Source organism: Cupressus sempervirens, chromosome 4 (assembly GCF_028749045.1).
Source record: "Cupressus sempervirens isolate cs-2001-9-10 chromosome 4, ASM2874904v1, whole genome shotgun sequence".
Classification (NCBI taxonomy): domain Eukaryota; kingdom Viridiplantae; phylum Streptophyta; class Pinopsida; order Cupressales; family Cupressaceae; genus Cupressus; species Cupressus sempervirens.
The window spans coordinates 219,278,006-219,350,094 of NC_143121.1; the positions used below are offsets into that span (position 1 = coordinate 219,278,006).

Sequence of the window (72,089 nt, forward strand, 5' to 3'; positions counted from 1 at the left end):
AACGTGTTAATAGGTCATATTAGGTGAACTAATAGGTGTTAATAGGTCATATAAAATCTTATAGATTAAAATAAATGTACACATATATGCATCAAAATAAATTAAATGCATACATCTAAAAAATGAACATTGAGTTTCACATCTAACTATCTAAAAAATTATAAACAAATGTATACAAATTAACTAACTATGTGTTGTGTGTGTGTGTGTGTGTGTGTGATAGAGAGAGAGAGAGAGGGGAGGAGGAGGAGGAGGAGGAGGAGAGAGAGAGAGAGAGAGAGAGAGAGAGAGAGAGAGAGAGAGAGAGAGAGAGAGAGAGAGAGAGAGAGAGGAGGAGGAGGAGAGAGAAAGTGAAGAGAGAGTGAGGAGAGAGGTTGAGAGAGGAGAGAGAAGGGTTGAGGAGAGAGAAAAGTTAGAGAATGAAGAAAGAACTTGTGAGGGGAGAGAGAGGAGAGAAAAAGTGAGGAGAGAGAAGGTGAGAGGAGAGAGGGAGGGGGAGAGAGAGAGGGGGGAGAGGAGGGAGCGGGGGGGGAGAGAGAGAGAGAGAGAGAGAGAGAGAGAGAGAGAGAGAGAGAGAGAGAGAGAGAGAGAGAGAGAGAGAGAGAGAGAGAGAGAGAGAGAGAGAATATTTTTAAATTAATTTCCAGATATCCTAGGTTTTTATTTTTTATTTTTTATCCAGCTGGAGTTAAATCAAATTTTTTTTATGTCCACCTAGACCTTTTATTTTTTGGTTTTCTATCTACCTGAGTTTTTCATTTTTTACAACAATTATTTTTTCCAACTACAATTTTAATTATGTTTTTTCAATATTTTCCAACTACTATTGTGTTCAAAACTATTCAACGTAATAAAAAAATACTCATCTATGTACATAAACTAAGTAAGACAACATGTAAACATAAAACTAATAAAGATATATTTAAAAACAACTAAATAGTCATTGAACATAACTAAATATTCATTAAAAAAAACTAAAAATTCATTATAAATAACTAAATATTCATTAAAAATATTAAAAAGGAAGAAAATGTACATATCTAGTATGTTGGATTCTCGAAGGAGGTTAAAAATGCTAGATCAAAACATTGATGCAAGCCAAGACATCACGTACTTCACTCTAAGCCCTCAGTCCACCAATTTTTCCACAATAAAAATGAGATAAAAGGGTGAAAAGTTAGAATGTATAGTGTTTTCTTGTGGCAATAGAGGCTTCACTCAAAGCTCTAGGCTTCATTCAAAGCCCTACACACCAATTGTCACAAGAAGGAAGCCTAGCACTTCGAATGAAGCCCCTAGTACCATGGCTTCGAATGGAACACTAGGGGACTTCTCGTGCAACCTTGGCTTCAAATGAAGCATCTAAAAATATATTTCACACTTTTCATCTGATTTCTTTGTGATGAAAAGTGGGAATCATTATTATGGCCTCACCCTCATGTGAGAGGAATTTGGATTCCTATTGGGGTGGTGGATTTCACCACTCCTATATGAATTCTCATCTTCGCCTTGACTTTTCCTAAAACTCAATATTTCATTAAACTTTTCCAAACCATAGACTTTTCATTTTTGTTGATTGTGGCCCAATTTCAAAGTATTGGTTCATGTTTTCATGTCATGGAAGCAAAATGAAAATTAAGTGGGTAAGAGGAAATTGAATTCCCCACTTCAAATTCAATCTCCACCTCAAAAAACTTGACCCAATTGGTCTTCGTTTTCCCTCCTAGAATCAGATTGCCATCATATTTTATTTTTCTCAAGTCTAGGGGATTAATCTTTTTGTTTTCCCTACTTCATATAGGGGTGGATTTTTGGGCATGGACAGGAATTTGGATTCCTCTAAGGCTAGAAAATTATACCATGCCTAGAGGAATCTTCCTCTTTCACTTCTTTTCCTCTCACCTCTTCAAATTTATCCTTCTAAACACTCCATTCATTCACTAATTCCCCATTACAAAGAAGATTTGAGGAATTTGAATGAGTTTCATCTTGTTTTGCATAAGGTATAGATGGAGGAAAGCGGAGGAATTTTTGAACCCTTTCACTTCAAAAATTTCAAATTTACAACTTCCTCATAAGATCTTGTCAATGTTTTGATCCTTTACAATTCCAAGTTTCTTGTTCATCATTTCATGAAGTTGGGAGGTTGCATTTATGTTTTTATCGATGTAAGGACAAGGCAGAAACTGAGTGTTGAGAGAAATTTAAATTCCTCAACAATGGGAAAATTTTTCCTGTCTTTGAGAATTTCCTCTTCTTTTCAATCATCTATTTAGTTCATTTTGGATTGAATCTTTCACTCCACACTCTCATGCAAACTCATGGCATGTATCCTTAGTGATTTCTTCTTCATTGTGTCAATGTTTTTATCATCAATTACCTTGATTAGGGTAATGAAAATGAGGGATGGAAGAGGAATGTTCTCTCCTTTAAACTTTAAACACTTCAATTTTGCCTATCCACCTTGCTTTGAACCTCAAACTCACAGTAATAATGTCAGCATGGACTTTTCTGATCCTTATGATGCTCTTTCCAAGCTAAACTTGAGGGTGAAATTTTGGGGTTAAAGATAAATATGGATTTTTTAGGGGTTGGTAGAATATGTCACGCCTAGAGTAATATCTCTTTTGACATGCATCTTCTTAAACTCCAAATGCATTCCCTTTACTCCTAAAAAAACTTTCATATATTTTCTTTCACCTTTTCATGCCAATTTGGATTTGGAAATCATCTTTTCAAGAGGAAAAATTTAGGGGTGTCAAAGGAATGTAGATTCCAAGAGGCTAGAAAAGTATGCCATGCTCGAAGGAATTTTTATTGTAAACAAATTGTTATCTACACTTAGTCATTTTCTTCAACTTGGAGAGGAGGGACTTGCATAAAATATAACATTTAAGTTACATAGCTTTGAGTTAGATTTCATATAAATAATTTCAAGATGTTTGAGATAGGTTTTAGCTTCACAAGAGTTATAATAAAGATTCTAAATTTTGGGAGTTTCTAAAAAATTCTAAACTTAGCCAAATTTCAAGATTTGGCACACCTTCATTAGGTTACCTGCTACAACCTTTCCTAACTTTATAAATTGTTATTGAAAGTAGAATAAGGATTTTCTAGTGACTCTTGACTCATTTCATTACAAATCACTTGATTTCAACTCCATATCCTTCACTAGCTTAGCCCAACTCTCACCAACATCCCAAACAGAATTGACTTCTTAGCTGGCCATAATTGCTCAAACTCATCTTTTTGACTTAAAGACTTGAAAATTTTATTAACACTAAGAACACTATTTCTACTACTATATAAAAAAGGGTTTCCATTTACAATGGGAAGATGGTGTGAAAACCTCACAACATCTAGCACGTGCCCAAAGAAATGTTCCTAAATATTTCAAGGATAGAACTTGTTTAGAATCGAAAAAATTTGATCAATTCCATTTTTACTTATCAAACAAATAGGAAATTCATTCAAAATAGAAGAAAGCATGAATTAAGCTAATAGCCTTTATCCTCTATTACTCACGTGTGTGCTAGTGTATTTATTCCTCGCTCGACAAGATCATGGAAGGCATCTTAGATCTATTATACTTGGCTTTTTTTTTATCTGTACTCCAAAAGCATCTCTAATAGATCCTCACCACCAGTACATGTTTATATCCTGACAATATTATCGATGCAGTCCACCATGAACATTGTTCTATAAACAGTGATTTTTATTGAATAGCACCCATAGAGATATTCACACACCCAAAGCCAAATTGCCTTACTTTTCCTTTTTCTTTTTTCAATTAGTTTTCTTATTGATTTTTTTTTTTCAATTTTTGTTTTAGCTCACAAGTATTGTAGCTTGTATTGGGTTTGGAAAAACCATAATGGTGTTGAAGAAGACATATATTTTTTATTAATTCTAACTTCACCTTGAGAACTTCAATAAAAATCAAAGCAAAGTATGGATAAAATGATGTAACACAAAGATTTAGGTACTCAAAACACAGTTATGACCCCATCTAAATTTAGAGAAATGGCCATTTTTGAAATACAAAGTCATTAGGAACAATTTTCAATTCATTAGAACCTCACAGAGCCAAAAAAATATTGTACTATGTTATACAACATGTCACTAAAGAAAACTAAATAATTGAATTTACTTGGGTCAAATGAGTCAAGGCACTCTCTAGAGAAAACTAGAACAACAAACTAATCCATTGAAGAAATGACTCGAGACAAATTAACTCCTTGGCTCTTAAGATAACTAAATTACTAATTGAAAGGAAACTACTGTATAACCTTTTTGAAACAAGTACTTCAAGACAAACCTACTCAAGAACTCCAAAGGGATGATACTCAAAGCCTAATATATATACACATGATCTAGCATGGTTTCTCAAAATTTTCAAGAGCAACAAGGTTTGTGTGATAGTTCTCAATCTTGCAAACTTGTCCTTGTACTACCTCATTCACGCATTTAGGAATTTATCATGTAAGATCAATAGTTGAGGTGATTCATATGAGACACGGTCAATATAAATGCAAGTTGTCTTTCCTAGATCACCATAATCAAAATAATAACCCTCATAACTTTTAACATAAAACAAAGAGTAAGAAACAACCTAGGATGCTTTATATGAAAAAAAAAATTCAAAACCTTGTTGATCATCCAAAGCTTTAGGAGGTCAAAGTTGGTGATGAATCCTCTTGTTATCATCAACATCAAACTCATGTGTAATCAAAGAAGGATTGATCTTGAAATCAAGCCCGTGAAATTTTATTTTCTAAGGCTTGTCCTTGTGTAACGTGAACCACATGTCCTTGTGAATATCTTTGATCATATCCTTGAAAATCAAGAATTCCTTGATGATCTATCCCTTGAATATCTCCCCAAGTTGTTTAAATGAAATATTAAATTGTAGCACCAACCCAAATCCCTCTTCATTCTCTTCTTCCATAGGAGTAACTTTTTTTATCTCTCAAAAAATCTCATGTATCTTCCCCAAATACACTTGAAGCTTCATCATCTAACATGAAACTACTAATTTCTCTCTTTATGAAAATCTTTCAATTCATGTGGAATTTTCTCAAGCAATGATTACTACAAACTGATAGGAGGATTATCAAATGTCCTAATGAATTGATCTTCGAATGGCATGCCAAGTGGCAACATCTCTAGAAGTCAAAGTTGATGGTGAGTCATGCCACTTGTAAAAAAGTGTCTATCTTGAAATGCCTTTGACAATAATTCCATTTGTACTTCTTTCATGGTATTTGTTAGCCATTCTTGCTTCCTGCAAAAATTTGAATTTTCTAGGCATTAGACATGTCCAACGGTCAAATTGCATTACTAACTATCATGCATACATAAAAGGGATATATAAAAACTTTAGTCATATTCATTATATCCTAAGTTTTCAATATTTTTAGGTTATATCCCCATGGAGTTTCAAGTTACGATCATGCGATCATTCCATTGTCGCTCTGTTGCACGTAGTTATGGCTTACACATAGTTATGGCTTAACCCTCAAATAGATAGCAAAGATGTGAAAGTGGATATCTCTATAGTTGGCATGGCTTTACAGGTTAAAGGGAGCATTATCTAGTTAAAGGAAGTGATGTTGCAATCTCTCTTCAGTTGCATCGTCACAAGGCATGAAGATATTAATGTTAATTAGTGTTCAAAGGAGTCACTCATCAAATGAAAGCAAATCAATCAAATCAATGCATTCCATCAAATTGTGTTTTAGAATTTAAGTTGCGATTATGCGATAGTCAACAGGACACAGTCAGTGGTCAATGTTTCATACATTCGCAAGGAGTTTAGGGTCAACTGGAGTTAAGACCAAAACTGGGAAAAAGTAGTCAAGGCAACATGAAATAGCTAGGCCTACAATGGTCATGTGGTCATAGACATTTTATGTCAGAGCCAGTTTCAGCTATGAAGGCATGACTAAGGGCAAGATAACCATTCTCACACCATCACACAGTTAGAGAGCTGCTAAGCTCAAACTATAGTGATGGTATGAAGGGTCAATTTCACAATATTGTCAGGTCATGGTAGTTAAGAGGTCAACATGGATGAGGGTTGCAATGTAGCGATTAGGCATAAACATGAAGGTTGTTCACAGTTTCACAAGGTTAAATGGCTAATGAAGGAAATAAGTTGTGAAACCATGAAGGGGTATAGACAGTCAACAAGTCAACTTGAAGATGGAAACTAGATTAGATGGCAGAATACTAAAGAATTATTATGCCACATGGCGAGGTTAATTATCCTAATGATGACACAGCTTACTTGGCATGGTTGCAAACTTGATTTTAAGCAACTCTTTAATTGTGAACAGGTCCTTGATCGCTTGCAAATACTAGATTGAGCATTCTCCATGCTTGTTTAATGTAGTTCCATCCTCCCAGTGCCTGGTTATCCATCTATACAACAAGAATGGTTATGACCAATGTTTCTATCTTCTCAAAGCTAATATATTGCACAAAAGATATGATTTTCATGCATCTAGATGTGTACCTGGATCAAATCCTCCCTAGATCCTCCGTGATTGTTCTCTGGGAGTTTAATGATAGTAGTTGAGATTTGGTTTAAGGCAGAAGTTTCTCAGTTATGCTTGATATATAAAAGCAAGTTTTGTAAACCCTCTAAGGGTGGGTCTTTTCTTTGATTTTGTAGCAGTAGCATTCTATGTTATCTTACTATAATTCCCCTTTCTGTGAATGGATATGATTCTCAATTGTATCTCCTTCTTCCATTAATATATTGTGCAACACCTTCTTGCCTTATATTGATGTATCGCTTTCATTCTTTGGTTATATGATGTATTTATTTATCTTTGAATGATAAAGTGAAGTCCCTTCCTTATACCATTTCATTGAGTTCCAATATGTATATGATCATTGAGTCAAAGTTAAGATAGAATCTGTGTATCTAAGAGTTATATTGATGAACTGTGCTCTTTTGGGTAGGGATAAGATTGAACAATAATATTTGGTGTATCACCTCCTCTAGATGAGAATAGGTAGTTTGATTCCATGCATTCCTTCTCCTTTTTCCTCTCAAAAAATAGTTAGGTTCATCCTGATAGTAAGGAAGTTGGCCTTCTTCGTAGACTCAATCTCTAATTGCAAAGTCTCACACTTTCGAGATTGTTTTACACGAGGTTGTCTTTGGATAAAAACTTCAGGCAAGGGTGAAAACTTTTGCACCAACGATATCCTGTAACATCGCACCAAAGAATTTGGTGGTAATGATTTATTGTGTTTCCTTATCAAATTATTTTTCATATTGCATTTATCTGTGATAATCTATATTTCTTTGTTTATCTCATCTACTTGACTATCTTCTTCTCTAAGAATGTAATACCCCTCTTTTTCTATCATTGTAGGCTTATTTGTTAAAGTTCTATATGACTCTTCTATAGATGTGTTAGCCCTTAATTGATATTTGAAATGCAATACTTTGATATGTTGAGTAATTGATTATGTCAGATTGTAACACTTTCCTCCTTGTAGTGATGATGTTTTATATGCTCTTAGTTAATAATGGAATTACTTTAATGGCAATGCCATAGGGTGTCTTAAACAGATTTTGATTATGTCCTCATGATGATGAGATGTTTATGTTATAATACAATGTTATTTATATATAGGATTTACTATTATACTTACCACATACTTGCAAGTATATTGTGTGTATGTATGTTTTGCATTTATGTTTGATGTGTCTAGTATGGTTGAGGGAGGGAGTCGTAGTCACCTACTATTTGGGATCTACGTGATATACCACTACCCACCATTGTCTATTTAGATTATATATATGCACATGTACATGCTTGTATTTTATATAGATTTGCAGGTACTAAGCATTGACTTCCCTGAATTGTCAAGATGAGTGTGTCCTATCACAATAACTCAATGGTAAGAATGAAGTGATAATGTTTAGGTCCAATCCCAACCATAGCCTGATTACTTGTCCTGAGAAGGAGGACATGTATTTGACTTTCCACCATTTTTAAACCCATGAATTTGTCTTTGTCTGTGTTGTTTGATTTTGAGTTTTGGTTAGTTTGGTTAATGTTGCTTTTATGTGAACTTGGCTATGTGATTTATTTGGTAAATGATTTAATTATAATATTTAGGTTTATCATATAATATTGAGAATTCTTTAAAAAAAATTATTTAAAAAGAAAATATTAAAGTATGAGAATTTTAATTAATTAAAAACTAATTAAATATGTACTTTAATTTAAAAGAATTAATTTAGAAGTCTAATTTAGAAAATTGGTTAAAGAGAAAATAGAGTATGATGATATTTAATTAATTAGAAACATACTTCAGTTTAAAAGACTTAACTTAAAAGTCTAATTTAAGAAGTTGCATAAAAAGAGAATTAAAATATTTAGAGATTAAAGATTTAACATTGCTTTATTATAAATATTTAATTAATAATAATTAAATTAGAGTTACATTTAAATAATGGACTTTAATTTGTATTATTAATTTAAACAATAAACTACACTTTAAATAGTGCTTGCACTAATTAATAAAGTGGAGGAAAAGAAAATTAGTGACTTTTGATATATTGGAGAACAGAAGCCCTAATTACGGTTATGGTTCTTTATTAGGGGGTTGGTAATTCATTTAAGAGAAACACAGGTTTTGGAGAGCAAATTTCAAAATTGGATCAAAAGAATTATTGAAAATTTCAAAGGTTTTGGATTTTTATGGCTCATAGATTGTCTTAGATTTTAACTGTGGTTTTGAGGTAGCATCTAAAAACCATTGTAGAATTCTATTGAAAGATATGTCTACTTTGTGTCTTCATGTATGCTTGCATAATGCTTATCAATTTATTGTATTAATTCTAGATGAAGAATTATGTTATAGATTTTGAAAAAGAAAAACTTATTGATCAAAAAAATTTGGTTGAGGGAAATTGTAGAAAAAAGCAAAATTATTATGACTGTATTCTTTTAAAACCCTTTCTAATAGAGGGAAAATTCAATTATAGAAAATTGGAAGAAAACAACAAATTGAACAAGTAGAGTTTCAACTTTAAATTTGTCATTAGAACCATGTGACTATCATGAATTTTCTATATAAAGTTAAATATTATTCTTACATCTAAAGTAATTTAATTGCAATATTTATTGGTAAAAGCAAAAGATTAATTGAGAGGAAAGCATATTATAGCTTGTAATGCCTACCCCTAGTTGACTTTTCGTATTTATATTGTTGAACTCTTTTAAGTCATCTTTATGTTTATGCTTGATAATTAGTGGCATTGCTTTCCAGATTGTTGGATATTGCTTCATATTCAATTGATATATGTGTTGAGTTACTAAGTTATTTCATGTATTCAAGATTATTTCTATGATATATATAGTGACTTTCAATTATGTTAGTGAGACGAATGATCTTTATGCAGTTTCTATGGATACTTACCCCATACTTGCATGTGTATGGTGTGCGTGTATGTTTTCTTTATGTTTGACATCTCTGATGTGGTTGAAGAAGGGAGTTGTAGTCACCCTGCTAATCAGGATCTACACGATGAACCACTTCCCGTCATTACCTGTTTACTTTAGATTATTGTGTTTGTACATGCATAAATTTTATGCAGATTACAGGTACCGGATATTGACTTCTCCAAATTGCCAGGATGAGTGTACCCTATCGCAGTATTTCAATGGTATAAGTGGGGAGATAAGTCTGGAGTCCAAATCCTAACCTAAGTCAATTGTCTTAAAAAATAGGACAAGTATTTGAGTTAGTTTCACCTTTTCAAATTCGTCAAGTGATGTGAATTCGTAATTTTGACCCTAGTGTTTGATTTAGTTTTATTCTCTGTACGATGGATTTTTGTATTTAGTCTTATGGACATGTAATGATGTTCTATTACAATTAATCAAATTAAAAGATAATTTAATGATTTAATTTAATAAAAATTTAATAAAGAAAATTCAATATTTGATTATATTTAATTAATTGAGAAATTAATTAAATTAAAAGATTATATTAAAGTTCTATTTTTGACATATTTATATTTATGTTATTTAATGATAATTATTTAGGATTTTTAATTTAATAATAAGCTCTAAATAATATTATTAGTTTAATTAATAAATATATTATTAAAGCATCTCATGATTTAATGAGTGTGTGTGTGTGTGTGTGTGTGTGTGTGTGTGTGTGTGTGTGTGTGTGAGAGAGAGAGAGAGAGAGAGAGAATATAATTTAATAAAGTTTATTTTAATTAAATTGTATAAAGCTTATGCATGAAATTAAAATATAATAAATTAATTAAAGAGAGAGTAGGTAATTATTTAATAAAGTTTATTTTAATTAAATTGTATAAAGTATATGTATGAAATTAAAATATAATAAATTAAATTATAGACAAAGCTAATTAATTTAATAAAGATATTTTAATTAAATATCTAAGAGTTTGCATGAAGAGGTAAAAGATAACAAGTAATAAACATTAATTGATCAACGAGTTCTCTCACATGATTGCACAATCAGAGCCTCAAATTAAGGGAGAACTCATTATCAGAGATTTAGAGTTCATTTTGCAATTACACAGGTTTGGAAGAACCAATTTCCGGAAAGAGGGTTTTCGAAAGAAGTAAAATTTTTGTGTGTTTTGTGTATTCGTTGTTTTAGTATCAGATTCAAGTAGAATCTTGTGGATTTGTGTAGTAGTTACTCATTCTTCGATTTCTTTCTCTTCTTCATGTTTGCAAATATGTTTTCAGAATTGAATTGAATTTGAAACCTTTGTATGTGATTTTATTGTTCTTTATTTGAGAAACCTTTGTATATGAATTGAATCTGAAACCTTGTTCGTGATATTATTGTTCTTCGTTTTGAGATCATCTGTATGTAAATTGGAAAATTGAAACTATCGCTCTTCATTTATTGAAAACATATGTGAATGAATTTAATTTTTGAAAACCCTTGTGTGAAAGAAAATTAATGTCCATTTTTAGTAAGTTTCTATTTTTAGTAAGTTTCCATTTTTATGAGGTTTCAATTTCAAAAAAATCTATTTTTAGTAGGTTTCAATTTTGAGAAAGTCTCATTTGTACCATGTTTCTATTTTTGGAAAGTTTTTTTTTTTACAGGGTTCTATTTTTAGAAAGTTTATATTTTTGATAAGTTTATTTTTTGGAAAGTTTCTATTTTTAGTATGTTTCCATTTGTGGAAAGTTTCTATTTTTAGCAAGTTTCCTTTTTGGGAAAAATTTTCCAAAATTTGATAAATTTAAAATTATTATGGTAATAATTGATAATTATTATTATTAATAATTTTAATGAATATTGTTAAAATTTGAAATTCTGATTTATTACTTTATTATTTAAATATAATTCTGAAGTAAATTAAAAATCAAAGAAATTAATTGGGAGAATTAATGTTTTCTCTTATAAACTTGGATGTGTTTATATGGTTCAGATATATGAAAATGATTTTTAATACTAGGGAAATTTTATTATTTGAAAACCTTATTAATTATAATACTTTGAGAAAATAAAAATTGAGGCCCTCTTTGAGATCGCAAATATTATGAACTGTAATATTTTGAAAAATGAAAATGAAAACTTGAAAACCTTTAATGAAAATTAAACTGTTTTGTTTTCTAAACCTAAAATATTGTGAAAGTAACTTTTGTGTACACTCTTTTTATGATGTGTAATTTTATTGTTAGGTGTCGAGTTGACTTAGCTTTGACCAAATCAGGATGTTTACTAGAGGCTCGAGAGTTCTATTTTGTGATGTCATGATGATGTTTTGATTATAATCTTTTATACTCAACCATGGTAATGTGTCTAGTATACTCTATGAAGTGTTTTGATGTATTGATTGTTATTGCTTTCCAGTGTTCTAATGTGAAACTGAGGTGAATGGTGTGACCTATCTAATATAACCTTTGAGTCTTCAATCAGTTATTTTTAGAATTGCTTTCCAATCACTTGTATAGGACTAAGGTGTTTGTATGATTTATTCTTGGTGATGTCATATTATGACGTGGATTGGTTTATGAGTACTTGATTTTTTATCATTCCTCTGAGGATGATCGTATTGGTGAATGTGTGATTATAATCAGTGATTTTCAATACTTGTCAGTTGCTTGTTTAAGAACTAATGTATGGTATTTGATCTTTTGTGATCTTTTGATTTTATTGAGCTTAGGGTAGGTTATATGTATGTCATGTTGGGAAGTGGCTTGTAATGTAGACCTAAGCCCTAAAGAGGTTGCATGGGTAACCCATTATAGGTTGTTTTAATAAGTGATAACATTTCATTAAATGGGTTTAAAATGAATTAACAAGATATGGTACCGCAAAAAGTCACTAGGGGGCTAGAGAATTAAAAGACTAGTCGGGTAACCTTAGAGATGACTTGTTAGTATGCCTTGTCAGTACGAAAGGATACTAGTGCTGCATAGAATCACTAGGGGATCAAATGATTAAAAGACTAACCAGGTAACCTTAGAGTTGGTTTGTGTGATGACACTTGCCCACATGCATAATAGATTTCCTACGTGTCTATGTTCCCTCTAGGTTTAGTTGATACTTGTGTCTTGGTACCCTTTGAGATAGTTTGCTTTCTGGTGATTCCTTGAACCTAGATGTTGGTTTTGACTTTTGAATTCGCTATCCTATTTGGGACTTGAGTTTATCTCCTCGGCACAATGGGAGTGGGCCTTTTTGGGTTCCACGAGGTCGAGTGATAGTGTTTTTTCTTATACCATTGAGATTTGATTGTCAGATGTCGTTGCTCGATGTGGTTGTGCAGATGTTCTTTTCTATCTAATCTTGTATTGCTATGATGGATGGTTATACTTTTTGTATTGCATTTGATTCTGTGAATCTTATGAGATGTTCTTGTATCTAATTTCATGATGTATATTATTTCAGCCTCTCATACCTTGTGACCTGTAAAGTGGATGATTGTGCATTATGTTTATTGCCAAGTGGCATCATATATACTTGTATATTATTTAAATGGATTCATACTTGTACATTATTCTTTGATGAGGATTTATTATATATTGGATTTAGTGTTAATTAAAATTAAATGTGATTCAACGTCATGAGACCCTTAAGAGTTGTATCATGTTTATGTGTTGTTGATATATGAATGTATGTTAATTGCTTCCGCTATATTATATATGTTGTTGTATCTTTATCTTTAAAAAAAATGTTGGTCAAACTTAGTAAAACTTTAGGTTAACTTCTTTTGGGTCACATGGCGGGGCTTTACATAGCTAAACCTATACATGCATGTGAAAACAAATATACTAAAGATAGAAAACTAAGTATATTATAGTTGCATGATTTGACAGATTAAAGGAATGTGAAAATAGAGATTGTGTGTTTATTTTTATTTTATAAAAATTTAATTTAATTTTTAGATTTACTTATTAAAAAAATTAATTGAATATTATATATTTATTTTAAAAATCAAATAAGTAAATCCTATTTATTTCCTTATAAGTGAGTTTTTAATAACAATTATTTTTGAAATTCTTTGTGGGGTGCATTTATTAATACAAGTGAAGTTAAAAATTAATAAATATATAATTATGATTTAATTATATTTATAGAGAAGTTATAGTGTAATTCACTATATAATCATCTAGTTGTAAATATTTAATATTATGAGAGAAATTGTAGATGACTTAATTAAAATTAGAATTTCAAATTTGAGTTATCTCTAGTTGCATAAAGGAAAAGTAAGTATTAATATTGGACTTAAATAGAAGTTGTATTAATATATTGGAAATGAAATTAATATTAATATTTAATCTAATAATATACATTTATGTTATTAATTAAATCATTTATGATTTAAAATTATTTAAATTGATAACATGATAGTATTGCATAATATTTTATATGCACAAAGAGATTTGTGCATAACAATTTTTATTAACATATATATTCTTACTTTATTTTTTAACACATACTTATGACCTAAACTAAACAAAAAAAATTGATGAAATTAAATCATATGGCTGAAAACTATGTGTTCTCTTATATTCTATTTATAGTCTTGTGATGTTTATTTTCTTGATTTTTTTTTATGGGTTGTTTAGTTGGCCAAGTTAGAATGTGCAACAGAGACATTTTTGAGATTTCTTTTATAATTATTTGACTTGATGTCATAATGTACTTAATGATTTGAATTTAGATTTACATTTTATAAGCTTGATGTTATTAAGCATTTACAAGAACTTGGGTTTTGAAAACATTGGTTTTGAGAATCAATGTTATTTTTGGGTTGCATGTTAAGCAACCGAATTTGATCAATATTATTTTTATAATATGGGACACAATTGTGGTTTGTGATTTTTGGTGAAGTAACCTTTGTGCATGTCTATTGGAGTGGCTTGCAATGAGGGTCGGAGCCCAAAGAGGTTGTCAGAGTAACTCATTGTAAATTGTGTAATAAGTGATAACATAGTAATTTAAAATATTTAGACACACATTAAAAAGATAAGTTAGAGATACTGTATCACCCATACTTTGAGTGCTTTGTATAAGCTAAGGATGAGAATGGGATGACACCTAGTAAGAGGTATGACTAGTTTGTCTTGTCTTCATAAGAGTGTATTCTAGTTCCGCATGTGTCATGTTGGGGGTCCAAAGTCCAAAGTGACCAGTTTAGAGTAACCCAACACTTGAGTGAGAGACCAATCCAAGTTAAGTAGTTTGACCATGTGATGACACTTCCTAGTGTGTAGCTTGAGTCTCCTTCATGGTTGTTTTTATATTTGCCTCAAGTACAATTTGCCTCTAGTGGTGTACTTGTTGGATATTACTTTATATGTTGTATTTATTGTGAGTTGTTACTTATTGATTTGATGTCATTTATTATCAATTGAATTTTAGTGATGAGCGTCAACTATTTATTGGTGGTGTACTAATTGTTGGATGTTCTTATTATTGGTGATTTATTTTTATTGATGACGGTTGTTATTTATTGATTATTGCTCTTAGAGATGTGGCTTCACTTAAGTTGGATACCTTTCATTGACTTTATCTTGCCAATTTTGATTCTCTTCTTGAGTAGTTTGTGTTACTCTTGAAGTAGTTTTGGCTATCAGTATTCTTTGTCTAAGATTGTTTTATTGTTTGATTAACTATGTGTGGATCGCACATTATCTCTCCTGCACGATGGGTGTGAGAGCCTAATTAGGTGACCACGTGATCGAGAGGTAGTGTCTTCTTACCATTTGGATCTCCCTCAAATTTGCAGATGTGGATTGCTTGTTGGCACAATTGTACCCATTATCATTCTTATTCTTATCTCAGAGACGTATATTCAATTGATGTACATACATTATCATATATCTTGTATTTTGATGTACTTGTGGAGTGGATGTTATTCATTAGATGTATTGTGTCAGATGTAATTTATGATTTAACTTATTAGATGATGTATCTATTATTTTTTTGCGATCATGTGATACTATATCCGTAATTGTTTGTGTATTTGATGTGCATGTGTATATTGCTTCGGCATTGTTACTATAATGTTTAAACATATTAGAAAAAAAAATAGTTCAATAAACTTTATATCATATTAAATTTATTTCTTTTGAATTCCTAAGTAAACTTTGTATCATATTAGATTTATTTCTCACAATTCACTCTCAAAAATCTCTTTTTATAGCATGGACAAAAGTTTCCCCACTATTTCTTTTTCATCAAACTTAAGATGATCTTCTCGAGTTTTTCCAAATGTTAATCTTTGTCTTCTATCCTCACTCCCCTAGATGAATTTAATTGCATCTTTGATTTTCTTCTCAAACATCTTTCTCTTGGCTTGTAATGCATGGAATTCATCGTTTGCTTAATTGTCTTTATGATTGTCATCCTCATTTCCTTTGTTTAATGATTCCTCATTCTAACCCCTTGAAATTCGACTAGGCTGATGATATTTTAGCATCATGGACATGTAGATTTCGTAGAAATAGGTTGTGTACACTACACTTGCAATGGTGCCAATGTTCCCTCCAAATTTTTTTCTTGGTTTCGCCTAAATTTTTTCATTAAATTCATGTAGCTCTAATTCTGATCCCACAGCCGATTGATGTCAAACTTCAATTCCATATTGTTGACTAGCAACTCTTGCTCACATCCCATACTCCTCAATATGCCCAAATCGCTATAAATCTTCTAGACTTCAGGACTTGAAAATGCTACCAAAGACCATTTAAAGATCGCTAAAGCAAAAAAACAAATCCCCATTTACAATGAGACAGTGGTATGAAAACCTTGTGCCACATGCCGTTCAAGCCCAATGAAAACATGACACAATACCACAAACATTAACAATCCTAGAAACCCGCAACAACTACCAAAAGTGGTCGCCACCATATGCCCCCATTATGACAACACTTATTCTTGATAATTGAATCGAATTATAAATATATAGTAAATATTGTATATTTGTATCTTAACTTACATAGTATCTTATAAATGTATATTTTAAAATTTTAATGTTTTTTCTTGTATTTTTTAACATAGAATTATAAACTGGAATATTGTTTTTAAAGGAAAGGCCTAATTCATTTAATGACTCTACAAACGCTTGAATTTTACTCCCAACACATTGCAACTCTAAAAACAATCATGATGATAAATAGCACATCATTATAAAGTATAACGGATAAGTGTGTTATACTATAAAGCACATGTTGCATATCTATCAATGTTATAAAGCATAGTGCATAATTCATTGTTATCCTTTTTCATTGTTTTAAACGCCATTTAACAAGGCCTATCAGGTGCAACTTCCCAGGAAAACGAGTCAAGACCCAAACAAAGAAAACAATTTATTTAGAACTTTAATCCTTCCATCTATGAAGCCTTAATTTCCTTCAGAGTGGACGAATTCCTGGAAGACACCTACAGCGGGATACTCCACTGAGAACTGAAGCAAATAACTACATTTGATTTATTTTCCGAATAAATCCAATTGACACGTTGTTTTTAATTGCAACTCAATTATCTAGACTAATTGCTAGGTAATTGGTTTATGTAAGCAGGATTGTTCCTCACAATACAACACCTTAACATTTTCCTTTCAGCCCAGTGTCTCTCACTCAATTAGAGGTGAAAATAGACATTCTGAAACTACCCCCAAATTAAACTCGGAACAGGTTATTAATAATATCATGTCTACTATGCATTTCTACAGGAAACCCAACAAAAAAGCATATGTTACATACCAATCGCAAACAATATTGTCAACTAGAAAACTTCCCTTGGTAGGTCCTGCAACTCACCTTAAAAACTTCACAAGTATTCTCATTGTTCGCTTCTGTACCTACAATTCCACATTTAATTCAAGGCAGTAGACAAAACTCTACAATTTTAGGGGGTTTTACACATTAAGAACTTCGCATAGTTTGTAAAAGCAATTTCACATAACTTGAGCAAAAGCTCTGTAAGAGTAATTTACATCGCTGAACTTTGTCACAGTACTTTCACTATGATCAAAATGCACTCTGGTTCCTAAGGAAATGTTGCCACTACACATCATCGATGCTCTTTTATGGTTCCCATACTTCTTGGACATGATAAAAGTACATGCAATTAAGGACACTATGAAAAAGGCCCAATTCTGCTTTCGATCACTTCAACCATAAATAAGAAGTTGTCATTTGGCTTATGACATGTTTATAAAGTAAATTAAATTATACAAGAACAACATTGACCCTGTTAAAAAACAGCCAAGCAGCTGCACCCACAGCACAAAGGCTAAGAAATCAACATGGTATCAGAGCCTAGTTGCAGATGTAAAATGAATAAAGACTAAAGAAAGGGCACAAATATGACCTATACTTCTATTGCAGATACAACTTGTACTTCTAAAGCATATACTTTTACAGTTCACCAAAATAACTCTCAGCTTTAGAGGGATCCCCTTTGAATGGTGGTTGGAGCCTCCATGTTGATGAAGAGACAAAGTCCTTTATCTTATTCAGATGTTGAATCTGTATTCTGTATCATATTAATTCACTTATTGTTCCTGTTTGATTGTAAAGTATGAATTTACAACTTTCTACAAGTGTCTTCATATCCCAGAAATGCCCAAAAAAGAATTTAATGAACTGTGCTTTATGCCAGAAAGGATTAAGAGTTAAATGCAACATCCAATAGCTGTAGTACACATTATTTTGCAGATGGTTAATCACAAACTGTTTGTTGATTAAGAGTCCTTGCAGATAACACAGAAGGTGCGCCACAAAAACCAGCCACATGGCTGCCTTTACAGCAAGCAAACATAATTATATATTAACTACTTTCCAATTATTTATAGCTTCCACACATACCACAGTAACCAAGTTAGTAAAAGAATTTGCATTTTATGTTTGAAAGAGAAGAAATCAAATACAACACACAATAGCAGCTATACAAGTGCTTTTACAGATGGGTTATTCACAGGTCTGCATTTGTTGAACTTGTAGTCCTTGTCGACAATCTAGCAACTGCAACACAGAAAACAACCATGTGACCATATGGTTGTCTTCATTGTGTATAAATAACAGAAAATAAGAATCATTTAAAATTGTGTGCAAAACTGCCACACACCAGCTCTCCAAGCATGAACAAGAAAGTGATTGAAATAATTCACAAAGGTTGATGCATGCTATTCTATCATTATCAGAAATGTTCTACCTTACAATAACCAGAGAAATTGTATGTGTTGGTTTCCTATTTTCTCTGAACATGTGTATATGTGCCACCTTTCTTGAGATGGAACTACATCAAGAAGTTGCACTTGAGAAGACTTCGAATAAAACACGTGACATCATCTCCAATCATTCTTTTACAGACACCCTACAATCTGTTTTGTTGATCCGGTATCCTTGCAGCCAACTTAGCAGCTACTTGCTCTTTATTTAATGGCAAATAATAAATGTGCGGCTTTGCCCGAGTTTTCTTGAACAGATCATCAAGAGTATAAACTGCAGGCTCTGGTTCAGGGTCTATCAAACCATCAGAACAAACCAAATTGTGAGTTATCTATGCCTAGGCCAAATATATCTTGAACTGGTGGAAGATATGTTCAACACAACAAGAATAATCAACTCAAATAATCACTGAGATAGTAGTAGAGATTATTGACTCCAGAAAAAGGTAACAAAAACATAAAAGCAAATGCAGAGCCAGAAGGGAAGATCCCATCCATACAGTTAAAAAATCAAATAAAGCATAAGAAAAACAACCGCTGTCAAATTAGCTGGAATGAGCGTGTCAACGGAAATAAAATATTTATTATTAAAGATTATTTTGGATTAAAAACAGCATTTTTTTAAAGTCCGAATACTGGAGCAAAAATGCTAGCATAACGCATCCTTCCCATCAAAGTCAACATGCATAGTGAACAGAGAAGCAAAACATAATTGATGTGCACAAACAACACTAGAAAGGGAACAGAAAGGTCATGCACAGTTTGAAGTGTACACTGGATCAAATTAAACTGAAGACGCTACTATGGACAAGGCAAAAGTCTTCTCATGTTCTAAAGCTGCCCGAAAGAAGAATTAGAAAGGCTGCAACTAGTTTAGTGAAAAGCCATGGAAACGAGTGTTGATTTGTGAACATTGATTATTAAAATTAATGTAGTATCAATTTGTGAACATTTATTGTAAAAACTAACTATAATGATAAATTCAGAATTCTGCAAAATTTATACTTGAGAAAATGAAATAAAATTTGAACACCATGATCCGGCAAACTTGGTCACATGACACATAAATAAGGTGGTGTTAGATGATATTTTTTTAACTCAGAATTATACAAGTTTTCAACACACAGGAGACATTAATAATGATCAAAAGAATATTGCTACCATTTTTAGAAACCCAAATTGAACTACTTAAGTTTGCCAGACTAGCTATTATAAATTCAAATAAATGATACATTAAAGAACTAAATTGACCATTACTAGCCTTAATGGTTTATAAAGCACGAGGATTTGTGTTCAAACATTTCAATTACCAACTTTCTTTTCTTCTCTATTTTTTACTTGTTTTTTAATTATTTAAAGCAGCAAAATAAGGCTGCTGTTCCTTACAAAACATCACAGCCCGAAGGTGTAAAGAACAAAAAATAATTAAAACAAGGTCAACAGAGTACCATTGACAGCAGGCCAGCAGCACAGCTAGTAACGGAAATTATTTTTTTATTTTTAAGCCAAAACAAAGATATTCATTATTTCAAAAGAGCTGATTTTTTATTCAGGGTACTATAATTGTTTTGTTATAATGATGACACCATTGCTGCTTACAACGATTGAGGCGGGGATGAATACCAGTTTTCACGATATACTTGCTTGAACAAATAGGAAATACTCATTTCCAGTAGGAAATAAAATATTATTTAAAAAAAGTACACTGCTACAATTTGAAATGTAGCAATGATGCCACCAAGACTATTCACCAACAGGGAGCAGATGGATCATTGAGAACAGTGTACAGCACAATGTGATAACAAAATGCATCAAAAGCCTGTGGGACTGGCCTAGCACTAAGTTGCAGCATTTACCACTGTGATAACCCAAATACAAGCCTGAAGACTGTGCTTCTTTAGATAGCTTTTAAGCGGTTTATACTTCCCAATTTGATATTCTAGTCAAATTTCTTCCAAAATATATAATATCTGGAACTAAAAAAATGGACTCCATTATCTACAAGGCAATAGTGTTATTAGGGAGTTCAACTAACACTTTTTCAACAACTTATAGAATATCATATTTTAAGTTTATATTTCATTATTTTAAAACAAATGACCAACATTGCTCTAATTTTTTATTTTTTAGATTCAGATTTTCCATACTCCATGTGATAATGTGGTCGCTATATACAATTTTAAATGTGCAAATGATATGCCCCTGCCATTTGTAATATGAGATGATATGCCTCTCTCTAATAGTCCACTTGAAAAGAAAACTCAATGAACATTTAAGGATGAAATACCAGAGATTGATTAAGAGGAAGTGTTGCCCATGGGTCAATAAAGAAATCAGGGACATATGGTATCAAACCACAAAAGCAGAATTGAAGTGAATTTCAACATATGTGTCATAGATGTGCTAGAATAGATGGCTAAGAGTTGAGACAAAAAAAGTAGAGGAAAACACAAGAAACATTAAACTAGGGTGCAGGACAGATAATACTTGGCACATAAACAAATTTTTAAAAAATTGCAAGATGGAAAATGTCAGAGATTGTACAAAATGGATATCAACAGCAATTTTTTTTTAAAAACTTACTAACAAAAGAAAAAAGTAACCAGATAAAGAATGGTGACAAGCTAGTAAAAGATGTTTGTTGGAGATTTTAGACAATCCTAGGCTCTAATATTATTTTTAGTGAGTCCTGAAAGCTGAATATATTGTCATTCAAAAGAATCACAATTAAACATCCTCCGACGACTGACATTTTTATTTAATTGTTTTTCATCATCATTTGTGTCCTTTTCACAAATAAACTTTCCCTCGTATTTTTTCATTGCTGGGGCCATGTTCCCTTGTTCTGAAGGGATGTGTCCTTTCATAACAGTTCACTGCCCTTTATTATGCTGGTGGTTGGCTTCCTTACTAGATAAATTGCTAATAATTATAAAATTTCACATTTTTAGTCATCTATCTATATTTATTTATTTTTGCTATCCTAAATATATAGTTTATTTTCAAATCAGATCTGCTCGTTTAGGATTTTATTCATTTTAATATTATTGTTATATTTAGTTGTTTATTCACATGATTCGCTCCTGCAGCTCGCTGGTGTTCTGACACAAAATGATGGGAGTGACACACTTTAGCTAAAAGGCAGCAACCATTTGTATTAATGCCAAAAAAACCAAGTCTTTCTCAAAGGCAATCATTCTACCAACATATCTCATCCTTGATGGCTAAAGATATAAAGTTACGGTTTTCTTCTTTTTTTTTTTGCAATAATACACAAATGATTGCTGCCTTTTAGCTGAAGTGTGTCACTCCCATCATTTAGTGTCATAACACCAGTGAGCTCCAGGAGCCAATCATGGGAACAAGCAACTAAACATAACAATAATATTAGAATGAATAAAACCTAAAAGAGCAGACCTGATTTGAAAATAAACTAATTAGTTAGGATAACAAAGAAATAAATAATAGATAGATGACTAAAATGTGAAATGTTTTAATTATCAGCAATTTGTCTAGAACAGAGCCAACCAGCATAATAAAGGGCAGTGAACTGTTATGATAGGATGCATCCCTTCAAAACAATGGGACATGGCCCCAGAAATGAAAAATTATAAAGAGGGGAAATTTATTTATGAGGTGGTCATGAATGATGATGAAAAACAATTAAATTGATGATCAGTTTTCACAAAAACCAACACAGTTATCAGTAATCATGCTTCTTCTGAATATAATGAGCAGAAATAAGGAGTTGATGTGACAGATCCTTATCATTGAATCGTGCAAAACGTAGGTGACAAATCTGATTTCATTCAAGGAAGACTCTAAGGTGAACCACAAAGGAGATCAAGTAATCCATTAAAAGGAGCAGAAGCACCCCTTCAAAGAGCAGATCAATCTTAATATATCAAGGAGATCAAGTAACAGAAACAGGAAGAGTATTGAAGACCAGCAGAAGAAATCATATAGCAGAGAAAATCAAACAAGACAGCGGGAATCAATCAACCAGCGGAAAGAGAAAGCACCTGGACTTAAAGCAGGCAGTAACATCAGAATGGCGAGTCAGGAAGCAAGAGAAGCAGATAAACCAATAAGACTTTTACTCAAGCATAGAGGGTCAGAGGTATTACTGCAGTAACAAAAAGTAATACTGCTTATATCAAAATAATGCTTGAATCTAAATATCCATACATTCATTACTATGAAATTCTGTAAAAGTTGATCATGTGAAAGGATTGAAGGGAATTCATGGAAGGGGAACACAAGAGATCCCTCGCTAGGTATGGTCTCTCATAAAGATTGTTGAGGACCACGAAGCCATGTCATGATGATGATTGAGGATCATAGGTTAAGGGACACATGAGGCCAAGGAGAGGTCCTGAGCTTGGGCTTTGAGTTCAGGGACAAAAGCATCCTATTGCAGCTCCCCTACTATCCCCACATTGATTAGTGCATTGATTAGTGCAAGGAGGGGGAACAGTGAAAGATTCCTCCCTAAGTTGTTGCCTTGTAAAGATGGAAGACAAGGAGGATAAGGTCCTTGGGCCTAGTGTTAAGGGTCAAGGGCACTCTATTGCAACTACCCTACTATCCCCACACTGATCAATTGTTGAAGTGAATCAATCACAGGTGGTGAGAGGTCAACATGATGTACGGGAATGGCATAAAGCCCTCACTAAGTATGCTGCCTCATTATGATGGTTAAGGACCACATGAGGCAACAGAGAATAAGATCCTACTACTGTGCCCAGGGTAAAGAACATTTAAGGCACCTCTCTCTCCCAACCCAACCCTTATTATGGTTGAGCTTCACTGTAATCACTGAGGTGTGTGTGTGTATCCTAACCCTAGAATAGGACGTATTTCATATCTGGTTGCAGATTTACAAAAAGGTATATCCATTAATTTGAGATGGAGGACTATATCTCTAAGTAAGTTTTATATTTGTTTCATTTGGATTTGTGAATTTAGGGCAAAGTATAAGGTATTCCAAGAAAAGGGCATTACATTTTGACAGAAAACAATAACCAATGCATACTGAAGACATATTTTAGAAATACAAATATGAAATAAAATGCAATAGTGAAAAAAAGCAAGTACACAAAACTTCTATGCATGCACTTCCAAATTTTTGCCTGTTAATTAAGGGTGAATATGTGTTATCTTCCCTGTTATAAATAAAACCAGAATGCCACAAAGAGAAATAATATATGTAAATATAGAAATTACCCTTCTTAGGCACCATGGGTGTCTTAGCCTTTAAATCAGGTTGCAGAGGTGGCTGATGTTCCTGTGCAGAAGATCCTTGTGGAGGTAATGGAGATGGACCCTGAGTAACATTCTTATGTGGCACTGAGTTCCAAGAGTTTGTCAAGTTCGCAGATTGGCTTTCACCATGTGACATTGCTTCTTCATGGTCAACAAATTCAGCAATCAGTAAGCGCCCTCCAATTATAGGCCATTTTAGGTTATATAGAGCATTTCGTGTTGCCACTGCCTCCTCCATAGAAGAGTACTTCAAAAAGTATCAACACACAAATAAGGCAATGTAGGTGCAGAGTATTTTACTATTATACCACACAAGTAAATATTCCATTGAACAGATAAATAAAGATGATGTAGAATCATACAGAAATAAATAATAAACAAAACCATAGCTTATGAATCAAGTATATCCAGGAAAAAAAAGAAAGGTTTTAAGAGGTAAAATAGCATACAGTTACATAACAGTGTGTCTTTATTGGATCGATCCAAAAGTTTATGACCGTTCCTGTCTCTGAAAGAAGCTCTTTTAAGGCCTTAACCGTAAAAGGTCGAAGAAACCTTTCAACTTTTAAAGATTTTGTTGGAGATCTCAGCGATGGTGGAACTGGAAAGACAAAAATCATATAAGCGAACACAAAAATCTCTGCAGCACACTTTCTTGTGATATTCTGTTTATGCCAAATGTATTGAAAGTACCATATTTTCTAAACTTTATCTTAAAGGACAAATAATATACATATTGCATATACTTAATCCCAGTCATAATTAAAAGCATACCAATTCGAGGTTTCTGACATTCTCCATTAGAAGCCAAATCACCTTTCAGAGGAGGAGGAGCTCGTCTTGAGAAGGATGTCTTCTCAGTCTTCAACAAAGACTGGGTTGAAGGGGCTGGATGTGAAACTGAAGGATGTAAAGATGAAGATGCAACAGATCCTTCTACAGCCTCTTGAGAAATAATGTCCTTGAGGGTGTCAGTTGTCAATGGTCTGACATTACCAGTCTCTAACAAATTTTTCCCAGAATTCCAGCGCCGCTGTCTTTTGGCAGGTTCTTGCCTTGGCTCACTATCTGATGATAATAATGTACCTAAGCAAGCAAAGTTGTAAGGATGAGAATAACAACTTTGCATATACTTGTGTGAACCTATGTGCATGTCTACTGTTCTATGAGAGCATTTCAAGAAATCTAAGTTTCCGCAGCATAAGAATATTTCCAAACCAGAATGTATGTCCTTTACATAATTATGTAAGTTCTTATAAATTAAAAGTGGCTCATTAAAGACCTTGATCTGCGATGCCAATGACACATGAATAAAGGAAACAAGCTTCTTATATCTGCAATCATGTGTTAACATAAGATACTAGCTTCCTATATCTGCAATCAGCATAATCACAAGTAAATAGCTTTCTGTGTATGCACTCACATGAAAACAAGAGATTAGGAAACTATATTCTAGATTAAGCATTCAAAATATACCTGCAAAAGAACAAAAGCAAGTGATAACAGAATAAGGCTATTTCTAACCATCAAAAAACCTCTTATTACAAGTCTTACCCAGATTATTTGTCTATATGATTTAGTAAGAGGTTTTCAACAAGTCCCTCATCCCTTGCATCAACAAGATACTGTTGTGCAGTTTACAAACCATGGCCCCGTTGCAAATGGGGACCCCTCTTTCCATTGCAGCTGTAGATCTTAGTCATCTAAGGGAATCTAAATGGCAACAATTTTTGGGTCTTAGCCTTTGGTTGAGAATGCTAAGAGGTCAAGACACCATGATTGAATAGGAGTTAGTCCCAGTTTTGTCAGAGAAGGGTTTAAGAGATCTGAAAGGCAAAGTCTAGCATCAAATTTTGGGATTTCGATCCGAAACTTACAATCAATTCCAGCCCTCCAATGGAGTTTTTAAGACATACAGCAAGGTGAGTCCAAGTTCAAGAAGTCTGAAAGGCGAAGTCTAGCATCAAATTTTGGGATTTCAATCCGAAACTTACAATCAATTACAGCCCTCCAATCAAGTTTTTAAGACATAATGCAAGGTGAAGAGGTGGCAGATCTGAACAAATAAGGGTAGAATAGACGAGTCCAGAAATTTCAACTAAGGATTTTGTAATGTCCCTTTCTCTGCGCTAGATCTTTCTAGCGCCTTGTTGGTCTATCTTTCCATCCGGATAGGCTAACGGCATTAATCCAGGGGATGCCAGCCAGTCACCGGAATTTATTTGGTTTCGTTTGGGGGAATATTAAAGTCTGCAGAACTTTTCTATAGTTAAGTCACTTTATTTTATAAAGTGGTTTTATAAAGTTACTTTATGACTTTAAGTCATTTTTTATAATAAAAGTAAACGACGAAATTGGCTCTTTATCCCACAATGCCTAGTTGCTTGTATTCTCCCTCATATTGAGGTTATAAAAGCAACAGGCCTCCTTGGAATTTGCACCATGAAATTATATCAACATATTGAAGATGAATTTGGTAGCTTAAATGTGACTGGTTTTCTTAATGACAAAACCCCTTAAGAAGGATTGGGAGACTGGACGTAGCCCCAGTATCTCTTCTAAGATTGCCCAAGTTCAGGTACGAATTTGCAGAATAACACAGTGATTCAGTCATTAACAGTGGAGCCACCTGTAAGTTCTTTGATATTTGCTGGATGAATCTTTGGTCAGTCTCCTATGCGTCTGTGGTTATGGAAGCATACGGCATCAGTAATAGCAGATGGTAACACCATTATAACTCACAGAATCCAACCCGCAGAGCTCTGATCAGTATCGGCAGGGGGATTGTTGTAGTGTGCAGTCAGTACCGTGCGCAATACAGTTGATGTTGCAGGGTGCAGGCAAGTCAATATCAGTCGGGAGGTAGTAACAACCATTCCCTCCAGTCACGGCACCGCTGATAGGTTGCATGGCAGAGCATTTTTAGCAGTCCGATCACCAAGGTAACCAGAGAGGAGAACGGCATCCGGTTAGCATAGTTGCCAAGTTCAAGCTCCCTGCAAGTATCTCAACTCGGGTATGAGTCTGCCATAGGGGACTAGGAAGATCGCAGGGCCAGACGTCAACTCCAGGTTCCTCCTCCTTACTGTATTTTGATTGAAAATGAAACTATATCTGTCACCAACTCCTCGAGTTTGGGTGACTGAGAATTCCATTTACTAGCTATTGCTGGCTCTCCCCTTTTTGGTTAAATAAAATGTATGAAAGTGAGTGAATATAGGTAATGAGATTGTATTCAGCATGATTCATGTATTATCTTCCCACCTCTTATATTAGCACTGACTGTCACTGGCATAACAGAGGAGATTGAATTCGTAGAATGGCTTAACAGCATTCCCTCTTGTGTTCATTACTTTGCTGAGTCTTCTTTATTTCCCGGGTTTCGATTACTACAGATTTTAGTGAAATGACAGAAATTGCTGAAGATGGGTCAGAATCCAACCCACTTTGGGCAATTATTGCCCAAAATAAGCAGAAACCTTCCCTCCCTTTTAGGCAAAATCTCATGATGCCACTAAAAATTAATTTAAAGCTTGCAAATTTGAGTAAAATAATGAGTTGATGGCAATTTAGAAAGTTCAACACTTTAAAAGGAACCACAACCGTCCCTAGGCAGCTGATAGTTAGAGAAGAATAAACCAAAGAAGGATTGAGAATCAAGATATGCTTCATCAGGAATTAATTTCTAACAATTAAGCAAGAAATATTTACAGTTTTAACAGACATTTTCTCAAACCAAGACTCAAATCACATGTTCTTAAATAGATCTACAGGATAAAGATGATGAGGTGGCATTTAGTTGTCTCTTCCAATCAGGAAATTCCAGATTCAAGCGCAAGCAATCAAATTATGCCAAGTGCCCTATTTTCTCATTGGTTATCAGAACCATTGTAATTTTCTTATTAGCCCATGCATTGGTGCCTTCTTGTAATTGTTTGCAAATTTGGCAACCCTAATTAGGGCTTGTGGGGATCAATCTTAGCCCTTCATTTTCAATTGAACTTGGCCTCTTGTTGTAATTGGACATCTATAACAGGTCAAGGCCTCCTCATTTTGTAACAGTTAGTGAGGAGACGAGCTAGAAGGTTTAACAGTTGGACTGTCAAAGACTAGATTACAAAGCTAGATTGGACTAGGTTAGCTAAGGGAGAGACTTGATCAAATTGTTGCTATGATGCTTTCAAAAAAATGGATAATTCATTGTCGGTTCTTCAAGGTGGATTACTTAATATTGCTTTTTAAGTGATGCATGGTTTCCTCGATCTTTCACTTGGAATAGATTTATTTTCATGCTAAAGGAGCTTTGTTAAATGAAAGTAGTTGAGGATGTTCACTTGCATTACTCGAACAAAGTCAGGCCACTAGCTTCTTGTTGAAGGCAAAGGTGCCATGTGTGGTAAACCAGCGATTGAAAGCACTTAACTTCAATTGATATTCAATCTTTGGTTTGCATTGATTTGATGGGATTGAAAAGGGAATATTAATTTGAAAACATTAGAGTGTTCCTTACAAGCTTGCACTAGATGGGTGAAGTCATTGATTGAGCTACATCGAGTGAGTCGAGGTCATCTATGATTTCTTGCAATCCAAGTTAGAAGTAGAAGTTAAGATGAAGTTGAAGTCGGAAAGTCAAGAGATATATTTGCATTGCACATTGTGAAGCGGTGAGTGGTTGACATCCATTAATTGAACAGTGTAAGTCCCCTAAGGGCTGTTTGGTTGCCAGATTTGGATAGGAATTGGCATTTCTAATTCTGAAAAATTTGTAATACACAGTTTAGATGTGCCAAACCAGAATTGGAATTCGGATTTGGTATTCTCATTTACCCCAAATACTGGAATTCAATCTTCCATCTAAATAGGTGTTGTTGAACAAATTCCCATTCTAATCCCAATTTCTCAAAAAGGGCCCTTGGAGAATAAAATGAAATGTATATATTTTTGAAGTCCGTTTTATTATTTCATCTTTTTCATTATCATTTTTTAAACACTTTGTGAGACACGTTGTTAAACAGTTAGAATCAGCTACTGTGTTTCTTCTAATTGCTTTCCTCCTCTTCGATTCTTGTTTAAACTTTATAACCCTTGGTGTTACAGAGCCTACTGATGCATCATATTTTTAAACAAATTATTTACGGTTCAGGTGGTTATTGGTATATTTTATATTTCTTCACAGTTAATTAGAAATACTGATCCTGTCATTCTCCATGTCAGTATTATCAGCAAAACCAGTGCTCTCTCGATTTCATATGACTCATATTGAGAAAAGTGCAGTGTAAATTATGCAGTTTGTTTCATCGTTGATTTTAATTAGGCATTCAAAATGATTTGCAGGTTTAGCTTAAGGCAATAAATGAAGCATTCTGAATTTTCCACTTTTGTGTGTTAAAATGGGAAAAATATTGCAATATCTTTGTAGAGAAAATGCAATTGAATTCATATACTGGGAAATATCGGTTTCATAGTAGCCCGAGCACTCAATAAAAATAAACCTTCAAATGGAAATTTGAATCAGTTTCATATACTTTAGTCTTTAATCTCTCTTACATGATTGTGAATAATGTATTCGATACACATTATTCCGTCTCAGAAGCCAATTGCTCTTTGCATGCCATCAGTTATGAACAGTGTGAATGACCACCAAAATCTTCCAAAGAATAGAAATTGCAAAATCAGTTCAGTTTGAAACTCAGAATGTAAAAGGTGAACCGAATGGGTCCAGAATTGTTAAGGTTTTATCAGACTTTTAACTATGGATGTCATATGTTCAAAACAAATATATAGAAGACTTAGATCTCACCTTGTAGATGCAATACATCTATTAGTAAGTCTAAGTTCAGCATTGAAAATCTGAATTATTATCAGTATATACTGATATGACTGACTTTAATACACTCTGATTATAATATAAAATAATATCTGATGAAGATCCCGTACACTCTACAATCACTGCATTGTATGCAGAGAACACTGTGAATGACCACCAAAATCTTCCAAAGAACAGAAATTGCAAAAATCAGTTCAGTTTGAAACTCAGAATTTAACGGGTGAACCAAACAGGTCCAGAATTGTTGAGGTTTTATCAGACTTTTAACTATGGATGTCATATGTTCAAAACATATATATAGAAGACTTAGATTTCAACTTGTAGATGCAATACATCTATTAGTAAGTCTAAGTTCAGTATTGAAATCCTGAATTATAATCATTATGTACTCTGATATGACTGACTTTAATACACTCTGATCATAATATAAAATAACATCTGATTAAGATCCCGTACACTCTGCAGTCACTGCTTTGTATGCAGAGAAGACTGTTTTATATTATGTGTCCGTTGAGCTTAAGGGTTGCAATGAGTATATCTACGTGACTGTGAGTCACATTCAATAGACGTGACTCCAATTATGTGTCTGTTGTTCTTGAAACAAGGGTTGCAGTGAGTATATCTACGTGACTGAGTCACGTTCGATAGACATGACTCACGAAGGAGTCACATCTATCAAACGTGACTCAACAGTCACAACTTTTAAATAAGCACAGTCAGTAATATGCCATAGTTACATTTTGATTAAATACAAAATGATGATTGGCCTCATCGGCCTATATATATATATATATATATATATATATATATATATATATATATAAAATGCACCAAACATTATATTATATATATATTTCTCACAATATAAATATATAATGTGCAAGTAATAATATATACGCTAACTGAAATATATAATAATACAATTTTAATATTACTGTCCGACAAAGCTATATTTTAACAAGAACAACAAATCTGAATTTCTGAAATATCAAATCCAGAATCCGTCAAAATCCGGAATAGCAAATTCCAGTAACCAAAGAGCTAGGCCCCGTTTGGTTGCAAGAATTGGGCAGGAATAGGAAAATTTAAATACCCACATTTGCCAATTCAACATTTGTTTGTAAAATACAAAATTGGAATTAGAATTCACCTATCCTAATTGGACCCCAAAATGAGCATAGTGGAATTCCTAAAAAAAGATGAAATAAGAATAGCTTATTCTTATTCCAGTTTTTAATAAACCCAATTTGATGCGTTGTCGGGTCCGTGACTTTGTCATTTGGTTGTATTTTGTCACTCTAATGCATTTTTGGACTATTTTCTCCATTTATCATAAGATATAAACTAGGTCGACAATATTTAACATTTAATATGTGTTTTTTTTTTAAATGACAAAAAAGACTAATATCAAATTTGATATATTTTCTAAACTTTCATAAATTTATCTTTACAAATAAATCTTGTGTTTAGTCTTATTATTAAAACCATGTTGAAAGATCATTTAAATATCATATTAATGATCTCAACTTATTTGAATTTTTAATTTTCTTTAATATATTTTTAAAAATGATTTAATTTTGAATCTTATACTCATTAAATTAATTTGATTTAATATAGAATTAAATTTATAATATAGAATATATTATGTCCTTTGAATTTTGATGAATTTCAAAGGTTAAGGTATATCTTTCACTTATAAAGTCAATTTAAAAAATAAAATAAAGTATGATTAAAATAATTTGGCTTTTTAATAAATTAATAAAAACCATTTTTTATAAATAAGTAAATTATTTTTTATAAATAAAAAATCTTGTTTATTTAAAATGTTTCCAAACTAAAAAATAAAAATTTAATTATTAAAATTTTAAAAAACGTATTTCAATTGTTGCAACCAAACATAGAATATGCATATTTCGACTCCTCTTCCAGGTCAACCAAACAAGTTCAAATGATATTCCAGAAATTATTTTAAGAATGCACGAATACCAGAAGAGAGCTTATTCCAGCATAGATTAATGCTGCATTCGGAAATTCTTGCAGCCAAACGGGCCCTAAGTGATTACCAGCAAATCACATTATTTCACTGAGCAACTATCCACAATTGAATGGTACTTTGGAAGTAACTTCATGATCTTACTTTACAAGATTAGCATGAGAAATGACCTTAGATCAAGAGAGGATTGAATAGTTAATGTTTCATCCCCAAACATTGAATATTTGATTCTGCATGTTGTACTGACATAAAACTCATATCAACAGATACCACTTTAAACTATTACTTTTACTAGTAGGGAAACAATTTGCCTTCACTTACAATTCTACCAGTGAGAATTTCCCCCCTCTTGCAATTCAAACCATGGGGATACCACTTCCATGATCCCATCTCCTTGTTGCCTTGTCCAGCATCTCTACTGGCTATCACTCCATCAGTTCCTCATGCCAGACTACCATTCTCCTCTTTCAATCCAGCAGTTCCTCCTCCTATAGTACTATTGCTCATCTTCACAAATCCAACTCCCCACCACCTATGCTTCCTCCTGCAGCAATACCTCTCCTCTCAACTATCTCCCTCTTGCATTTCTCCAACTCTAGCCTGCATCACCTGCAGCACTGCTACTCTACCTTCCAACTAGAGCAGGTCTACAGCCTACTAAACAAACCCAACTCTGTTAGGATGTCACTTGGTGATATTTGAACCTTAGTCTCCGACAGGCAAACCAAGTGGCCCAACCAATTAATCACAAACTGTTTGACAAGTCTTGCTCAAGTTTTTAACTCCTACTCTTTGTTGCCTTTATTATGACTCAAGTACACAGCATGACTGCATACACATCTTAGGAGAATTATGCTAAACATATAGGTAGCCTGAGATTTGTCTACAAGAAGACCTCGACTGTAGATTGATAGCCTGATGAGATATGCTTCAAGCTCTGTATTGATTGGTTGAAAATTCTGATGAAAGCATGGACCCAAATACACAATAATAGATCTTAGATGAAGGTCAAAGAGATTTAATCTAATAAACTGCTTTACCAACTGCTTCTACCTTTTTATTATTATTAAAGGAAGTCTTAAACTTGAAGTGCTTGAATAGTCTTAAAGAGTTTCCAGCTAACCTATAAATCTCTATAACTACCATACTGGTTTTATATGCTGGCAACAGCATTGGCACAGTTGAGAAAAATTTCACATAAAAATTCTGATTTTCACTTCCAACCAATTATGTTCCCTCATGCCGATGCTTCAAAACACATAAACTGTATAATATACTATAGTAGAGATCAACAGAATATTATTATATTTACTTTTTATTAAAATTAGGAATTACAATGGTATTTTATAAATAGCATGATACAGTGAAATGTAAATTTTTAACACTGATTCAATCAAATTCAGCCACTGTAATATATTCAACTTTAACGTTTTTCTAAAAAAAGCTAGCAAATTTGAGGGGAGTTTTCAGACTAAGCGGCTCTAACAGGGTTTCCTAACATAGGATCTTTAATTAACATCATCAGATTTCCACAATCCATTTGTAAATAAGAAGTTTTCTGGATTCGATTGTGTGTGATTTTTTACCATCAACATTTCGGATCATACTACATGATCCATCATCAGGATGAGAAGAGCAGGATAGTAGGATCTTTAATACAAAGTCAACTGCTTCTGTTTTCTGAAAATTTCACAGCAAGGATTTCAATAGATTCGGGACTTAGGCAAGAATTATTTTGTATAACAGATATTTTGACAAAGAGCAAGAGACTTTTTTGGTTAAAAATATAGCAAATCACAAAGCATGAACAAATTTACCAGACAAAACAATTTGCTTACAAAGTTTATGCATAAAACTCATGAATTTCATTTTCATCACAAAACCTGTGACAGTAAAATCTAACAACAGAGATTTTCGTGACTCCGCAAATCTAAAACGTACATTTATGTGTACACTCAAAGACACCTCCTATTCACTTCCGCATGTAAGAATACCTGCACAAAGATAATTTTTACCTGGCCATCCAGTTGGCATGGTGAAATACAAAATTTGAATGCACAATGGCTAAAAAGGTCAAATGTCATTAATTACATAATAGTTTGTCAGCATTACATGTAAAATACAAAAACAGGGCAGGGAGAGAAAAAACAGAGAGTAATTACCTTGACTAACGTGGTCATTCCTCTGCTTCTTCCCCATCTGCCCTTCCAAATCAACATCCATTGGGGCCAATACAACAGTTTCAGTGTGTTCCATCTTATGAGTCTCAGGATCCTCAAACTTTTCCCTTGGTGAATCTGAATCCATTTTAAAGTGTTGGTCAGGAAATTCTGATTTCATATTCAATTCATCAGAGAAAGAAATGTGCAATTTATTTCCACCATCCATCAATTCATCTGACCCATCTTCCTGCTTTTCATGTTCATCTTTCCTTGTTTTCATGGTATGTTGATTATTGCCTTCTAATACTTCTGCATTGGCTCTAGGTTTAATCTCAGACTCACACCAGAGAGAATTCTGAACAGTACTTTCACTATGAGAAAAATCATATTCTGTGGAATCTTCAAGAGCTGAAATAATTTCCTGTTTCCTCCCATCTGCCATACTAGAATCCGTTGCAAGTGATTGAAACAGACCATCCCTCCCAAACCCTGGAAGACTGCCTTCACTTTCCTGCTCAGATTTCTGAATACTCAAATTTACATACTTGTAATGGTCCTCCATTACTTGATCATGCTCCTTACCTTCTCTTTCTTTAATGTCATTTCCAGAATCACATTCAGATCTGTGATGAGGTAGATCAGAAATGCTTGGATGACTCTGGCCAACTTGATATTCAACCTGCCCTTCATTGTAAGATGCTTGTTTATGTTGTTGCATCTCCTGCAATTTAATGTTTGATGTAGTTAACATAGACACTCCATCACTTTGATATGTTAAGGCATTTGCTTTAGCCTCTTGGTCCTCATGTTTTGACTCATCCATTACAGCAGTGTAGTTGCATTCTACTTGATTCTGTTCATGCCGAGCAGTTTCTAATATTTCAGTGTCACTTGTTTCCTCGGGTTTTAACTTTCCAAAATCACAATGTGAACTTAAATGCTCACTCTCCTCAGCTTTAACTTCTACTACTCCAGTTATCTGCTGCTCAGATATATTTATATCTGTCTCCTTTGATCCAGGCCCCTTATCAAATGATTCACTATTTTCTTTGTCTTCTGTCTCTGCTCCATCAACAGTACTTGCACCCATGGAATGATTGTATCCTTCTTTATTCTGACTGAAATGGTCATTTTCTACGTCAGTTTCGAGCTTAGACTGCAAAACATAATTTGGAGAATTCATGCTAATATATTGACTTTGTGCATGTCCAGATTCCATATTCTCTGTACAAACTGCATTTGATTCCAACATCTGCATGTCTTTTACATTACCCTCGATTTTCTCTAGACCAACAGATTTTGATTCAGATCTATGAAAGTCTTCCAAACTTAGATCAGTGTCACCCAACTGAGGCAACTTCCCACTTTTGTTTCCCTGGTCTGTATTTTTTGTTCTCTCTGTTTCCCTGGGAGGATTACTCTCAACCATATCCTGTTGAAGAACTGTAGCTTCTGAATCCTGATAATTATATCCAATTCCAGATTCAAAATCATGAGGAGGAATTGTACTTATATATTGATTTGTGTCTTGACCAACAGAGACTGCTTCAGATTTTGTACAATCTGATCCAATTCCACTCATCTTCAAATTTTCTTCGTTGTTAGCTGTCATGCTAATTTCTTTTTCTTCTTGCTCCTCAGCTAGATATTTGCTGCTTGCATTTGAATGAATTTGATCAGCAATATTATCTGACACATGGACAACTTCCGTTTTCTCATTCAAACTTTTGGCATCTGCTCCAACTTTGTCCAGTGCAGGATCCAGGCCCTGGTACGGAATATGATCTACCGATGTATTAGAATTCTTCTCCACCATGCTTTGCCCATTATGACTCAACATTAAAGTTTCATCTGGTTCAGCTTCCATCTCATCTGCAAAAATGGGCTTTTGATAGCAGGCTCCAAAACCCAGGGATTCTGATCCACTTACATTGACAACCTTCTCAATTGCCCCACAAGCAGTGTTCCTGGTTTCAGAGCCATCAGTTGCACCATCATTTCCATCATGGGAGAGATGCAAAGATCCAGTTACCAATCCCAGGGGACCTTTTTTGGCAGAATCAACATGTACAATATTTTCTTCCTTTTGTTTATCACATTCCATCTGCTCTGGTTCCAAAGCATATTCATTCCTTGCATGCAACATGTAATCTGATTCCTGATCTTTAATCTCTGCACCTTTACTTCCAAAATCACCATTATTTGCATGATCCACAACTTGCTGATTTGAAATAGACTCTGTGTTGGCTGCAACCTGGAAAAGACAATCAGAGCCTTCATTTCTGGCATCTTCCACCAATGGCAGAGCACTATATCCTTGTGTTGGATCTGCAACAGGCAAAGGTGAGTAATAACTACTTGATCTTAGAGCAGATGAGTCCACATCACTTGAACCTTGAATGGGTGAACTGGAACCTCTTTCTCGAACAGATGAGTTAGAGCCACATGGGACTTGCTCAGATAAATTATCACTTGATATATTGCCGTAATGCTCCTCAGCTTCTTTTCTAAGAACTTCTTCAAGTTTCTCTACAAGGTCTTTCTTCAACCCTTTTGGTGTAATTCCTCGTTTTTTCAGCTCCTCTTTCAGCTCTGAAACTTTGAGCTGTCCTGGGGTGCGAGTCTGAGGATCTGACATACCTCTGTCTGCACCAAAACTACCAACTAAGCTAGATCAGGATTATAAGAAGGAAAAAAAGTATTCACGTGGGCACCTGCAACTAATAGAATACTGAGACAGGTAAACAAAAAGGCAAGGATCAAAAGGGAGAAGAGTAAAGAAAATTATTTGACAAATAATGTGAAAGGGTAGTCCAGAAGATGAAAAACCAAATGATGATATCTATAGTCAATGATATGTAGCTGAAGCTCCTTCCAGAACATTAACATGTACTCACGGATTCCATCCCTGAGAGTGTTAGAAAAGCCATGCAGGTTCTTGTCAAAGATATGCCTTCCCAAAGTAGGTGCAGTCTGGCAAAACTCGCAAAACACTTGCAGTCTGCGCTGACGTGAGCAATAAATTTCCTGCTCAAATGTAAACTAATTTGCTACTACTTTCTCTTAAACTGAAACATTTCCAACTATCACTGTTACTCTCAGGTTGAAAACTTCCATTGTTTATCACACACATTACTCCAATTTTACAAATAAAGTATTGGCGGCAACTGGAACCTGCCTTGAATTTACATTTAAGAATTAATAAAAACTGGTCAACAACTAATCAATCAGCAGCATAGCTTCAATGCTATAAACACTTCCCCCAATAGTCACCAAAGGCACAAGCTAATCATATTAAACTCTCTTTTTAATTAGTGAAAATACCAAAAGCCACCAGCCTCATCCAATTTGAAGGCATGCACAGTAAAACCATTCAACTAGGAACAACTTGTGTAGAACTGATCCTCTCCAGTATGACCATGCAGTTCAGTGCAGGTTACATCCCTATGCTGCAGCAACCTCCTAAAATGCACAAATAACCAAAAAAGAATGAACAAACATGTTAGACTTTAAAGCCTCCACCTAACATGAAAATTAAAAAAAATAGATATAACCATAATCACAGGCTGCCAAGGATAAGAAGTGCCAAAGCAAAGATAATCAATTTAATGAGATTAAAATTAAATAAAGATTAGACTTGACAATGGTCAAAAGGCATGTGAAGGGTTGTGTTCCATATATATAAGAAAGAGCAATCGAAGACAAGGGGATTGCAATTTGGACAACATTATTAATAATATTATCCTTTGTGGGACAATAAGTGTGGTTCAGCAACCGGAGGACAAGACACCTTACGGTTTAAAATTGAAGGATGAGAACCCCTTAATTTCCATTGCTGAGTTAATGGACAAAAACCCTTGATTCAAGGCATTTAAAATTTAAATAACATGAGCATACTGCAGATTGGAACATTTGCAGCAGAGATATAGGAATAAGTTCTATCGTCTGAGACATATGCTAAGCACTGAATCTGAACTGTGTAATGAACTGTTTGCAATGAACCTAGAATTAGATTTCATTATTTAAAGAAAAAGGAGGAGAAATTAAAAGGGGAGATTGCAATAAACTGTTTATAATTAATCATGCACCAATTATTGTGCATTAGATTTTATTATTTAAGAAAAAGAAAGAAAGTTTGAATTATACTTGTGATGTCCACAAATGACAAAGTGTGGATCAATACACCTCAAAAACAAAGTTAAAAATAACTAGAAAGGAGGGCTAAAAGAACTCTACTAGCCAAAGTTTCAAACTCTTAAATAAATTCAGAATAGACCAAGAGATTTAACATTAAATCTAATTTGATTAAAAAATCTAGAACTAGAACTAGAAATAAAATATTAAAAATCAACAATGAAAGTGGTAAGGTCTAGACAGGTCATAAAGCAACCCCATGCACCACAACACAAACGTTCAATAATGTGCCAAAAGAAAATTTGCTTTGCGAGGAAAAACAGCTCACCAAGATCAGCATAACAGATGATTGAAGTTAAACAATTATTGAGAAACATAAACGGAATTCCTTCTACACAAGTAAAATCCAGTGCATAGAGAAATGTGTCTTGTGAAGCTCATTCTTGCCAATTTTTCTTTCTGCATACTTCTTGCCATACAGTGCAAAGTCTGAATGCAGTAAAATCCCAAGGGACAACAACCTTGCCTAAATCCAAGGGGATGGTTGAGAAGAAGAAAGATTGAGCTAATGGTAGGTCACGCCCTCCTGAGAAAGGGTACCTAAAACCAAATTTGAAGGAGCAGCAAAGAGAAATCCAAGGCCAAGAAGGGGCGGTTTGCAAGATTCCAAAGCTCCATTTGTTAAATGAGAATCTTTCTTCTTAGGACAAAAAAGTGAAAATTTGAAGCTATAGCATGTGCACTTTTGAAGCGGTTGAAACTAGCTAAAGGTGAGGACTCACACAATCTTTAATAAATGCTTAAATGGGCAGATTAATGACTGGAAGTCGAATAGTATAATAGAAGAAGTTAGGTTGATTCATAAGAACTTAATAGAATATTTTTAGGATGTCCTTATCTCTATGTTAATGGAAGATTAATGTTCTGTTGATGCACATATAAAATTTATATAAAATATCTTTTAAAATTTCTATACAAACAGAATGTGGGCATTGTCCATTTCTAATTTTGTTTGCAAAAACAAAATTAAGAAACCTTGCCTTAACATATATATCATTAGCATAAGTGACTATGCTTGAGGCAAGTGTCCTCACTGATTTGCAGGAAGACATATTAGACTTGCTCTAAAAAACACAATTATTATTCCTGGAATCTGGTCAAAAGCTTTCCCAAGTCTTGGTAAAAGACTCACTATACTAAATGAGATTAGGGATATTTTCTTCTGTACCAGTGAATCAAAATCCAGCTCAGTCTTCCGGCCACAGCAACCATTTAGCAACACAATGTAAGAAAATCCTTCTACTACCATATAGGGTTTTAGAGATTTTTTGTGTTAATGCAGTAAACATAATGAGTGGTAGTTTTGATCACCTTTCATGTAAACAACTAAATCATTCTATATTTTTCAAACCCCAAGCTGCATCATGTTCAAACCATTCCAAGTTGTTAAAGCAAAAACAAAAACTTTAAATCACCACTTTAAGTATTTTTTGGTCTCTTTTCACATTAGCATGCTTAACGTACTTAAATCATGTTCTTTTTCTCTCAAGTCATAGGATTGAAACACCATAACTATCTAGCTTAATCCTCAACTGGTGTTGAAATTTAGAGTTTCCTTATCCTTAAGAAATTTAGAGTTTCCTTATCCTTATGAAATTTAGAGTTTCCTTATCCTTATCAAAGATATTCATCCTGTTTCAAAATCAATCTTTTGTTATTGCATTGCATCAATAGAATTCTCAAGGTTTCAAAGCAATGAGTTGCTCTTTCCCTTCATTTATTATTGCTTTGGTTTGCAAGTGATTTTTGGAAGCTGTACAATTCAAGTACCAAATCCAACAGAAAATCAAAGCACCAAAACTATGATTTCTTGTTCTTTTCTTAAGAAAATTGGCCTAGTACAATTGAATGGTGCATCCATTAGTGGAGGGGGGGTAAAAATCACCGCTGGGATTGATTCTTCTCAACTTCAATTTGCTGATGACACTTTGTTGATGGGAGAAGCTTCAATGAAAGAAGCAAGCCCAATAAAATCAATGTTGGAGGCCTACAATAATCAGTTTTTGACAATCAATTATCTGGAGTAAAGCAGAAATTTTCTTCTTTAATACATGCTAGGACAAAAAAAAAGCAATTTCAAGGATTTTAGAAGTTAAGACAGGAACCTTACCAAATAAGTTCCTTGGAATACCTTTCTTTGGGGGGGGCGTAAGGAACAATCTTCTAGACCACTGTAGCAAAAGATTGAAGGGGGGAAAAGTAGGTGATTGCCTTTAGCAGGTTGCCTCCTAATGTAAAAAAAAGTTGTTTCAGCAATCCTCCTTTTTTAGTTGTCATGTTTAGAGATCCCAGTTAACATAATTAAGGCCATAGAGAAAAGAATGCATAGACTAATGTGAAATGGAGCCAGGATCAGGATAAATTTCCCTTGCTAGCAAGAGATGGAATACATCAGAACAAGTCAACTGTGGGGTGGTGGTTTAAGAAATTGGCAACTAATGAACAAAGCCATGGGATCTACAAACGAACAAAAAGCTTCAAACGAACAAAAAGCTTCAAGGCAAAGTATTTGGATAGCCAAGATAAAAACTGAATATTAACAATTCAGTAATACAGTACCCTCCAAGAGGGTCTGCTATCTGGAATTTTATGTTGTCATGCTGACCTTTTATTACCAATCATTTATCCAGCTCATTGGAGATGGAAATAAAAATGACTTCTGAAGCGACTCATGTGATGGTCATAGAATACTAAGCAAATATGTGAAATTCAGGAAGGTGCAACAAAAACCAAGCATGGTATGGGGTTCTAGGGTTAAAGACGATATTGAAAGGAGATACACTGAATGGAGTGGATGTATTGGATTGGAAATCCCCTTCCAATTTACTGTTGTCAAAACAAGATCGGCATCTGCTTTCAGCAATCATTAAAGAAATGCTGGCTATGTTCAATGGATAGCAAAATGATATAATTTGGTGTGGATCTCAGAAAGGGAACTATTCTGTAAACTTGGTTATAAAATCTTGGAAAATGCTAATTTCGGAGAAGACTGGCTGACAATATATGATGGATTTAACATTGTCTGCCAAAGGCAGGCTCCTTCAAGGCTGACTTTAAAAGGTTGGATATTATCAAGAAAAATGCTTATGCGTCTAGGTTTTAGAGGCCCATTTAGGTATGCATGAACGTAAAGAAGCTCTAGACCACGCATTGACAACTCTGGAAACGTGGAAACTGAATGCCATTTTGTTACTGACTGTGCTGCCTTTAAGGGCAGCAGGGGCAGGTTCACGGAATTTCTAACAGCTTGCTCCTGGCATAACGTATTTAGCAAGGAGAACATTGAGAAGTTTGGGGCCCTCATCACCGTTTGGCACAAGAAAAGGCTTGATCCATTGAAAGCGACAGGCTGTCCCATAGGCTGTGTTTAGTCTCGAGGACATTAATGTTTTATTTATTTATTTCTTTCTTTCTTTTAAATGCTAGAGGTTTTTACAAGAAAAATTAAATTGGATAGGCCCATTGCCTCAGTCCATGTTGGGAAACAACCCCAGCATCTTCTACCTTCTCAAGCATATGGCAAATATGTACATCTACTATCATTTGGGAAAACAGGAGATTATTGCAGGACAGGAGAGTGCATTTGCAAAGGATGTTTAATAGGATACAAGTTGCTATATCAGAACTAGTGAATGTAGCTGCCTATAAAGATTGCACTAAGTAAAACCCCATTCACCCAAGGTGATAATAAACTACAAACTCAATGGCCATTTCTCAAATTCAGGATTGCTAATGGGCCCAATGGGATTAATCACATTCTGATGGTAAACAAGGAGGTGAAATGGGAACCTCTGAAAGATTGAAGGATCAAAGCCAATTTTATGGTGTGCCGAAGGGGAATCTGAGCCCCTTGTCCAGGTTTTATGACAAGAGATTATAGAGGTAAAATAGCATTGCAATTGGAGCAGAAAGATTGCAAGAAGGAACGAACAATATTGCAGAAGCCCAAGCAGCATCTGTAGGAGTATGGCCCCAAAACTTGGTGTTGAGATGATTAATTTAGAAGGCAATTCAATGGCCATAGTAAATACATTTATGCAAGGTAGAGCATTGGTTTGGAATACTAACAAATTTATATTATCCATATGTAAAAAGTTGAACTCTTCAAAGATTTTAGAATTACACATGAACCAAGCTCAGAATGATGTGACAAACAAATTATCCAAGTGTACTATATCACTAAATGATAATAACTCATCGTACTCTTGGGAAAGATTCGATGACTTTGTCTGGGATGAAATATTTGAAGTACACCACTGATGTGAAATTTATCATCATTATTTGGCAAGACAAAAATTCAATGTGAGATTTGGGACAGCTCCCATTTAATTTGGAATTCATATTCTTGAGCCTCCCCCCTCGAAGGAATTACGGTAGGCGTTATTTTCTCAAGAGAGTTCTGAAAAAAGGATTTGTGAGAGGCGGAAAGATTTTAAGAAACATGGAGGCTAGTTTTACTGTTTCAGAAACAAAGCAACAATTGGCCTCTTTGGGTGAGAAATCAAAGGAAGTTAAAAATTATCTTCAAACTTCATGATTCAACGTTTTTGCATATTTTGGATCTTATGTTGGGAGAACTCATGAAAAGAGAACATGGGTATTAGGTAAATGCTGATATTGTTGCAATGTTTCTTGCATAGGAGTTTAAATTCAATACAAAAGGGGAGGTGGAAGTTAAGAAGAATGTATAACAGAATGGGTCTTTGGGCTAAAGTCTTTGATGGAGTGTGTGGTCTTGGAAAAGGAAATTAGGGATGATGAGGACTATTAGCATGCAGTGGAGGTAAGAGTGAATGGCCTCAAACCGTTTATAATCTGGAGCGCCAAAGGCTCGCATGAGGACCATAGATATTCACCAAGTACTCTGAGTAATGGCCTCCTAAACATCAAGTCATGTGATATTCACAAAGTACCCTTCAGTAATGGCCTCCTCAACATCAAGTCGCATGATATTCACCAAGTACTCTTCAATAATGGCCTCTTGAACATCAAGTCACATGATATTCATTGAGTACTCTTGAGTAATGACTTCTTGAACATCAAGATGCATGACATTCACCAAGTACTCCAAAAATGTTCATTAGTTATGTGCACATGTATCCTAAATGATACTTACCATAGGAACATTCATGGTTTGTTTAAGGAACTTAGTCCACCATCCAAGATATAATCTATCATGATCTACTTGGACATTATAAGATATACATCATAATAGAAGATGAGGCCTCTGATGAAGTGTTAGTCTCCCTCTAAATCTGATATCAATCTTCCTTTTCTATATATCCTTTAGAGGTAGTATCTCTAGAAATGACTACTCTTTATGAGGCACTTGGATTACTCATACTTGAGCTTCTCATAGCTATATATCCTTTAGAGGTAGTATCTCTAGAAATGACTCCTCTTTATGAGGCACTTGGATTACTCATACTTGAGCTTCTCATAGAGACTTTTTTTCAACTTCTTTATATAAATATAAATATCTTCACAAAGCCGAAAACAGGAGGAAGGGTTTTCATTGACTCTCAAATTGTGATTAATGGCATAATCAAAGGGAAGATGGATAACTATTTTATGGATAAGTTTATCAGAAAGATTCAAAGATTTCTAGATGGATTTGAAAATCTTCTTGTTAGTCATACTAGATGGGAGGGGAACATGTTAGCTGACAAGATGGCTAATGTTGATGTGAATTTGGGAGAGCCAAAAGAGGTAATAAAGGATTTTAGGCATCTATCATTTCCTAAAATATTTTCCCCTTAGTCGATTGGATGAATGAAAGGATCCCAACAACAATGGGGTGGAGTGGTGGTAAGTTGGTAGTGGAGGGAATGTTCACAGGCACATGATGTAACTTTTGGCAAAGGGATGTAAGGATTATAATGAGCAGGCGTCACTCCCAATGACGTAAGTGTCTAGAGAACTTTCTAGATTAAGGCAGATTTTAAATAGGTTCAAAATCTAGATGTCATTGTCTTTAAAGAGTGAGCAGAGTTAATGATAAAAATACAACATGGAGGCTAATTTCTACATGATGACGCCAAACAAAAAGCAAACTTTGAGGTTTTGCAAAGAGATAACACCATGTTGTCTTGCAAAGGTGTTCCGCATTAATGAGGAGTTGCTCACCACTATTGGGAAGGAGTTTCCAGAGAAAGATTTTCATCCTCGGACGAATGTAGACAATTCCCCTCAGTTTAGTGCGTGGGCATTCCTTTTGGATCAGAATCACGAGGAGGTTGCAAGAATAGTCAAATTGTCCTTGGCACCGGATTGGTGTCTGGTGTATCAGGTTGGACATGGCAACAGTGGGTGTTGGCTTTTGCACGATGGAGGGTGTCTGGAGACAAGTTCAAGGATCAAAGGATGGAGTGCAACCATTCATTATTTTTTACACTTCAAATCTAATTGGAAGAGGGCGGGGGAGGCCCAATCTACTTGGTTGGAATTGTTGCATTCCATGGGCGAATGAGGGGAGGACCAAAGGAGAATGGCGGAAGAAAGGAGGAGAAAGACTCGAAGCAAAATCAAGGAATGCACAGTTGGTGTTATTCCAATGGAGGTACCACCACTTGTTCTGGGCAAGAAGAATTAGTAAGGTGGATATTGTTGGTAGGGTGATGATCAATGAATCAAGGGAGGACATGTTGGCACATTAGGGGCATCACGGATGAGCTTCTACTTGGGTGTTATTCAGCTGCCCATTTTTTGTATTACGGCCTACTTCCTAGATGTGTGTTTGTGTCCTTTGTTAGTATTACATCCCAATTTTTGACCCAATTTAAAATGTTCATATAGTCATTGAGGTTTCATGTATAGTCAGTTGACAGTTGAAATTTGTTATAATCATGTGAAATTGTAAGATGGTTAATCATTATAATTTCATACAAAGATGATATGCTAGTTAACCGTTATGATGATATTTTAAAGCTATTGCAGATAGTTGGTTATTTTATCATGAACTCATGGGAATTGAAAAGGCGGTTAGCCATTACAATCATTTAAGAATAATAACTTGTTATGGTAATATGATTTAACTATGGAGAATTTCCTTGTAGGGAGCACGTCAAAGGGGTGGAAGCATCGTCAGAAAAGAATTGGGCACAGAAGCATCACCATCACTAGGCAAATGGGTATGAATCTTGAATCACCATGGTTAAGGACCTAGCGAGTTGTATAACAAGATACAATCATTGAACACGCATGAGCTATTCGATAATCTTTAAAACATTTTAACATTTTAACTTAGTAAAAGTACATACATTTAATGGTTTATGATTGACATTCTCATCACTTCAATATAATACATATATATGTATGTACACATTGATATAAAAATAAGGTGACTCCATATTATTAATTTATACAAGCTTATATCTATTAAAATACGTATATTTAAATATGCGTACACCTGGAGAAGATATAAAGATAAATAATCTTTCAAGTGATACACGTATTTAGATATGCATACATTAGTAGGTACAACCTTGGATAAATATTAAATATGATGCCATCATAATAATATATATATGTGCAAATATATATATATATATATATATATATATAACTTTATAAATTAAGTAACCTTCGAGTTCTCTTTCATATTTATTTACTTCCTTATAACAGGCAAGAATGTACACTTGGCATTTTTATCGATGACACAAGAAGACGATTCTTCTTCTTTTTATAACTGCTCAAGCATCATGGCTTCTTGGAAGGTTTTATTATTTTCAAATGCCTCCTTTTATATATAGGTCGGGAGAACCAATAACTGGTGTTCTACATTTTACACCTCTCTCTCTTATGTTTTCTTTTATCAATATTTGTTGCAATTGATTAAGTACAAATCGTAGTTATTGTTTACTTTGAGCTCTGCACTTTGGATTACTCACATCAAGGGGAGTCGACTGCATAGAATCAAGCCAACCTCATGTCTCCCTAATCAGGTTATGTGGTCAGCCATTCCAAGTCATATTTTGTTATATACATATTTACAATCGAATTTACAATAGTAAGATATGTGTCAATAAATTGCAAAATTGAATAAACATTCGATGAGTTCATTCTTTCCATGTTAAGTCGAGATCAATTGTATATGTCATGCACGGACGTCTCTGTTACAGTTGGATTCCAAAATCAAACTAATTCCTTGAAGTCTTTAAAGAGAAGTTCTCAGGGCATAAAAACTGTATTATGACAGTTCTAAAAATATATTATTCTTTACACCAACTGAGATTCAACAAGAGAATTGGATTACTCTAAGATTTGACACCTAGGACTCACCCGGTCGGATGGCCAAGAAATAGGGTAAAGAGGTGAGAGAAAGTCCTGCAAGAACAATTAAAACAAAATCAGAATTGATTCAACAAATTTATTACTTTTTAAAAAATCATTTAATAGCTCATGCATGTTCAATTCATTCTCTTTTGATAAGTCGAGTGGTGTGATTATGTACCAAGATGCTCAGTGGCTAAGAAGGTGTTCCATGTATATTTCGGGTAGTGAGAGCCTTTCTAGTTAGAGAAAGTGTGGGGATAAGTTTAAGGTCCGTGGTTGGGAGGTTAAGCCCTTGACAATGTTTCCCCTCCACAAAATGTCACGACGTGCATCAGACAAACACAAGTTAAGCATTCAAACATTTATTGGTTAATAAGTAAATTACTTTTATGATGTTTATTCAAGTAAGAAGATAAGATGGATTGGATTTATATCATTGTTTCAGTTATTTTCCTTTATTGAAAACCACTTTTCTCGTCAACATAATTGGTAAACAATTAGATCGGTTGATCTTCCAACTGAACATGAAATATAACTATATGCAAGAGATAGGTTTATCTAATGGATTGTTATTTCTATCATCATTTATTAGAATAATGAATATGAGCACACCTTCTAACTGAATGTTATTGCCATAGTTAGCAATAGAAAAGAAAAGAATGATACAATGGTATTGATGCCCTAAATGATACAGTGGTATTTGATGCCCTCAATGATACAATGGTATTGACACCCTAAAAGATACAGTGGTATTTGATGCCCTAGATGATATATTGGTATTTGTCATTACGATAAAGTAGTCTAGCTATTTGTTCCTTAAGAGGCATTTTATGGACTAACCTAGGTTTTGCAAAAGCATCCCTAGACGGTTTTCTCGTTTTGAATTCTACAATATACAAATTGTAAATTCTTTGGTAAATTCATTGATGGTATATTCAATTGTTAGTTATAAGATTTTTGTTTAAGTGATTGTTACCGTTAATCTCATTCACATGAACATAACTGATATAACTACCTTCCTATGAATATGAAGTAATAACTATGTTTCTTTGATATGTTAGTTGTTAGTTAAGACCCGTGAAAAGTGGTTGTTACAATTAGTGTCAATGTTAATGTATGTAGGAGTTTTTGTTGGTGTCGAGATGTAATGTAGGTGTCCATACTTATGTTCGATGGGGAAATATGTTGTTCTTGAGGCTGCTATATGACAATGGGTTTTGAAAATCAAGGCTTTAAGGCCTCCTATGCTGCAAATGTAATCCTTGTTTAAATTCAATAAATTATCACTTATCAAAACAAACAAAAAATCACAAAAATCATATTTTTATTCTTCTATTATTCCATTTCATAACCTTTCTATTTAATATATATTTATCTCATTATAATCATGAACATACCTTTTTTGTATTAATACTCCCTTTGCTTTATTTAGTGGTCAAAATGGGTCCATGTGTGTGTAATAGTCTTGCCTTCCTCTTATTATCGAGTCAATCGATTCCAAATCTCCTTGTGTTTATTAAACTTGCTTTAGAAGTTTCCCTTCACTCTTTATTATTTTCACCTTCTGACTCTAATTTCCTTCTCCACGTTATTGAAGTGGTGGGTCAGCCTTGGCTATGTGACGTGTGACCCACCTTATCTATTGTATGTTATATCTTTATTTCGCACTCTGCACAAATGAGTTGCTTTTGGTCCATGTCAGCTCTTTCCATTTACATGCTACTAAAAATCTATGTTCCCCCGAGTTTCTGATACAGGGACGGCGGGGGACGGCAAGACGGGTTTCCAGGATCGCAAATTTTTTTGGCGATTTTTTGGGCGGGGGGGGGGGGGGGGAACGGCAAACAGGGACGGCTATATATATAGAGAAAAAATTTTAAATATACATGTCATTCATATGAGCATGTGACTTAAACATTATAAAACCATAACACACAACATTTGAATGCCATCTAGGAAATAATATCCAATTTTAGTACCCAATTGTCAAAATGCATATCAATATCAGTGAACACTGAACATTAACAATTGTCAATATCATAATGTCATAATGATAAAGTTATAAACATGATAAATCTGAAAATCAAAATCAAAATATGCCCAAAGCTATAGGCCCAAAGGGTAGAGGGCTGCCATAAAGTAATAACTATCAATGTATCATAATCATGTTCATGTTTAATAAAAAACAAAACATAAAAAAATGAAGCTGCCTGCTGCTCCTATTCTGCCTCTACTGCCTTTTAAGGCATTTGGAGGGGTGGGGCCAACTTGGCCGACCAAGTTGGAGGCTTTAAAATATTTTTTTATGTTAAACTTTTTTAATTTTATGCAAACAAAAAAGGGGGACAGCCAGCCGTACTGGGTACAACTAGCCATCCCCCTTTTTTCCCTCTGGCATCCCCAAGTTTCCGAGACGTCCCCTGCATTTTTCCACTTTTTGGGGATTGTTGGGGAACGTCCGCTACCTGTCCCCCCATCCCCGGGATGTCCCTGTCCCCAAAACGCTGAGTTTTAGGCCGAGTATGCGTCCCTAGGGAACATAGCTAAAAACGATGTATTACTACATAGAATCACATGTGGGTCTTTGGTATGTCATCATCTAAGTGGGTTTACGCAATGTCTTTTGTATGGTTTTTACTTTTCTTTTTTGGTAATCATCTACCAATGTACAAAGTATGACTGGGTCTATCCATTGTACCCACCGTTGACTTTTCTATCTTTCTTGCTCTTTGTTCCCCAACAATTGATCCATCTCAAAAGGTATTTTTCATTTTTTTTACTGTTTGTGATTTCCACATGACCGCTTTGTAGTCTCCTTAGTATTCCTTTATCTATCTGCTTTACCCGGTGCATTTGCCATGTCATTGGGCTTCCTCGCTCATATATCATTTTATATCCTTTCAACGTGTCCATATTCAACTCTATTTTATTTTATATCCCCTATACCATCAATGGGTAGTGTCACTCTTATAATTCCCATTCCTGAGCAATGGTATATTCTCTTCTGTGATTCTTCATCCAAGTACAGTTATTCTCTTTGTTGTGGCTCATCTGAAATTCTCTCAATATTATTTTTATTGTGAAGTATCTACAATTTTGTAATTTATCTCGAGAGCTCCTTCACAATCTTTGTTAGGGATCTACCTTCAAGTTGTTTAAGCTTCATAGAAGGAACTAGGCTCTAATACCATGTAAAATTAGGAGGATCGCTACAAATGTAATAACACTTCCTATTATTTCTATGTGTTTCCAAAAGTAGTGGTCTCTTGTAGATATATTGAAAATGAGCCAAGAAGAGACACGGCCCTTCATGGGACATGTCTATTCATTATTATGTAATTAATATAATGACAATTATAAACTTATATATACATATATATAACTAATTTCCATGAAACATTATTATATTATTTTCTCCCAATATATAAACATGTATATATATAATATTTTCGATGATATTAATTAAATAAATATATAGTATCTTCAATAGTTTAGACTTATAGGTTTATCTGACTGGAGCCACCAATAACAATAACAATTATAATATGTGGACCTCTGAGCAATTTTCACAAACATATTTCAATTGTGATTCCCCATTCATTCAGATTATGGAAATGGACTCTTCAACACCATCAGTTCTAATTCTTCCTAAAGGAATAAATGTTATTTCTAAGCAATGGTTCATAATCTACATTGAGACTATCATTATAGTCACAAGAGCTACTTCCTTGTGGAATGGAAGGGCATTCTCTTCTACTGGAATATATTCAACATATATTTAACAAAAGCAATCTTGGAGGGTTTATATCGAGTCCTTTCACAAGTACGCATTTGTTTCATCTCTGCATTGGAGATTTTGATTTTCCATGTGTTTTTTTTTTTTCCTTTTCTTGAATTATGGGAGATTTATAAGTTTATACATGGGTCTCTCGGCAAGCCTTGTAGTCACGACCCATTCTAAATCCATTCATGCATTCATAATCAATACATAACCATGCATTCAGTATTAGTGCACTTTCGTTACAACTTACTTCCTATATTTCACTTATGGAGGGGGAACGTTAAAGTGAAAAAGTTCATCGCTTAATTATTTATTATTAGGCACCATTTCACATTAGCATGCTTATGATTAATTAGATCAACAACTCTTAGACTTAATTTATAGGATTGGGACATAGATCATTATTTAAATCAATTTTCACCTAAGGTTTCTTTATCCTTTATCAAGGATATTTTACTCTATATTGTAACCAATCTTTCATTATTGAATCAACAAAATTCACAAGGTTTGATAACAAAACAAATGGTTTTTTTTGTCTCTTCTATGATAGTTTTTTCCTATGGCAAGCAACTTCAAGAAGTGGTGAGTTTCAAGCATAAACCCCAACACAATCAATTAAATCTTATAAATCTAGGTTCATATAAATGTAAAAAATCAACTATTTTGCTTAAAGCTAAAAACCTTGCTCAAACCTAACAACCTTGGCTTTAAAGGTGTTGGCTCTAGCAATTTCTGTTTTCAAGCATCAACTCCAACACAAGCCATTACATCTTATAACTCCAGGTACATACAAATGTGAAAACCTGAAAATTTTTCTTAGAGCTAAAAATAAATTGCCTAAATTTAACAGCATTATATTGAAAGGTGTTTAACTCATTCAATCTAACAACCTCCACAAGAGCTTACATGGTGAAATCTTGGTGAGTAACTACAATTTAAGGGAAAAAAATCAATTTGATTTTACTCAACATACATTTTACAAAATGGTGCAATACTTATCACTAGATCATCCTTTTGCAAACATAGATGATTTTTTCATGAAAATTACCAAAATCCTAATGTTCCTGCTTGATGAAGAATTCCAGCTACCAGGAAGCTACAGCTTCCACTTAAAAAATGAAAGTGTTCTTTCATTCACCTTGTTACAGCGTTTGTTGCTGAAATTTTCTCTACATTTCTAAAAATAGGACCAGTTTACTCTAAGTTGAAAATGTTACTCAAATTCAAAACCCTTGTCAGTGACTGAGTTGACTCCAACTGCTTGTACTTAACCATGTTTGCAACTTTACTCAAATTTAAAGAACTCAACTTTAAAGGAGTTGCCCCTAGCAGCTTATAATAACAATGCTCTACCAGTTTCTATAACAAAACATTGAGTAATACGCATAAAGGAGAAGGGATAAAAGACTGTAGAAAACGAATGGTGATTTCTACTTTAAAAAGTATATAATATATAACTCAGTTAATTTTGAGCGAAATTAGTTTTCCTCCACATTATATAAGTTTCAAGACATTTCTTTCCAATGACAGCAAGTTATTAACATCAAATAAAACGTAATTCCCCAGAACTAATAATACTATTTTCAAGACAAAAAAAATTCCCAAATTTCGCCATTGTTTGAGTTGAATGGCATGCTTAACCATATCCGAGAGTTTTCCATTCAAAATAGGCATAATTTTACTCAAAATGAGAATTATTCTTCCCCTGAGCCGAACAATAAAGGTTTAAAAAACTAAAAGCCGATAACTTTTCGTGAAAGCTCTTCCTACAATACCATCAATTGCTTAAGCGGCTTGACAAGTTTTATCACTAGCTTATATATAGTTTTATATATATATATATATATATAAAAAAGCCGAGAGTTATCCTTCTCTTTAGGCGCCTTGGGAAGGATAAGTCTCAGCTTTTTTATATATATAAAAATATATATAAGCTAGTTTAATAAAAAATATAAAGGTTTGCATCTTATTTTGATTTCAATATTTGATTGACTACTTTTTTATTTGTTTTCAAGAAAGTGATGTTATCAATATTTTTACACAATTTACAAGTTTTTATTATAATATTCAGTGTACATAAGAAAAAGATTTACGGGATTGCAAAATTAGTAAAATTTTCTTTATATCAACGTTAACGAAAACATATAGGCTATCAGGTCAACACGTGCCATAAAATTACAACATAATTTTTGTCAGCTATAATATTTTCTTAATTTCCAGCTCTCTACATTTTGTGTCTATTCCCATTCAATGTATAAAGGATAAGTATTAAATATAAATTTTGTGTCGCTTCAGCTACCTGTCAAATTTTTCAAAATTGCTGAAAAGTTTACAACAATTGATGCTTTCATTGTAGAAGCCTCTCGGCTTAATAATTAACGACTGCATATAGTTTAAATTCATCAAAATTTTACTCTAAGTGTCACACTATCCTTCACCGAAGCAGAGTGAAAGTGATTAAAACTCATTTACAACAAAGAGAGGAAAAAGCTGAACAATTCGCCTAACTTCTTTGGCAAATTTTAACAAAAACTCATCAACTTGCCCCTCGCGTCTTCGGTTGCTTTGGCTTGTTCTGCAGTGTTGTCTTCGAGTTTAAGGTTTATTTTACTCGGAATAATGCCAAAAAAATTTACTTTTAAGAATGAAGAAAACAACTAAAGTTTCAGACAAGTGATTTTTCACAAAATAAAAACACCATACCTAGTGAAATGAGCTCCGGGAAACAGGAAAAAATTGCATATCATTCAACTGCTCCTGTTCTCGCTCGTATATGTTCTCCTGTCTCATTCTCCTTGGTGAATCTATTTCCATTACCTTTACTGTGGTAGGGTTTGCCACCGATTACATCAAGTTTTATTATTAGGGATTAGGGTTTCGAACGCACTTGTAGCCCTTCAGCGGGGGTTAAAATGAATGGAAATTTCTCAAAAAGAAAATAGTACTAAAAGTGCATATTGTTTGTACCTGCCTTATCTATTCTAAAAAAATGTTTTCTTAAACTCGACGTGGCATAATGGATTAGCTATTTTTTATTAATATTTTAAAAACAATATTTTTCTTTCTTTTTATTAGTTCTTGTGCGAGGCAACATAGTATTTAAGTAGTAAAGTGTCAACTAATCATTATCAATAATTAAATTGATAAGTAAGAATTAAAATAGTATTCTATTAAAAAATATATAATAATATGTGGATATAAAAATAATTTATACTTAACAAATATCTCTTTGTCTTGTTGATTTTTATAATGATAATTATAATATGTAGTTTCATATTTTTTATAAACTAGCAAGGTTACGTCGATAGATTTATATATATCAAATGATGCCATTGTAATGTTAGCACATTAAATTTGCTCATGATATTTTCTATGCATAGTAAAACATAAGTATGATAAAATTTTAAATCTTGATAATTTACTTTTCCTTGGTAGCCATGGAATATACTATATTAAACTTTTCTTTCGTCAAGGTACTGTCTTTTCAATAATTTATCTTGTTCACAACTTTTGTCAATATCTTTGCACCATTTTTCACCAGTATTTAACATTATAGGCTCTTGTTTATTATGTCTTGTACTTTGATTATCCTCCTCTAGAATCATGGGTGCTACAAGAGCATTGACATTGTTACTAATGAAGTACAAACTATTGTAATGGTTTCCATCATGATATGAGACATGGAGTGTGGGTGTTTATGAGCTATCAAAATTGGATTTGGAATACTTGGCCCTTCAAATAGTGCACATGAATGTTAGACTCATGATGTAGGTTGCATAAATCTCGCAATGGTTTGCCCAAGTTCTATTTATTGTCATTCTTTCATAGTATTCTTTAAAATTTATGTTGTCTTTTTAAGAAAAGAAAGGCTCAAATTTTGAACGATGCTTCATAATGTATTCCACTACCATATTACGATACTTTGAGTGTTTCTCTTGGTCACCTTCGAGTTGATTTGCTAGGGCTCTAAAAAAACAATTTTCATTTGGTAGCATTTGCACCATTCTTATATGCAATCCATTATGTTGAGCCTTTATTTCTTCTTGGTTGTCATCCTCATTTTCTACTTCATCTTTGAGATTGCATGTTCTTTGATGGGCATGTCTAACTGGGAAAGAGATAGTTTTGGTTAAATAGTTCTTTGGCATATAACTTAGATAGATAAGGACATGTATATTTCATCCTTACATACAAACCATAAGAATTTTATTTCAAAAGAGCATAATATGATGTTCAAATAATATGTAATGGGCTCAACCTTTGCATTAAGTATCAAATTTATTCATGTGGGATCCTAGAAAATATGAAGAGGACTAATTGTAATATTCATTTAAATTCAATCCTACATAATACAAATTAGACAAATTAAAGTTTATGAAATGTACACAAAAAATTACCTTGTAAGGTGTAGGGGACGAATAGTTATAGTTAGAAATGATGGGAGAGCCAAAGCTTAGGCTAATACATCTTTGGTAAGATGTGAGAATCGAGTACTAAGATGTCTTCTATATATAGAAATCACTTTTATTTCCTTGACATAAAGTGAGGAGAGTGCAATTGCATGTCTATGATATAATGACACAATTCTACTTGAAGCATAAATGGATACAGTTTCTTAGTTCTATAATGTTAACATGCATATTCAGTTAAACTAAGACATTGCCACATTCATGTCATTGTCACGAAATAATAATTTATTAAAGCTAGTAATATTCATGGGATTAATTACCATCTATAATTGAAACCCCTTTTGATACTTCACTAACAACCTTGAAGATTGCACTCAATAAATTTAAGTGTTTAAATGTAAAATTTATAATGCAATGATTTCTTAATTGCATTTGGTAAGTTTTAAAGTCACATTCAAGATAATAAGGTCATTTTTTTAAAACCTAAATGTAATGACATTCGAAATATCGATAACTTTAATCTGTTATTTTATCCATCCATTATAACATTTTTAACTTCATATTAAAATCAATATTAAGCATTTTTTTCAAATAAAATATAATATACTTTAACATTATTAGATTATGTAAATATAATTTCCTCTAGTAAAACTTGCACCAACATTATTTTATTTCATTTAAATAAAAAATTCTCTCCTTTAGATCAAACTACAAAAGCAAACCATAACCTCAATAATCTAAAAGATGCAAAAACAAAAACAAAAAAAAAACTTATAAAATAATCCCTGTTTATTACTATCCACCAAAAACAACTTATAGACTTTTCCAAAATAAAAATCATTGAAATAGAAACTCAAAATAAAATCTTAAGTTTAAGGAAAGCAAAAATAAAAAACTAATTTTTTTAAAATAAAATATCAAACCACTACAAAAACTATATATACACTATAAATATAAAACTTAAAAGAAAAGAGAAATCTAAGTTTAAATAAACACAAAAAAAAATTCCTATCTTTCTAATAACAACTCTAAATAGGATTTTTACAATTTTTCCAACATGACTTCTATTTTGAAAGTTCATTTTATTTTTATTCTATTTTCTTCTCTTATCTTTTCTTCTACCCTAACCCTAATTTTGAGTTGGGACTTTTTAGTTTACTTGTTTTGGTTTTGTTGTTCTTCTTTCACACTCTCATTTTTCTTCTTGTATTAAATAAGGTTGCATTTTTACGCCGAAGGCATACTATACAGAGAGAAATTGGTTCGCTTCTACATCAATGGTCCATGTTGCATCTGAATGCTTGCAAGACTATGGCAATAATCTAAATCATTTGTGAGCTGTCCACCACTTTTTTATTTTAATTTTATGTGATTATTTTTATGGGAGGGGCACATAAATATTGACAATAAGGATCGATATTATTATGTTCTGGTTTGGCAATTATTTTATGTGAAAAAATGAGGAAAATAAATTGTTAAACTTATTTATTTGCTTTCTATAATTAAAATATAATAGTCAAATACTATTTTATTTTTAAAGATTTTGTTATATTTATCTTTATATAAATATTAAGAAAATAGTTTGTTCGTAAATTATTATTTTTCATTGTTGAATGTGGTGTCTCGTTATTTATGAAATAAGTTTGGAACTTTCATGATGAAATTGAAGGAATGAATTTATTTTATTTTTGACATAACCAATAAACCTGTAAGTGAGCCCTATGATTTCAACAATTCATAGCTTAAGATATTGACAACATGTACCTTGGCTTTCTCACACTAATTATGTTAATTTCTATTTTAAAATATAGTCTCTCCTTAACTTTATTTAGAATTTATATTTTATAATGATACATGATTGTTATATTGTTTATTAGAAATTATTAAGTATAATTATATTTATAACCAATCATATAATAATAATAATAAATTGTTATTTCAACTGGGGTATGCCCCATTAATTATGTAATAACAAAGGACCATGGTCTCGGGCAAGGCTGGAGGTTTTCTTCTTCCTTCTTTCCTACCAGTGCACGTTTGAACGGAGATACTCTATTGTATATTAATTTTCTTTCAATTAATCAATATAATCAAGGCTTCAGTCGTTTATTGATCAGATAATAATAATAATAAATTGTTACTTGTGAAATTATCTTTTGATTAATTTCAATATTTCAAATCGTTTGTCTTTGTATCTTTATTTTGTAAGGATAATAAAATAAGTTCATTATTTATTAAATTAGAAAGTATATTTTTTGAATAATAAACATCATATAATCGTTAGGATTGACATGATGGCTAGTATTATGGTTAGAGCTAGGATTTTGATTAGGGTGAGTTCAGGTTTAGGAGTAGGACTAGGACTAGAAGTAGGATTAGAGTAAGAATCTTAGTTAGGGTTGAGGTTTGAATCATTGTTATTGTTATTGCTATTGCTATTGCTATTGCTATTGCTATTGTTATTGTTATCATTATCCTTAGGACTAGGGTTTGGAATTATGATTATGATTAGGTTTAAGTTTTATATCATCATTACGATTAGGTTTTGATTATAATTAATATTTAGGGTTAGGCTTAGGTAAGAGCTTAGGTTAATGCAATGGTTAGGATTAGGATTGAGCCTAAAGTTTGGGTTGTGATATTGTTTAGGATTTAGGTATAATTTTTTAGTGAGTTATTGTGTGAGAGTTAAGGTTCCGATTGTGAACAGGGTTTATGGTTTTATGGTTAAGGAAAGTAACCATATCATGGTTAGGGTTAGAATTGTAATTAAAGTTAAGTATAGGATTGGGGCTTGACATGGGAATATGGTTAATGTTATAGTTAAAATTAGGCTCTTTATGGTTAAAGTTGGGAAATTAGTTTATTTTTATGCCATGATTAGAGTTAGGATTTTATTTGGAGTTCCAAATATCATCTTGTTTAGGATAAGGATCGTGGTTTACTATAAGATTAAGGTTAGGTTTAAGATTTATATTATAGTTTTAATTATGCTTAGGCGAGGGTTTTGAATAGGATTGATATTCAAGGTTAAGCTTAGGGTAATAGTTTAGGTTTACACATTGGTTATTGTTTGGATTGGGATTGGGTTCATAGTATAATTTATTATATTGTTTACCATTATTGTTTAATGTTTGAATTGATATTAGTGTTATAGTTAGGTTGGGGTTAAGATTGCATATAGAGTTACAATTATAGTTAGGATAAGGGGTTACATCATTGATAGTATTATGTTTAAGGTTAGGATTTTTTTTCTTAAGGTTACATTTTATGTTAGGAATGAGGTTAGATTTAGGAATAAAATTACTTTAATGGGTAAAGTTAGCATTAGGATATTGGTTTAAGCTTATGTTATGATTAAGGTTTGGGCTATGTCTACAATTTGGGTTATCATCTTGTTTAGGGTTGCAATGGTGCTTGGAATTGCAATATAATGTTTGTGATAAGGTTTAAGGCCCATGTTTATATTAATGTAGCATGATTATCTTCCTTTTGGGATGAGTTTTAATAAACAATAGACCAAATTATTTTGTTATTTGACCTTGAATATCTCTCTAGTATACTTATTGCACCCCAAGGTCTAATTGCTAGTTAACTAATTATTTCAATTTAAATATATTACATTTATTTTAAAATTTTCATACATTTTTTTTTTTTTTGGATTGGTAAGAGGCAGAAGCCAAGATTCATTATTATTACGAGTTGTGGTTAATTATTATTATTTATTAAACTTGAGTAGATTCAAACCCAAGACCTCACATATAAGAGGCTCACAATTTACCATTGTGTTGTAGGCTCTTGCCTAAATTTTCATACATATTTGATAAATATTAGTATTTTTTTTAAATTAATTTTTTTATTTAACTTATTTTAACGGTGTTATCTTATTTTATCTTATTTGTTTATAAAAAACATGATTATTTTATAATAATAGAAACTAAATACATTTCAATATCGAAACAATTTATTCAAAATTTCAAACACAATTCTTCAATTTCAATTTCATTAACTCATGATCAATAAGGAAAGTTTCTAATTGATTTTCTACTCAAATTTTCATTAAATCAAGATTTATAAGAAAAGGCCCCTGAAGACTTATAAAACAAAGTTTTGATTTAAACTCCGTCAACTAAAAATTTATAAAAGAAAATTTCCAATTAGTAAAAAGAAATTCCTTTAATAAAAAACCACTCTTTCATATATAAATACCTGTTTGCACGACCATTGCATACAATTTATTGTTATTTGAATTGAAATAGGGGCATTGGTCAAGGTGGACTTCTGAACAAATTGTATGAATTGAGCTCTTCTTTTTGTGGGCAGTTGTGCAATGGTAAAATAGACATTTCTCAAAAAGCCATGTGACGTGGTAAGACGCTACGAAATGAATGACGATTATTGAGTTGGTTCCACATATGTCCACATTGGTTAAGTTGATAGTGCTGATTAGCATAATATCTTCTTAATTTTTTGGCATAGGATCATTAGGAAATCTGAATACACTTACCATTGTTTTCCAAGGAGTGAAGCCTATCAACTTAATTAGCATTTGCACCAAAATAAGGTTCAAAGGTTAAGTTGATAGTAAAATATAGTCAAGTTAAAAGTTATAAGAAGATGCAAAGTATATTGTGCACAAACTTTAATGTTGACTATGCATATTATATAAAAATAATAATAAAATTCTATTTTTTTCATCATTTATATGTCTTCTTTGTGAGGTTTAGGATTATGATTTTATGTGTACAGTTTGAGTTTGAGTTAAAGTGAGTGTCACAATTCAAAGCTTATGATTAAGGAAATAGAATAATTATTAGGTTCATGAGTTGGACATAGAGTTAGGGCTAAAATTGAGAATGTTAGGAAAATGATGGATCAACTTTAAAACAATAAAAAGTTATTGTTAAGATAGGAGAGACGAGGGTTTGAGGTGTTGCCACCCACCACAGGGTTGTAAAGGGTTCCCCTTGTTGCACAACAACTTTAAAAATATTATTTCATATAAATTTTGTCATTATGAATTGACCATCTACTTTTGCTTCTCCATTGGTAACTATAATCCTAATCTAACCTTAATATTAATCCTAACTGTAGTGCCTGCCCCTAGTTTACATTCAATTATTATTGTCAAACTCTTTTAGGCCAGTTTATGCTTAATGATTAGTAGCATTATCTTTCAAATTATCAGATATTGTTTTCATACTCAATTGATTATATGATGAGACTACTTGGTACTAGTTACTTCATATATGCATGATTATACCTTGATGATGATTATTACAGTGATTTCAGTTATTTGATGATGTTAGTTAGATGGATTATTATACGTGTTTTCTTTTGGATACTTACCCCATACTACATGTGTATGGTGTGTGTGTGTGTGTGTGTGTTTTCTTTATGTATGATGTTTCTAATGTGGTTAAGGAAGGGAGTCATAGTCACCTACTAGTCAAGATCTACACGATGCACCACTTCGTGCCATTGCTTGCTTAGCTTAGAATATATGTGTTTGTACATGTGTGGATTTTATATAGATTGCAGGTACCAGGTATCAACTTCCCTGAATTGCCAAAATGAGCATACCCTATCGCAATATCTCAACGGTAAGAGAGGGGAAATAAATTCTTGAGTCCAAATCCTAACCTTTAAACCAATTGTCCTAGAAAATTAGGACAAGTATCTAAGATGATTACCCTTTCGAATTCATCATATGACATAAATTTGTGATTATAACCCTTAAGTTTGATCTTGTATGTGGTATTTTATGATGGGTTTTCATATTTCATCTTGTAGGTCTTTGGTGATTTTTCTGTTAATTAAGTCAAATTAAAAAATTAATTAATAATTTAATTTAATGGAAAATTATTATGATATTTTTAATATTTAATTATATTTAATTAATTAAATAAAAGAATTAAAACTAACAAGAAATTTATTGTATAATTTTAAACTGTAATAATATTTATTTAATTTAATAATAATATATTTAGGAGATCATTTTTAAATAAATGCTAAATATTATTATTACTTAAGTTAATTAATATTTTATCAAAAAAATGCTTCAAAAATAAATTAAAGAGTGAAAGAGAAATTAATTTATTAAAGATATTTTAATTTGCATAAAGTGTGCATGAATATTCAAAAAAAGTTAATAAGGAGTTAAAAGATTGTGATCAATGAGTTCCCTCGTGTGATCGCACCATTAGTGCCTCAATTTTAGGGAAGAACTCCATATCAAAGATTGGGAGTTCATTTTGCAGGGACCGAGAATTTAGAAGAGGGGATTTTTTAGAGAGAAGGTTTTGAAAGAAGAGAATTCTCTCACACATCTTCAGGTGATTATTTATTAGCATCAGAACCAGGTAAAGCCTTATGTTTTGTTCACCCGGTGAATTATGTAATTTAATATTCATGCCTTCTTCATGCTTGTTGAATTATTTTTTTAAAATTTCATTGTGATGAATCTTTCAATATTTCATTTTGAAATTACTGGTATTCATATTGATTGCTTTTGTATATGTGAGGATTGAAAATATCAGTAAAACCCTTATTCTATAGATTTAAAGGTCGTTAATTAAATCGAGAAGGTTTCTAAAAGAAATGAAAATTTTAGAATACAAATTTGGTTGGTTGGTCACATTTTTCCTATCAGAGTATTTGATAGAACTTCTATATATATATATATTGGGAGGGGGATTATTTTATATATTAAAAATGATATCTATATTAAAATTTATATTAAATAAAATTAAATAAAATAAAAAGGGAAGAGAGGCAGGTTTTAACTCACCTCCCTTCCCAGCGACACCTTTTTGATGTTGCGTTGATCGCAATAAGGTCTGCGACAGCAGCAACAATACATATTGCTATTGTGGTTGCAGGCCCACTATGGCCAGCAGCCATCAAAAGGGTTGCACAACTTTTTACAGGCCAGCAGGCCTTAAATGCAATAAAATATAATTTTTTATGTTTTATTTTAAAATTATTTTAAAATTTTTATTTAATTTTAATAATTATTTATTAATAATTTTATAAATATTTATTATAAAAATAATTGATGAATATTAATATAATTATTTTTTATAATTATTAATTAATTAAATTAAATTTAGTTTAATTAAGTTTTTATTAATAATGAATATTATATAATAAAGTTTTAAATTTATTTTATTATTATTATTAATGATTTTGATTTGGGCAAAAGCCTACAATGCAACAGTAATTTGCAAGCCTCTCATGTGGGAGGTCTTGGGTTTGTATCTACCTTCGCTTAACATATAATAATAATTAATTCCAACAAATTATTATTATTAATCTAGGCTTCGGTCGTTTATCGATCAAAAATAAAAATAAAAATTAATGATTTTGATTTTAATAAAATTGTAATTATTGTATTTGAAAATCAATAATTATTATTTTAAAAATTTAATAAATAATTACCTTTAAATTATTTTAGAACATTTAACTTATAATTGGATAAGGGTAATTATGCATTTTTTTCAAATACATGAAATGGGTTAAATAGTAAGGGTTAAAATGTAAATCTTATGTACTCGAAAGCTTATTTTAAAATGAAAACTTGACCTTACTGTTAACTCAAACTAGGTGTTTTCAAAATCAAACCAAACTATAAAACTATACTGTTAATTGTATGTTGTCTTATGTTTTGGTTTTGGGAACTGACTAGAGTGTTGACCGGTCTTAAGATGCCTACCAGAGGAGTGAGAGTTCTATGTTTGTGATATTATGATGATTTGATCTTGATATTTTAAACTCAACCATGGTAATGTGTTTGGTATGCTTTATGATGAGTTTGGATCTATTGTTCATTATTGCCTTCAGTGTTCTTGTGTGATAATGTGAGGAATGGTATGACATATTTGACTTAACTTTTGAATCTTCGATCAGTTATTTTGGATGTTTTTTGATTGCTTGTAAAGGATTGAGGTGTTATTGTGAATTGTCTCTTGATGCTTTCCAGTCAATTGAATAGGACTAAGGTGAAAACTATGATTCTTTGATTTGTACTTTTATGAGCTTAGGGTAGGTTATCTAAATGTAATGTTGGAAGTGGCTTGCAATGGAGGCCAAAGCCTAAAGTGGTTGCTTGGGTAACCCATTGTAGGTTATATTGATAAGTGAAAACACTGCACTAAATGAGAGTAAAATGAACCTAATAAGAGTCTTTATCTTTCCTCACCCATGCCTTGAGTGCTAGTACAGACTAGGATGGGAGTAGAGAGGACGCTTAGTTGTGGCCATGCATCGTTAATATGCCTTGTCAGTATGAAAGGATACTAGTGCAACACAAAGTCACTAGGGGGGTGAGGTCAAGTTAGACTACCAAGGTAACTCTGGCAGTGATTCGTGCAATGACACTTGCCTGCTTGCATAGTAGATTCCCTACATGTCTTTGTTTGACTTTGGGTCTAGATGTCGTATTATCTTGGAACCTTTGAGTTAGATTACTTTTAGGGTTTTCCTTGACTTAGATATTACTTTGACTTTTGGGATTGATATCCTGTTTAGGACTTGAGACTATCTCCTCAGTGCGGTGGGAATGGACCTTTTTGGTTTACCATGAGATCAAGTGGTAGTGCTTATTACTTTTACCATTGAGATTCGTTCGTTGATGTTGTGGCTGGAGTTGTTTGTTTTGCATATCCTTTCATTCTATCTGTGTATTATGATGGATGGTTATATCTATATGATGGATGATTTTGCTTATTATATTGTACTTTTTTTCATGGATCCAAAAGGGATGATGTAATCTATTTTATAAATGTATATTCTTTCAACCTTTCATACCTTGTGACATGTATAGTGGATGATTGTGCATTTTGAATTTATTGCCAAGTGGCATTCAGAACAAATATATATTATTTAAATGAACTTGAACTTGTAGTTATTCTTTTATGTAGATGTGTTATTTATTGGACTTAGTATTAATTAAATTTAAATCTGATTCAATGTCTTAGTATCCTTAAGGAATGTAATATGTTATGTTTGCTTATGTATGATTGTATGTATTGCTTCCACTAATTTATGATTTTTGTTATATTTTATCTTTAAAAAAAAAAAAATTTTTTGGCAAACTTAGTAAAACTTTAGGTTAGTTCTTTTGAATCCCTTGGTGGGGTGTTACACTAACTATACATGAGTTCTAAGTGTAACTATTTTCCTTGATTCTTAGAATGATAACTTTTTTCCATGGACACTAAACTAATCAAAGGATGATAAATATTTTGAATTCTGGTATAAATTAATTAATACTAACATTAGACAAAAGGTAGTAATTTAATTTGTAGACAATAAGAATCTATACAATTTAATAAAATAATTTTATGAATGTTCTAAACAAATTTATCTCAAACTACTTTTTTATCCTTTTAACTTTTAATAATTTAATTTTTTTAATAATTAGTAGTTATATAAATTACACATACCATATGCTATTTCTAATACAATTTATTGTTGGTTGATAATCTTATTGTTGGGGCCTTGGCCATCTCTTGACCTGAATATGTCATAATCTAGAATAATAATAAATTTAATAGAATAATATAAAATAAGCTATAAATAATTAATATCTAATATAAATATAATAAATTAATGTATCTATAATTTGACTTAAAAATGCTCTTAAATTAATAAATATAAATATAATCACATTAAAATTAATATTTTAAAAAAATTTGATTTAATTGCAAGAATGTTGAGATGTGAGGATCACCTTATGGTCTAGTGGTTGCATTATTAATGGTGCAACCAAGGTTCAAGTCCCCACTCGACCCAAAATGGTGTTAATGTTGGTTGGGCTAACCTTGGTTGTCGTGTGTGGTGGTGGATAGGTGCATGTGTATAGCGAATTAATGGAGATTATGGTGTTTAGGTCAATCGTCAATGGAGATGGAAATAATGATGGTAAACTCTCAAGATATGATGATCCACATCAGGTGTGTTGGTTGTGTCCCTCAAGCTTGGCATTCTTACTGGGCTTCTACACTCACAAATCTTGGGTGTTCTTCATTCCTAGACAAAAAGTGCTAAATAGTCAAAGTTGACTTATTTTTTTGAGCTTAATATCTCCCTTAATAAAATTGAAGTTAAAATTTGTATTATAGATGTCATAATGCATCTAATGTCACTCATGAAGTTCATTTATTTATTTTCATGCATCTGCAATGTGTGCTAGAAATTAAAGTATTAAAATTATGAGTATTCATAAACCATTTTAAATACCATAGACCAAGTTGACTAATTACCACAATTAAAAAGACCATCATGATATTCATAAGCACTCTAGAAGCAAAAATCCAAAATGCTAACAAGAGGGCATGTATGCAATTCAAAAGAGATATTGCTCATTGGAGCGGAGATTGAAACACCTTAAGGGCTCATTTGATTGTTGGAATAGGAACAAGAAATTAGGAATATATTTTCTATTTTATGTTTGGTGTGCCAATTGGAATAGGGAATGAGAATACATATTTCCATTTTGCCTATAAAATGAGCTTATGTACATTCTAAAAAATAGTTTTTATTGGAATAGTCATTCCTATTCTCAAAATGCATTGCTATTCTCAATTTTATTGGAATAGCCATTTATATTCTCAAAATGCATTCCTATTCTCAATTCCTATGTGTACAACCAAATGGACCCTAAGTAATTCTCTCATAATTGATACATTATATGAAAGAGACAAGTCCTCAAAACCCAAAATCTATATGAACGAACTCCAAGCATAACAACACTAAAAATAAGTATAACGAGAGAATTCATGACAGATAGAACAAAAAAGAGAATATGTTGAAACCTACATAAAAAAATACCCCAAGAGTAAAAAAAAAAATTCTCTTACTAAAGGAAAGCCCAGGGCTAAATAGAGGAGACACAGTTTGGGTGTGAGGCTTGTAAGTCCAAAGGATCCTTTCTTCTTTTGAAGATAGAAAAGCAATAGAATGAGAAGAATCAACAATCCCATTTATTATAGGAGAGTTGAGAGTCAACTATTGTTACCACCATTGTCAAAATAATATCTGCTAAGAAGGGTAGTAGTCACATGGCCCATAATAAGTGCAAGGATGCTTGATACCATGAGCACCCTATCTAGCTTTTCCTTCTCTACAAGATATGATTCCTATTTCTTTCCCCACTCTCTGCATTTCTTTTTTTTTCTCAAGGTTAGAAAGGATTAAAAATTCATGCATGAACCTTTTATTCTATAATTCAACTTCCAAGGACTATAATAATTATAGGATATACATAATAAAATAGATTTTTTGAGAACATTTTAGAAATCTTTAAGAAAATACTATTGGCAAATGTAAATGTATAGTTGAGGGGTTGACTTGTTTGGTCGTTCGTTTTGATCCCCGCTCACCATTGGTCATCCCATTGACCTTTGATTCATGCTTTGGCTAGATAGAGTTGTTTCTTAGTTTTTGAGGATTCCCCTGGCCCCTTCTCAATCTTGGAATGCCACTACTATGTTTCTCAAAGAGGGTGTTCCTCCTCTTTTCTTGAGTTGTTTGTGTGTGTGGTCCAATAGATGTTTTTTGAATGTTATGGTTGTGCCTTCTCTTGAGTGGTGGCCTCTGCAGACTTGGCAAGGTTGTAGTCAAATTGTGGGTCTTCTCAACCATAGACAACACTTGGGTGGATGTTATTTTTTCTCATGTACCTTTGAGGTTATACTCGTGCTCTAGAATATGTAGATGCTTGCTAATTGAAGTGGACTTTGTTTGATGGAGAATGGGGTTATATGGGCCAAATTTATAACTCTCGAAGGCATGATTCATCTGAGGGAGTTGCACCCACATGTATCGCAGTGTTCTACAACACCCATTCTTGAATTGCAATATGATTTCTTCAAGTGGATCACCCACTTTCTTTAAAGGACAATTAATTTATGTGCCATAAAACTACAAAATCAATATGAGACATTACATTTCTAAGTTAGTATATATTCTCTATAATAGCCCATCAACTAAAAATATATAATTATTTATAGAAAATAATAATAGGTGTCAATGGATAATTAATAGTGTAAAGGGTTATTTAAACCTATTGTCATTATTAGATTGTAAAGGTTAATAATTACATATGATACTAGTTATTGTAATTATTATCATATTTGATTAATTAAGAAATATTCAATTGAATGATTGATATTTATTACGATTTAATCATCAATAATAAATAGAATAATAGCTACTTCAATTAATAATAAATAGAATAATAACTACTTTAAATAATAATAAATATTAGCAATGCTAATTATGATAATATATGTTTTTTGTTGGTGAATACATTTGTTTAGAGCTATGAACTAATGGGTTCACATTGAGGAACCCCATCCCCTTGGTGGTATGGGAAAGTGCTAAAGCATTAACATGTCCTAGATTTCTCTCATGTTGGTATCTACATTCTCCCAAGTCCTATCACTTTAGCTAATTGAACTCTTCCTCGTCCCTCCATGGCCCTTATATCTCCATCACTCAATTCATTACATCTCCTTATATCTCTCTTGATCACTAACATCTACATCCCCTTATATATTTTAATATCTCCCTTGTGTCTCCCGAAGCACTTCCTCCATGATGACAATACCTCCCAACACTTCTTCACAACTTTTTTCTATGAATGTATATACTGTTTTTACCATGTCAATGTCCATGCTCAGTCATGTGCATTAACCTTTTATTAGAGGCAACCAATGGTAATTATTAGTGAAACACCATGAAAAACATCTATGTCAACATTGATATCATGTTCATGTGTTTTTCCTCTAACCTTTACTTTTTCTTGACCACCATTCTTTCTATTTCTTACGTTTGGTGGGGCATAAACTATTATTGTTACAATGTTTTTTAACCAAGCAATATGCTATAAAATTTTCTAAATATAGATGCTTCAAGATTAAACTTTGTCAATATGTGTTCTTGATTAATGTGTTATCTCCATCTTTAGGGATTAGCTTTATTACACTTGTATTGATTACTAATCCTAGTGATCCATTTTCTACAACATCCTCATATAGCAATAGAATTCCTGCCAGATCCATTCTACATGGATTTTATAGAACTCCATTGGGATATCGTTTGGGCCTAGGGCTTTATCATTGCTCATTTGGGTGATTGCATTAATAATTTTCTCCTTTTAAATAGGTTGATTCAACTATAGTCTATCCTCCCTTGGTCCCTTTTTAGGAATAAGACTTTCAATCTTCCTCCTTTCCTCCTCCATTACCATCCCATTATCTTGTAAAGTGAATAAGTTGGCATAATACTTGGAAAATGTATTAAGAATGTCATTAAACCCACTAGGATACAAAAGAGGAAATTCCCATGTGCTCCAACAGTTTTCAAACACCAATGGATATTGAATCACACACATGTCAATAATGGTGGCCAAATATATGTCTTGGAATGTAAGAGGTTTGGAGAGACTAGATAGGAAGTGTGTTACTAAAAGACTCATTTGGAATCATAGTGGACATTGACTTCTTACTGCTCGAAGAGATTAGGGCTATTGGGTTCCAACTCTATGTGGCCCTTAAATGCACCAAGAAAGATGCTAAATTAGTTTTCACAAATCATACTAGAGGGAAAGAAACAACAAAAATTATAATCACTCCTAAGTGGAAGAAGTTAATAGTTGCATGGGGTACATCACCTTGCAATAGAGTTGTTTGGATTACCCTCAATATCAACAACAAGGAAATTGGGATATGCTCAATTTATACACCCAATGACTATAATAGTAGAATCCCTTTATGTAATTGTATGTATCAATTGAAGGACATCCCATGGATCATGGATGAAGATTTTAATAAGATACAAAGACAACAAGACAAAAGTGGTGGATATAGATTTGAATGGAGAGGTGAAGAAAAATTCTACTAGTCCAATTTTATCAGCAAATTCAAACTTTTTTATTCATTAGCTAGAGGAAAACAGACCATAGGGGTATGTGATTTACCTATATCGACTTTTAGAAAGGAATTGAGAACATATAGTAGATTAGATAGTTTTAATGAGAATACAGACTCTTTCAACTTTTAGAAATATTAGGATGGATAAAGTGTACAAGTCTACCCATTTACTCTGTCTAACCACCACCCAATTGTGGATATTATATTCTTATTGACTCAGTTTAATTGACCAAGTACCAAATCAATAGGATTTGTACTAAACACTTCCCTACTTAAGGATGAAAATATTAAATCTACTACCATTATGATTAGATAAAATAACCATAATATTTCAAATTACTCAAATGTCATTAAGAAATGGGAAGACATGATGGAAAGCTAGATAAAATTATTTCAAACATCGGGCAAGAAGAGGGCTAAAGATGCTAGGAGGGAAGAATTTATTATACACAATGCTCTAGACAATGAAGAGTTTGTTATGCAATCAAACCCATCCAAAGGGGTAGCCCAAGGTACCCTAGTGTTAGCTAGAGACTCTTTGAAAAAAAATAAAAAAAATAAAATAGTAGGAGCTAAAATAAGGGCTAAGCTAATGAATCTGGGTGGCCTACCTCACTTCCCTTTGATAAGCTAGTCATTATCCTCCTTAATGCCCTCTTCTTTGATAAGATCATTCTTATTATCTACATTTAGGTCTCCTGGTTTTCTTCTTCACATTAAGTACAAATAATTCCTCTTCTTCCCCTCGATTGTAGGGGCCTTAGGTTATGTCATCCTCCCCACAATACTTCATAGGACATGCTCTCTCACACTCCTTAGGATCTGGAATTATGATAATAAAGGCAAGTCTTTTGGGGGGTTGGGGAGGTGGGGAATAGGAAAGGGAGGCGAGGGCAAAGTGGGGGAGGTTGAGATGATCACTAGGTCAAAGTTATTGAGATTATCTTCAATGTCATAAGATTCATTGATGGCATCGAGCCCCTCAAAAATTGGTTCATTGCTTGGATTTGAATCATTAACTTGAACAATTGGGGTGGATTAGGATTAAGATCTTGCATCTCTTTATAAGGAGAACTAGAGGCTACCATGGGAGAGCCAAGAAGTATAGTTTAAACTTCCTCTAAGGGAGGAAGAAATAAAGGCATGGGAGAAAGGTTTTAGAGCTTGCGACCAAAGATCCTCCTAATTTTCTCTAAGACAATGTGTTGGGAATTTTAAGTCCAATTCTTAGCTTTGGAGGGGAGAAATTTGGAGATCAAGAGATTCCAAATTGAGGTCTAGAAGGTCACTAGGAAGGGGCAAGCCTTCAATAGGAGTGGTGAGAGGAATAATAGGAGCTTTAAAAGAAGTTTGAAGGGTATATAATGATGCATATAGATCCTCAAAAAATGAGGGAGGTTCAAACCATGGGTAACCATTGACATCTTCTTCATGTGTGAATTGGTCGGGTCAAACCTTTGGAGAGAGTATGGTTCTTCTTAGGTAGGGTCAAGATCTTCTTTTTAACTAGGGGACAATCTTTCCTAAGATGCCCTTCCTTGCTACAGAGGAAGCAAACATTTAATCCACCTCAAAATGAAATAGGACAAAAATGGTTACATCCTTTGATAAAAAAAACTTCTTTGGGTATGTCTTTACTAGGATCATTGCGATAAGGATTCTAGCATCTACGTGAGGGAGAAGAGTGAATGTTTTGTCTATTTTGATTACTTCTCCATGGGGTTTGAATGCTTGTGGAATGAGATTACAAAGAAAGGGGGGGAGGTTGCTAATGGTGATCCATCATGGAGAAAAGAGAGCCAAACTTTTGACATTAATAGCCTTAAGGGACCATAAAATAAATCTAAAATTAGAGTTACCAATTTTCCAAAATTATTCATCAACAATGTGTTTTTGAGCATTGGGATGTTCAAAAAAGGAGGAAGAGTCCTTTCTAAATCATTTTGGGGTAGGAGAAGTGAAACCTTAGTTTATTTTTATGGATTCAATCATTCCAAAAGTCACTAGACAAAACTTTCTTAATGTCTTGAACAACAAGGAAGATGATAATGTATCTAAGCCTATCAATCTCACCCTTGATGCCCTTTTCCATCTAGGTATTCATAACAAGAACACAAGTAGAGGAAGGTGGATTCTTACTTGAATCTTGTCCTCTGTAATCTTCACTTCCTTCTCCTTCCATGATTGGATTGAACCTGGCTCCATCTAGAAGATTAGGGTTATTTCTAAGGGCTCAAATGAGCGGCATTGAAGTTGTTCCTATTATCACAACTAGTTTTTGATGGTGAATAGCTAATATTTCCTATGAAATGCCTTATGGTGAGTTATTAGTCATTGATAAAGGGCCTTATTTCCCCCTACACTAATGGAAATAGGTTGTCAAACCAAGTGGAGGATGGCCCTTCGTCCTTTGGAAGGCCTCCTCGAAGTTTTCTTTAGATTTTCATATTATCATAAAGGAGTTACAAAGCCTCTTTCCCAATTGAGATCAATATGTGTACTCATTATTTCACATCATAGACACCCCTCGTATAACTCTAATTAGCCACAACAATCTGCTAAGAAGGTGTACTTTTGTTTCCCTCTTCTAGTTCATCCAATAAACATACATAATTCATAAGAGAGAGTTGATTATTTCACCACCATAAACCATACACATGTACCTGCTGAACTAGGAGAGGTTGTAATCTAGAAGTGAGTTGCATTAGTAAAGGAGTTGTGTTTTTCAAAGGATCTTGTCAAATATACTTGATGACGTGTTCAACAAATAGTCTAGGAAATTGGTCACAATGTTTAGTAGACAAATATATCACAAATGTTGCCAAAATTATTGTTGATTTTTTGTACAAAGCTCAATCAAGCAAAATGCCATACTTAAAATGGATTAAGGTAAATTTCATTTGTATAGAACAAAATACATATGTATAAATAAAGAGAACATAAGATTGTATTATCACATTACATAATGGAGGTTGTTCTTATAAACAAGTGTAAAACAAGTTATGAGAGACAAGTAATATTTATTAAGAATGCAAATAAATAATGCATCACACAAGTCATAAGACTAACCATCACAATGCAAATGAAAATAATATTATTTATTTTAAGATGAATTAAAAATAAAAGGCATGAATAGTAAAGAGTGACTCATTATTGCCTTAATAATGAGCCCAAATTTTGTTGCTTTGTCTTCTCTTCCTCTTGTTTGCCTTGTGTTTAACCATTGCTTCCTTGCAACTCCTTTCCTACATTTAAAAGATATAAATGACGTTAGTCATCAACCTAAGAAATGTTGGGTCATTATATACTACATGTTTTCACATCTACAAACATACAATGTATCCTATACATACATAGTAAGTGCTAGTTTATCACAAATATATGAGAAAACAAGAAATATCAAAAGCAAGATCCATACATTCATGTTTATCTAACTTTTTTGCTTCATGTATACTTAAAAGTGTCCTCATTGTAGCATGTTAGGTAAAATGTGGCTCAATAAGGATTGATCCTAGTATGGTACATGACAAAC

The 72,089-nt window shown here is 32.9% G+C and overlaps 1 protein-coding gene and 1 long non-coding RNA gene across 2 annotated transcripts; both read right to left on the reverse strand.

Annotated features, from left to right (window-relative positions):
- Positions 1-18,366: 18,366 nt before the first annotated feature.
- On the reverse strand, positions 18,367-37,424 carry LOC149560784 (uncharacterized). Its single transcript, XM_089824812.1, has 6 exons — positions 36,860-37,424; positions 33,963-36,619; positions 24,755-25,066; positions 24,430-24,581; positions 23,942-24,227; positions 18,367-19,010 (listed from the first exon to the last, which is right to left on the reverse strand). The coding sequence occupies exons 2-6, from the start codon at positions 36,598-36,600 to the stop codon at positions 18,862-18,864; spliced, it is 3,537 nt and encodes a 1,178-aa protein (XP_089680938.1). The 5' UTR covers positions 36,601-36,619; positions 36,860-37,424; the 3' UTR covers positions 18,367-18,861.
- Positions 37,425-52,579: 15,155 nt separating this feature from the next.
- Positions 52,580-53,089, reverse strand: LOC149560785 (uncharacterized). Its single transcript, XR_016363725.1, has 2 exons — positions 52,915-53,089; positions 52,580-52,786 (listed from the first exon to the last, which is right to left on the reverse strand). It is a non-coding gene; the product is annotated as an uncharacterized LOC149560785 (long non-coding RNA).
- Positions 53,090-72,089: the final 19,000 nt, after the last annotated feature.

What these genes read in the sequence shown, in the direction of transcription:
- LOC149560784 (XM_089824812.1), bottom strand. Translation starts at nt 36,600, where the DNA reads ATGTCAGATCCTCAGACTCGCACCCCAGGACAGCTCAAAGTTTCAGAG. An exon ending in ATGTCAGAAACCTCGAATTG is followed by an intron (nt 24,582 to 24,754) that starts GTATGCTTTTAA and finishes TTGTCTTTCCAG; the next exon opens with TTCCACCATCGCTGAGATCT. An exon ending in ACCCATGGTGCCTAAGAAGG is followed by an intron (nt 19,011 to 23,941) that starts GTAATTTCTATA and finishes ATGGTTTGATAG; the next exon opens with ACCCTGAACCAGAGCCTGCA.